At 44.3% G+C, this 57,500-nt stretch overlaps 4 protein-coding genes and 1 long non-coding RNA gene across 9 annotated transcripts in view; all 5 read right to left on the bottom strand.

Moving 5' to 3' along the window:
* The window catches only part of LOC120643004 (putative B3 domain-containing protein Os04g0347400), a 3,409-nt gene extending 797 nt beyond the window's left edge, over positions 1-2,612 (bottom strand). Inside the window, exons 1-6 of the mRNA XM_039919549.1 lie at positions 2,519-2,612; positions 1,926-2,032; positions 1,538-1,823; positions 973-1,058; positions 596-881; positions 2-222 (exon numbers count right to left, since the gene is read on the bottom strand). Of these exons, the coding sequence (XP_039775483.1) occupies positions 2-222; positions 596-881; positions 973-1,058; positions 1,538-1,823; positions 1,926-2,032; positions 2,519-2,612 (1,080 nt within the window). The remainder of the gene's footprint in view (position 1; positions 223-595; positions 882-972; positions 1,059-1,537; positions 1,824-1,925; positions 2,033-2,518) is intronic.
* Positions 2,613-3,992: 1,380 nt separating this feature from the next.
* LOC120639504 (putative B3 domain-containing protein Os04g0347400) lies at positions 3,993-9,037 on the bottom strand. 5 transcript variants are annotated; one of them, XM_039915362.1, is made up of 7 exons: positions 8,890-9,037; positions 8,509-8,788; positions 8,056-8,138; positions 7,663-7,966; positions 7,378-7,583; positions 6,776-7,007; positions 6,442-6,690 (listed from the first exon to the last, which is right to left on the bottom strand). In XM_039915362.1, the coding sequence occupies exons 1-4, from the start codon at positions 8,977-8,979 to the stop codon at positions 7,916-7,918; spliced, it is 504 nt and encodes a 167-aa protein (XP_039771296.1). In that variant the 5' UTR covers positions 8,980-9,037; the 3' UTR covers positions 6,442-6,690; positions 6,776-7,007; positions 7,378-7,583; positions 7,663-7,915. The 5 variants fall into 5 exon arrangements, with proteins under 5 accessions (XP_039771292.1, XP_039771293.1, XP_039771294.1 ...); XM_039915358.1 differs by lacking the exons at positions 8,056-8,138; positions 8,509-8,788; positions 8,890-9,037 and adding an exon at positions 3,993-4,508 and having other exon boundaries at positions 6,500-6,693; positions 7,663-7,914; XM_039915359.1 differs by lacking the exons at positions 8,056-8,138; positions 8,509-8,788; positions 8,890-9,037 and adding an exon at positions 3,993-4,508 and having other exon boundaries at positions 6,500-6,690; positions 7,663-7,914.
* Positions 9,038-16,486: 7,449 nt separating this feature from the next.
* Positions 16,487-21,414, bottom strand: LOC120643000. Its single transcript, XM_039919545.1, has 8 exons — positions 20,995-21,414; positions 20,791-20,892; positions 20,417-20,719; positions 20,234-20,327; positions 18,678-18,725; positions 18,463-18,566; positions 17,599-17,630; positions 16,487-16,614 (listed from the first exon to the last, which is right to left on the bottom strand). Exons 1-7 carry the CDS (start codon positions 21,412-21,414, stop codon positions 17,616-17,618), a joined length of 1,086 nt encoding a protein of 361 aa, XP_039775479.1. The 3' UTR covers positions 16,487-16,614; positions 17,599-17,615.
* A 5,523-nt stretch (positions 21,415-26,937) lies between these two features.
* On the bottom strand, positions 26,938-29,968 carry LOC120642998. Its single transcript, XM_039919544.1, has 6 exons — positions 29,927-29,968; positions 28,738-28,785; positions 28,588-28,623; positions 27,728-27,821; positions 27,439-27,507; positions 26,938-26,993 (listed from the first exon to the last, which is right to left on the bottom strand). The coding sequence occupies exons 2-6, from the start codon at positions 28,783-28,785 to the stop codon at positions 26,938-26,940; spliced, it is 303 nt and encodes a 100-aa protein (XP_039775478.1). The 5' UTR covers positions 29,927-29,968.
* Positions 29,969-29,971: 3 nt separating this feature from the next.
* LOC120639503 lies at positions 29,972-31,046 on the bottom strand. Its single transcript, XR_005661457.1, has 3 exons — positions 30,854-31,046; positions 30,120-30,167; positions 29,972-30,003 (listed from the first exon to the last, which is right to left on the bottom strand). It is a non-coding gene; the product is annotated as an uncharacterized LOC120639503 (long non-coding RNA).
* Positions 31,047-57,500: the final 26,454 nt, after the last annotated feature.

The raw sequence follows: 57,500 nt of genomic DNA, 5'->3' as shown, positions 1-57,500 counted from the left end.
CAAGTTCCCTTTTAAGTGAGTTGGCATTTATCTCCTTCTTTATCCATGATGGCGGCCCAATCTTGAAGACAGATTTCCTCCATAATGGTGCCTTCTTTAGACGAGTAATGGGACCTTTTTGCATCTTTTGTCCACCGCTGTTAAGCCAATTACTGTTGCAACGCTTCTGAATGGAAACAGATGATTCTTCCTGCCGCTCTCGAATATCTGGTAATGTTGATACTTGATAAGACAAAAGAGACATGCACTTCAGTATTCCGCACATGATATAATTCATTGCTAACGGATTCAAAGAGAAAAGCTAAATCTCACATGAGTGCTTTAGAGGGCTTGCCAGCAGGGATAGTTTATATCAAAATTACAGTTACAAAGCAGTTACAGCCACTTTTTATTATGATGGTGCAACTAAGTTATAGTGAAAGATCCTCCATAACACTTGATTTATTTTCTAGCACGAAGTTAGAACTAGTCTAAGAAATAGATCTTAAAAAGTTGGATGGTTCCAATGTCAAGTGTTGAAATCCTCCAAAACACTCAAGTGTTGTATAGACACTCCCAATTCAAAATATGAAAAACTTATTCATCTTTTGCTCACCTTGTTGCGTTCCAATGTCCTTATGTTTAGACTCTCTCTGGTGTCCGTCTGCCTCAAAGACCTTGACTGTAAACACCATGTTGCCCTCATACCTCAACAGCAAAGAATTATCTTCAGTGATGCCAGGAAGCACTAGAAACTGTGACCAGCCACCTCTGAAGAACACTCCTGACTGATTCATCTCGAGCTCGATGGGAGAAACTTTGCCAAGGGGGCCAGAAACAATGGCCTTACGGTAGTCCAAATGCTCTTTGGGGATGTATTGCACAATTTTAGCAGGTATTAGCTGCAAGAACACACAAAAAGAGGAAAGTCAGGCCATTCCGGTAATAGAAAACAACGTGAGAAAAACAAATTAGTAGCAACAGTCTGCAAACCATCTTTTCCATGAAATCTTTTGGAAGCAGTACTCTGAGGAACTGCAGCTTACGGGCAGTGTCCTGGCTGCCCGTGGTTGCTTCAACTGAACAAAATGAGTTACAAACAATCACTTTGGACTGAATACGAGTAATCATGAATTGGTAGCAGCCTAGCAGGGAACTACTTTAGAAGTTAGCCAACATCCAGTATACTCCACGTCTGGTAAAAAGCTTCTTGACCCTCATTTGCTTAGAAGATCTTTTTCTGCCTTTCAATAATCATGAACCACATTACAACGAGTTCGATGCTGGAAACCAGCTTTTCAGTGTCCAAGAAGACTACTAACACTACTGACCTCTCATTTTTTTTCCCAGTAGAAAACAATCCTACAGCAGGAAGGACGAAGAGGGTTTGCATTTACAAGTTACAAGGGAAGAAAACGTGGGGAACACAGACGGGTACTCAAAACATTTTATCAGAACTCGTTATAATATTCATGACATTATGGGGAATTTGACTGATACTACTACTTCGACATTAACAACTTGAGAGTATGGCATGGGGAATCCATCTTCTCTTTACCTGCTGCTGATGGTGGTGGCGGCCGCGCGCCGTGCTCCCTGAGGAGGCAGCTGTCGGCGTCGAATCCCTTGACCGAGAGCACGCCGTGGCCGCGGTGGCGGAGGACGAGGAGCCACCTCGGGGCGACGCCGCACGCGGCCGCGAACCCTGGCCACCCACGGCCCAGGAACGCGCCATCGCCGTCCCACCCGACCTCGACGCGCCAAGGCTTGGCCTTTCCGCCGGTGGGGCCGACGACGAGGGCCTCATCGCTGCCGACCTCCGCGGCGAGCTCGTCGGGGATGCGCTGCGAATAAAGCATGCAGGTGCAAGAAAACAAGATGAGCCAGTACCACGGCCGGGCCGGAGCCGCGCGCGCCGGCGGATCGGACGAGCGCTGGGCACGCACCAGGGTGTCGGAGGTGAAGGGCAGCAGCACCCTTTGGGTGCCTGGCCGCGGCGGCCGACGGCGGCATTGGGGACTCCGGCGGCCACAGTGAGTGGGGAAAGCGACAGCTTGGTTTGGTCATGTCTACTGCATTTCCCCTCCATCTTGACTCTGGTAAACGCTGACAAAAGGTGTGACGTGTCACGTGTGAACGCTCTTTCACGTGTGACAAAAGTCTCTCGAAGTAGAAAAAAAGTCTCTCATAAGAAAATTTGCACTTTTTTCTCATATATCTTTTCAGTTTTGATCATTCTTACGCTTCATTTGACTTAAGTGGCATATATACTTAAGATTTCTTCCCGATCATATCATGCGGCCAACATGTATTGGAAAAGCATATGATGGTATGAAGGTGATGTAGGTTTGGTTTATGTAATTTTTTTTTCTATTCTCTTATTTGGTTTCATTAGGTTTGGGATATAATGTTTTAGATAATGTCCTTTATAGAAAGAAGAGAATCACATCACATGTATGTGGTGGCGTCTGAAAGTTTTGGTATTTTTCTCGAGCCCATAAACTGTAGGATTTGCGAAAGAATTATACCGATAGAGAACCTTTGGTAAGCAACTTGGTGAAGCTATGTATCAAGCTGATCGGCCGGTAATCACCAATGGTGGACGCATCCTGCTTCTTGCGAAGGAGAACCATGTAAGCTTGAATCACTAGGTAGAAGCTCCGTCCAGAGCTTGATTTGACAATGATGGCCGGTAATCAAGGACCAAGAAGCTTTTAATAAGTTTTTTTTATACCAAACTAAGAGTATATGCGTCACTTCACACTTATATTGTAAATCTAAGAGAGTAGCCCAAAGTTTTAGTTATGAATGAATATGAACTTTATTGTTTCTACCGCATCTACATGAAGGGACCCGTGAAAGGAATTGCTTTTCTAGTTTCATAATCTTTACTTTACATTTAGACATACATTATGTCTAGATAAATAATTTCTACTATGTATTTAAAAAAATCAAAATGACTTATTTTTTGAAACAAAAGGAATAGCATTTAACAAATTTGCCTCGATTCAATGAAATATCTACCAGAACCACCCACGTCGTACTGCTTACTCAAGAGTGGCCAAAAGAACCTATGGAGCTAATTGAAATTCGATGACTTCCAAGCATATTGAGATCTTGCAAGGCTCTGCTCTAAAAAGAAAGAACTTGCAAGGCTAGATATGTAAACCAGGATGAGATCCATTTTGTATTTTTGTCTTTCTCTCTGTTACTTTTAAAGTCCATAACTCATATATGATCTTGAGTCAGGCCAGTCTTGAAAACTTATATAGTTGCATATCACCAACTTCTCTACATGTACAAAATTTTAAGGATTTGAATATATATATACACTTTTAGAGTTCTATTCCTGTTTCGGGTGACTGATTTTGGTTATCTATCAGTTGTCTCTAAACTTGCACTAGCTACAAATTGAATGGAATGAAGATTTGGAGTTGGGGAATACCCATATGGCATGCGGACCTAGAGGGAGCATCGGGGTAGATCGCCGGCCAGCGGTGGAGGTGAGAGAGACGTCATGGCAACGAAGGTGTTCCTGGAGGCAGGCAGTGGGTACCCTCAGCCTCAGTGTGGGCGGTGTCAGGCAGCGGGGATGTTTGCAGCCCCCCCCCAACCCACCCACAACTTCACCATAATTTTTTTATATAAGCGGAGGCTACCATATTGACGCTGGAAGAAGATGACGACACTGCTGGTGAACGGGGATGATAGAGGTGACATGGAAAACGCTCCAGGCCTCGCCAAAGCCCAATGAGGCATTTGGATCTTTGCCATCGGATGGCCAAAATAGGTGATGATGCAAAAAAAAAAACCAAGCAACTAGCAAGAACAAGATACACACCCATAATATAAAGGTACTTTCACAACTCTCGATTATTCGATGAAGAAGTGGGTTTCCACCAAATTTTCCCATTCATCTGGCCATCACCATCTCATCTAATTCAAATATTAATGCACGCTAACATCATGCAATTAAGAAGATAATATTGAAACAAGTAAAAGCACCTAGGGAATGACATCACCAGACAGAATTTCCATTTGGGCTTGTTTGGATAGAAGAGGACGATTGGAGGGGAATGAAGGGGATTGAGTCTAAAATGAACTAATTTTCTCAACAATCCCTCCCATTCCACATCATTCCACTAGTTTCCAAGCAAGACCTTAAGTGTTCGGTTCACTCGACAATATAGCCGACTTGCTGAGGAACTTGTACATTTTCATAATGAGAAGGCAATAGCTATTGTATTTAACAGAAGCCAAGATGAACTAATGTACAGCCAGGTCAAAGATTATCTATGCACAATGACAACATGCCACAACGTGGTTTCAACGATGTTGAATGTGCAGGTGTCTCCTTCCTTGATATCATTATCCCAGCAGAATCTCTTCCAGCCCGACCCGAGGTTGCTCGCATGCTTGTATGGGAGAACATGATCCTGCCAAGATCTGGTGCTGCTCAGTGAGGTCTTGAGGGTGATTGTGCATGCTTCCGACAAACCAATCGCATTGCAGAAAGTCGGTGGTAAAGTCTGCAAAAATAAAAATGGTCAGAACCAGATAGCTATATGTGATCTCAAAGATCTATCCATGCATCGAGTGAATACTGAATACTGACTGCAAGAGCTGAATTCCTGTTCATGTGGATTTGTTGAGATATTATTGAAGTGCATATACATCAACAATTTTAAGCAAGAGCACATACTATGCTGAAATATTTACTTCAACAAATTGATCTGTTCTTCTTGTGATAGAATGCATACGTACATCAGCAGTTAAAGCATCACTTGAAACCAATGGTTTATGTTTCTGCAATTAGAAAAATATGCTCGCCCAAAGAAGTTGGTGCCATATATTAGCTAATTTTCAGTTCATATTCTTGCAACTATTCAGGTTTCAGGGTCTATTCTTCGCAATCCTTCTATAAGATAGGCAATTTTATAGGAGCTATGCATGTGTATTTTCCTGCTGTTTGGAAGCCTGACAGCTTGGACTGATATATTTTCAGCTTCCAAACAAAGTTGGAGGAGAAATGGCAAGGAAAACTTATCAGACACCGAGATGCTTCTGCCCAGAAGCAGGTGCTGCTGTTGGAAGAGGAGCAGGTGCTCCTATAGCACAAGTTGGTTCAGTGGTTGTGTTGTTCTCTTTCTGCTGAGTTCTGGTTGCTATTAGCATGTATCAGTACCTGTAGTTTTTGTCGGTCTGGGAATAGTTCTGTTCCTTGTTGGCAGGGAGGTGTGAAGCAAGTCTAAACTGCTAGTGGTGTTAAACCTTGTCAGGGCTATAAATTCTTTTATGTGCATTTTCAATGCGTATGATACTGGGGCTTAGTCCCTAAAACTCTATATAAAAAAAGAGTAAAATGCACTGGGGGTCCTTAAACTAGTTGACCTGTTCTGTTTAGGTCCATGAACTTCGAAAATGTATTTTTAGGTCCATGATCTATTCAAGTGTGTCACTTGAGGTCCAAAACGCCTCTGACCAGTGTTGACTACCTACGTGGACCGCCACGTCCGATCCAACGTTGCCGTTGGCCGCCCCGCGTGCTCTGCTGGCCGGCCGGATCCGCGCGCGACGGGGTGGGCGGGCGGCGCGGCGGCGGCGGGTGGGCGGCGCGATGAGCAGGGCCCCACCCCCGACAGCGCCGGCCCCTCCCTCCCCCCGCCTTCTCCCTCCCCGACGGCGACGTATCGGAGGAGCAGGGGCCCCGGCCGAGCTCTCCTTGGCTCCGCGCCCCTCAAGCTCCGCGGCGGCGACAGCGAGCTGCGCCGGCCTCCGTCCTCCTCCCTTCTCCGGCACGCCCTCCTCCGACCACGCGTGCCGCGAGGCCACGCCGCCATCCCCTACTCCCTCCGCCGCGCGCGCCGCGGGCCCGCGCCGCCCGCATCGTTTGGGTGGTGGGCGAGCTCCAGCCCCGGCGTGGGCAGCACGCGGCTCGGCGCAGACCCGAGCGGCTCTCAGAGCTCTGGCAGCACCGCGCGGACCCCAGGTGGTGGCCGTGACTATAGGCTCGGGTGGCGCGGAGTCCTCGTCGGGCGGCAGCTTCCTCCCCCTTTTCCCTCTCCCTCGTGCGCGGCCGTGGCGTCGCGCCGAGCAGCGGCTGCGAGCTGCTGTGCGCAGGGCCATGGCAGCAAACTGCTGTGCGCGGTGGCCATGGCGGCGATGGCCGGATCCGTGCAGGGCCATTGCGGCGACGGCCGGATCCGTGCAGGGCCATGGCGGTGGTGGCCGGCTCTTGCGTCGCCGGCGAGGCACACACAGCGGCCAGCGGCCACGTTGGATCGGACGTGGCGGTCCACGTAGGCGGTTAACGCTGGTCAGAGGCGTTTTGGACCTCAAGTGACACACTTGAATAGATCGTGGACCTAAAAATGCATTTTCGAAGTTCATGGACCTAAACAGAACAGGTCAACTAGTTTAAGGACCCCTAGTGTATTTTACTTAAAAAAAACACTTGCGGAAAACTCAAATGATCTTTACCTATTCCCAAGTTGATCAAGGTAAAAATAACTGTACTCACAAAATAACGGTTATTCATGTTTAATATCTTCTTCTTTATCCAAGCTGGAGGCCCAATCTCATAAGGGATTCTTTTCTGTGATGATGCCTTGGAGCCTTTTGACATCTCTTGTCCTTGACTAATTGGCCTGTCATCGATGCTCTTACACTTCGTACTGGAAGCAAAAGGTGTTTCCGGTAGCTTCGTAATATCTGCTAATATATGACACAAGAGACATGTGGTTCAGTACTGAACTGAAATCGAATCAGTGGCAGATTTAATTTATCTTTTCCTTACAGCGCGTGATGACAACATGCCACATTGTAGTTTTCATTACATTGAAGGTGCAGATGTCACCTTCCTTGACATTGTTCTCCTCAGAGAACCTCCTCCAACCATGCACAAGAAGGTAGCTCTGTTTGTTGCATGGGATACCACGCACCCGCCAAGACCCAGTCATTGTGGTCTTGAACGTGATCATGGAAGGCTTATGAAGTCCGATCGCATCACAGAAAGCTATTGGCAAAGCCTGCAATTTGCAATCATATTGGTTTTAGTATGCGGTTGATGGTTAACTAAATACCATATTACCATAGTTGACAAATGCTCACTGCTAGATCTAAACTCCATTTTGTTGGGTTCGTTACACCACCAAATGCGTATACGTAACAGATATTATACAAGGCAGATATTAAACCATATACATATACAGTACTATAATATAATGTTTCGTTTGTTCCTGTTAGCATGCACATATATTATCAATTGTTAGAGCATCAAATAATTAAATGAACATGTTGGTCTCTATTTGTCCATTAGGAAACAAAAGCTGTCGAAAAAAAGACTCATATTCCAGATCGTAGAACCTTTTCGGTTCAATAGGAAATGGTTGTACTCACAAGATGATTCTCAAGTGTCTCAGTGTTGATCTGCTTCTTTATCCATGACGGCTGCCCAATCTCGTAGAAAGAATTCCTCTGTAATGATGCCTCATTCAGAGAAGGCAGGAAGCCTTTTAGTTTATGTACTTCGCTACAAGGCAAATCATTCTCCTTCTTACACTTCCAAATGGGTACGGATAGTGCTTCCTGTTGCATTTCAAGATCTGGTGATGTTGGTACTTGATAAGGCCAAAGAGCTAGTATTTAACAAACATTATAAAAAGATAAAATTCATAATCTTACTTATCTCTTGCTCACTTTGTTGCATTATGTTGTCCTTGTGCTTGGACTTCCTCTGGCATCCATCGGGCTCAAACACTTTGACTGTAAACACCATGTTGCCCTCATACCTTAACATCAGAGCATTTGATTCAGTGATGCCATGGAATGCCAGAAATTGTGGCCAGCCACCGGCAAAGAACACATCTGACTGATCCATCTCGATCTTAAAGCTATTAACTTTTCCAATAGGGCCTAACACAACAGCCATAGGGTTCTACAGTTCCCCTTTGGTGATGTAGTATTGTACAAACTTAGCGGGTATGAGCTGCAAGAACACAAAAAGGGACTAAAATTAGGCATTCCTCTAAGAGAACACAAAGGGAGGGAAAAATTTAGCAAGAGCGGTCTGCAAACCATCTTTTCCATGGAGTCTGGTGACAGCATACAGACGAACTGCGGTTTACAGTCAATATCTTCACACCTCGTGCTTGCTTGAACTGAACAAAATAGGACTTGCAAATAATCAGTTTGAATTGAAAAAAGGAATTCTCAATTAAATTTACTGTAGTGCCGTAGCTCGTAGGGAGCAAGAAGCCAACCAATATCTCAAGTTCCCTTAGCTTGATACTAACATATACTGCAAGCTTTTTTTATCCCAACTATTTACAAGATCGAGAATCTCTGCACATTTTAAGGGACTCTAATATTGCAATTATCTTTCTGAGAATCTCGAATATTACCAAGATAAATACTAGGAAAGGATGATCCTACATTTACATGGGAATAGAATGGGATAATTTCTTTGAGACCATGAGAAGAAAAGGTCCCTGATTACAAATGTGGGGGGAAAAGAAGATCGATCTTTACCTGCGGCTGCAGGTTGTTGAACGCCGAGGCCCCGGATACAGCAGCTGTCGTCGAACGCCTTGACGGTGAGCACGCCACGGCCACGGTGGCGGAGAGCGAGGTGCCAGTCGGCGCCGACGCCGTGCGCGGCGGCGAACTCGGGCCACCCGCGCCCCAGGAACGCGCCGCCTCCGTCCCGCCCGAGCCCGACGGGCCAGACGTCCCTGGCCTTGACGCCGCACGGGCCGACGACGAGGGCCTCCCCGGCGCCGATCTCCTTGGCGAGCTCGTCGGGGATGCGCTGCAAGGCGTGGAAAAGGTTAGCCATTTCACGGCCGGCCGGCGCCCGCCCTAGCCAAGCGCGCGGGGCGGCGGAACGGCGGCGGCGTCGCGCTTACTCACCAGCCTGTCGTCGCAGAAGAAAGGCAGCAGCACCCTGAGCTGCTTGGCGGCGGCCGCACCACCACAATGGTTGCTGGCGGCCGACGCCATGGCTGGGCGGGGAAGGGGACGTGGAGAGCGGAGGGGTGGAGAAAGTGGGGGGTTTCTGCCGATGAACTTTAATGCCGTCAATAAATTGGTCAAATTGCACGGAGTGTTTGGTCAGCGTTCATTCTTCCTGTACTACTCTCCCTGTCCAAAAAAAAAAGAAACAACTTTCACAGAAGCCAAACAATTTCAAACGTAATTAAATTTATACTAATATTTATATCTCCAAATTTGGTTATATTTGAAATTATTTGCTTTCTCAAAAAGTGAGAGTTACATTCTTTTTGAGATGGAGGGAGTTCTGATGAAATTGGTCAGCATTCATTGTCAATCTGTCGTCTTGTGAGCTAAATTGTACTGATAGAAAATAACAAAATTTGTGATAAAAAAGAAAATAACAAAAACTGTGATAAAAAGAAAATAATAAAAACTCACTGAAATGAGAAGTTCTTTTTTTTTAAAAAAAACACCTGCATATAAATTTCTAGCCGCAAATTTTTTGTGTTTTATGGTTCCTGCTATACTCGTTGCCCATCTGATGATGTATCTGTCGTACGAACTCTTGGTTCATCTCGTTTGTTCCATAGCATAGGACTAATTATGATAGAACTCATACACGTGGTAGAATTATTTTGTTGCGTCTAAATTTGAGGAAAAAAAATCTATCCTCCCCCGCTTGTATCTCGTGCATTGGTGTTTGACACTCTCCATTCCCTTCAACCGGCATGAGTGGAAAATTATTTGGGGACCCTCATTTTCCCGGTGACTTATCCTTTTGAGAAAAATTAGGTTATTCTTGACCTTGGATACATCAAGTTCCATGGGAACTCGAACTCTTTGCCACATTATTGGGTAGCCTCAATCACAATAGATATAATGCAAATAACAAAATTGGTTAATATATAGGCTCATTGGGCACGTGAAGACATGTGAAAGGAGTTAGATTCGAAGGAATCGTTTGAAAACCCCTCTTCGTGATGTGGGTGTTACTTTTCATTTAATAGGTTTGGGCAAACTTTTCGTTTTAATTACTAACATATTGCCATATTGGGAATTTGAAAATTAATGAGACGATATCTGTTGTGTCATATAGTAACATAGTTTTATTGGACCAATGATATTTATGTCAACTAATATATATTTTTTTGCGGGTAAACTAATATATATATTACCCCATACTTATCTTGTCACAGTTATAACGAGTATATTTGTATTAGAAAAATTCTTGTGCCATCATAAAGTATACTCTTCCTTTATTTATGTCATCATAAGTATGTGTTAAATTATAGTGGTTGCCTCCTTGGTATGCCATTTTTATTGGGCACGAAGCGGTGACCGGGAAAAAGACATTTCTACCCCTCTAAACGTGAGGAGGCAAATTTTAGTGCTTTCCTTTTCCTGCTAATGCATTGCCGCACACCCATGATATATATCATTTGCTGCACTGGAGACAGTAATTTTATGCCACATTGCAACATACACCTATCAATAAAAAAAATAGCAGCACAAAATTGAACTTCAAATTAGTAACGCAGATATGTGCACGAGAATGGACAAGTACATAGACACATATTTATTCTGATGCATGGACAAACAGTTACGCAGTCCACGCATCACTACAGTCACGCAGGCCGCAGCAGCTCTCAACGGTGTACCAGTAATAATTCCGAAGGGCTAAATTTTGTTCCTATCATATAAAAAAATCTTGTTATTTAGAAATATTAAATAAGTTCTGATTACAAAACTAATTGCAGAATCTCTGGACGCGAGACGAATCTAATAAGTGTAATTAATTCATAATTAGCGGATGTTTACTATAGTATCACTATAACAAATTAAATATTAATTAGATTCATTAGATTTGTCTCATAAATTAACACTCATATGTGTTTATAATTAGACTTTATTTAATACTTCGAAATAATAAATTTCTCTTTAATGTGATAGGGCTAAAGTTTAGTCCTATGGAAACAAACATATTGGGTCTAAATGGAAGCAATGAATGCCAGCCCTGGCAAAAAAAAAATCGAAACCCAGACCTGACAATAAGCAGGTCTAAGGCTCTCCGCACCGGGAGACGCTACCGGAAAAAGTGCTGCAGCAGGGGCCTGTATATCGTCCACAATGGTTGCGGACCAGCAGCCCATCCACTATTCCGAGCGGAATAGAGGAGGTCCGCTGCCCGCATGCGTGGCGCGGGCCCCGCGCACCAGCAGCATCCCCCCAACCGCCTCGCACCGTCTGCCGGAGGGTCCGTCGTCGAGGCCTACTGTGCGCGCGCCGCCATGGACGCCCCACCGCCGCCGCTTGGCGCCACCGCCGTGCCGCGCACGCACCCCTGCTAGTTGGCCGGGCGAAGTTGGTGGTGGCGCTGTCCGGCTGTGTGGCGTGGACCGGTGCTCGCGGGGAAGGCAGTAGCAGTGGAGCTCCGGCGTCTGGGCTCCACGGTTCAACGAGGGGCGGTGCTGTGAAGGAGTACAAGAGGTTAGGGTGGTCCGGGGACCGTCAGTGGCGAAGAATTTACGGCGGCGGAGCTTCTCACCGGTGAGGCGTCCCTGGCGAAATCCCGGCGCAGCACGGGGCTAGAGTCGAGGCAAAGGCTTCAGGAGGGTTGCTGGTGTCGTGGCGATGCTCCTGCGCGGCTTGGCCGGGACTCCGGCGCGGCGGAGCGGCGTAGCCGTGGTGGCACGGGGCTCTGCTCCGCTCGGAGCTAGAAGGGCGGCAGCTAGGGTTGCGGCTGGATGCGATGGCGAGGGTTGGGGTTCCAGGGGGTGCGGGCTGGGGCGTTTAAGAAGGCAAGAGCCCGTGGATCCTCGGCGCGCGGGCCGGATCGCGCGCGAGAATCACGGCGAGGCCATTGTGCGCGGGGGCGTCGCGGTGAGGCAGAAGGAAGGTGGGAGAAGAGGCGCTGACAGGCGGGGCCAGGTGTGTCAGTGAGAGGGGGCGGGGGCGCGGGGCGAGCACGTGAGCGAGTGGGCTGCGGTGTTGAGCGCGTTGGGGAGTTGGGCCGAGGTCGAGGTCGGGCCGAGGTGGAGCGGGGTGCGCATGGGCTGGCCGCGAAGGCTGGGCCGCGGGGTTGCGGAGCGGGCTGAGAAAAAGGGAAACAGTGTGGGCCAGGGGAGAGAGAGAGCGGGCTGGGCTGGGAAGTTAGGTTTGGGCTGGGTTCTAGTTTTTCGTTTCTATTTTTGAATCTATTTCCTATTTCTATTTCTAATTCAAACTCAAGCCAAATGAATTCAAATTTGAATTTGAATCACTCAAGCACTCAAACAAATAAAACAATGCTCCAGCATGATGCAACAACAAAATTAAACCTATGATAAAATTTTAATTACTTGAGGAACAAAAATTGGATTAGAGAAAAGTCGGCGTAGGAGTCGACTTGGATTCCTCCTGGGCCGAATCCTCTCCGCCACGCGACTTGGAGGCCTCTTCGGTCAGCCTAGATCGGAAGCCGTTGAAGACCGGTGTTTTTTATTTTTATATTTTTCAAAATTGTTTTTTAAAGAAATATATTTTCGGTTTCACAATTTACAGGTTTATACCCCTACCGCCCGGCAGGGGGCGGCAGGGGGCCTACCGCCCGTCTGCGGGGCGGCCGGCCCTCTGCCGAGCGGTAAGAGCCTATATGTAATTAAAATTTGAGTTTTATCGTCGCTGATCTAACTCTCGGGGTTACGCCTTACCAACTAGATTCTTTGTAACGGCCTCGTAGTGAGTTTGCTAGCCATCTCACCTTAGGAAGTGTGATGAACAACTAGTGTAGCTCACGACTTGTGGGTAAAGATGTGCAACCTCTGCAGAGTGTAAAATTGGTATACTAGCCGTGCTCACGGTCATGAGCAGCCCAGATCCTCCTTTTGATTAGTGGGGTTATCTTCCTTTGACGAGGCAGGTTCCCCGGGTGGCTTGGTTCAGTTTGGGTTTCAGTAGTCTCATAATTAATCTTGATTAATTACTATGTAACTGGGTTAATGGTAATTCACCAACTTGTAGTAATTAGTTTTAATAAAATTTGCCAAGACTTAAAAGCTAATGCAGTTGAGTCAGCCAACCTTAGAGCCTCATAGTTTGTGTTATACTTGTTGAGTACGAGTTGTGTACTCACTCTTGCCTCTTCTATACTTTTTCCTCTTGGGATACTCTACTGCTGCTCAGTTCCTGCCGAGGCGAGGGAGTTCACTCAGAGCTACCAGGAGTACGAGGACTTCTAAGCGTTCGTCTCCCAGTCGACGTCCCTATGGCGCCCTGCTTCGTCGAGAGTTATCGTATTTGCTTTACGCTTCTGCTGTATCAGACATTTTGTCATTATTGTAATAAATAACATTCGTACTCGCTTTATTATGTCTTTTACGTGATATGTGCTGTGATATACTACTCATTCTGTTGTATATACATGTGACTTGATCCTGGCATGTATATGATTGCTCGGTTTATGCTCTTTTATAAACCGGGTGTTACATAGCACGTCCTCCTCGACAAGCAAACATCAACATTCACACTAATGTGTCTACCAAGTTGGCTATTGTTTTTTTTGAAGGTTTCGACTTTGAGTGGAACGAGGCGCCGAAGCAGCCTCGTCCTGTAGCGTCAGCATCATCCGAGACCAAGAGCACAAGCGAGGTGGCCTTGGTGATGTAGGCTGTTGTGACCAACACCACGAGGCAACGCCATATGTGCTACTAGGCCGTCATGGAGCACCCAGAGGGTGAACACAATGAAGGCAACATGTTGCGAACACAGCTTCCCAATGTACGGGTAGCAGTGTGCAAGCACTCGTTATAGGCACAGGCACAAGACCTGCACGAATGATGGGACACAGGCGCTGAGAGTCAGCCGCACAAGTGCAGGGGGCCTCCCAGCAGTCACGGGTCCAACACAACTCATAGTGCTTGAGGTTAGCTTTGTATAGAATGTTTATTGATCTATATATCTTATTTGTAATTTTTGGTCAACACTACAATATTTTATGAATTTAATTGCATTTTTGATGATTTACTGTAGAAATAAATTAACAATACACAAATAGCCTCAGAAATTCAATATATTTTTCTAAGGGTCATCATATTTCCATGTAGAATCCTCAAAAATGTTTAGACAAGAAACTCCACATGTTATTGGTGTTGCCGGTGTCTCTTTCAACTCGTAGTGTGGGTTACAAGTGAAGTCATCCTTACCGCCCATGTTTCAACATGACCAATAGTTTACTTTATAATTTTCATACGAGTACTCGATATATTTTGTGGAGGGGCAAAAAATGTCCATGTGGCACCCTTAAAAAGTTTGGGCAAAAAATTCCACATGCTGCCGGTGTTTCTTTCAACTCGTTGTGTGTGTTACACGTGAAGTCACTTTCACCATCCAAGTTTCAACATGATCGATAGTTCACTTTATCATTTCCATGTGTAAAATTAGACATATACTAATGAACATGCTATGAAAAAAGTAACCTCAAAATCTCATGATTTTTTAAGGGTATTTGTGAATTATTAATTTTTCGCTAGCAAATTACCCAACCAACAATTAAATAATACATGAATGCCTAAAAATTCCAATTATGGATATGGTTATATTTTTTTGAAAGTTCAAATTGTGTTTGTTGAATTAAAAATTAAAAACTTGTTAAAACTTATTTCACTTTGGAAACACAATTGAAAAATGTTTAAAACTTATAGCAAGCAGCCCAACTTATCCCACCTGCACTCTTTTCCACCTGGCCCATAGCCAAACCCACCAGCACATGTGGCGCTGGGCTGTGACTGCTGGGCCACACAGCCAGGCCTTGGCCCATGCGCGGATGAGAGGGGACATTCAGCCCAAGAGGGAGGAGGCCAGTTGGGCTGGCTGCATTGGCCTCATTCAGCCCAAGAGAGAAAAGAGACGAGATGGAGGGTGGGTTGGGCTCTAAAACTATAGGGATTGCAGCACAAAATAATTTTTAATATTTTTAGAATTTTAAAAAACATAAGTTTAATACAAATTTGTTTGTTACGGGTATTACTGGGTATTTCTACTTGATCAAGTGTTTGCATTTAACTCTAAATTCTCAAGAGATGCGCCGACGCGCCGCCAGGCGCCCAGCCCGCCCTGTCACGGTGCGCCGGTGCCGCCCACGCAGCCAGCATCCGGCACGCCGCCCGACGCCCTGCTGGCTGCTGCAGTGCCACCCGCGCTCGCCGCCCGCCGACCTGCCGTCTGGCTCGGGGCTTCGATGATTCCTGGATCCGCCACTGGATGTATGATAAATTAGAATGGAGGGATGAGGATGAAAGGGAAGCAAGAGGAAGCCTGTACAGGAAGATCAGCAGGGATATGAGATAATTTAGGATTGCTACGAGGACAACTCGTTTGAGTTAGGCATTTGATCAAGTGCTCCGTCAAGTGCTCTTGACCCGTGAATTGTTGTTAGATGTAACAAATCTGAAGATGGAATCAGGGTCTTGTCACAGTCAAAAGCAGCTTTTATAGTCGGTGAGTTTGGCCTGGAGACAAGAACATCCTATGATCATAAGCTATGCTACTTATATTTTAGAATTGCGATTACTTATACTAACCTTTTTTCCATGTAGTTTGACTAACAGCATATAGATACATGCCTAAACATTGGAAGTATATGAAATATGTTATTGATATCAGTGGTTCAATTACGACCGTTGGTCCTGCATTGCGAGAATGAATAACTTCAATTTGTACATAAGTTTGAAACAAAGTTTTAGTGATTTATGGAAGCGCAAATTTTAGCTACTTTCAATTAAAGTTATGGTGAGGCTAAAAATTATCTTCAAACCACAGAAAACATGCACCTTTCCTTTTCAAGGAAACACACGAATATCATTACAAATCATACACTGCATATAAATAAATATTTTGACATGGTATAAATGGTAGCTGGAAGTTTAGATTTTTCACTCGATGAGACTAACAGAAGGGAGCAACTGCATCCCCCATCAGCAGCTTACAATAGAGCGACATTCAAGCTGGAGCAAATCATAAATTAACCATCAACTATTGTATACTATATGAATAATTGACTTGGGCATAGGAATTTCTTTTGGGGGCAATTTGCATGTGAGGAGATCTGAGGGATCTAGGATAGGCTGAAGAACAAAGTGATTAAATGAATTTTTAGCAACGTTGTAATAGCATGGCAACCAGCCACACTGCCATCAAGCTCTCGTATCAAAGATAACCAAACGTGAAATTATGTTAGAATGATAAACCAACGCTAAGAACATCTCTCAAGTTAAGCAAGCTTACAATGCAATATAGTTGTTTTTCCATGTTACAAGCTAAGCGCAGCAGCCTCATTGGATTTACGATTGTTCACAAGAGCGCCGTTTTATTCCCCGTTGGATATTAGGACCTTCACGTTTGGTCCGTTGCTGGCCTGCTTTGTAGGTTGAGCTATCAGTCACAAGGGCGCCCATTTTACCACCTTAAAATTTTTAAAGCAAATTTAAAACAAGTTCATGCTGCGGTCATAAGAGCTAATTACATGAAAAAGAAACTTACCCCTATTCCTGTTGTGGGCTGCTTGGAAGAGACGGGTGACTGGGCGATGAGGTAGAGGTGGCTTCAAGGGAGCCGTGATGGGTAGGCATCGACATGTCGACGTGCTAGCCTGGGCTGCAGTAGGTGCTGCTTGAGAGAAGAGAGATAAGAGTACAGTTTGATGGCAATACTGCTGTTTAAATATACATACTACCTTACAATCTTAGCAAAAGAAATAATTCTCAAAGTGCTAAATTATGGAAACTGAAAGTTTGGAAACTAATCAAAGGAAGCTAAGTCCTAGTCACCAGCGCTGATCCTTTGCAGCTTCCTATCCTTCTTTGTTTTTGCTAGTGTTGCATACCTATGTGAGTAGTAGACATTACGGAAGGCCTGCAACAACCCCCAACTCCAAAAACAAATTGAATAGAATCCTTAGCTGTGCTAACACCTCGCCGCATTACACCCAGTAAGCAAGCCCATGCTGATTGCCAATAAATGCAACACATTCAGCCAATGCGTGCGCAGACGAACGGCGACTTAGCCTGTTCACGCGCAGCCATCACCACACAGCGCTTTAGGCCCTGTTCTCTTCAGCTTTCCTTTTTTGCTTTTCTTTTCTTTTCACTTCCTATATGCACCATTGCACTTCCTATAGCTCAGCCCCAAACAACATCGTACACCACGACCATCCCCAAATGCAGTTTTGGGATGCTAGAAAAAAGTTTAGGAAGGGTGGGAGGAAGGTGAAGTGACTCCATTATTGAGCTCTAATGCACCGCACCCTTTACCGGATCTATGCAGCATCAAGTCCAAAACCATGACGTAAAAAAAAACAGCTTTGTCGTAAATTTTCTGGTTGTGGAGTTCAAGATAATCTATACCTTTATGGGTAATCTATATCACATTCCATGCTAACAACACAGCTATAATGTAATCATGCATGCTTTTTGTTGAGTAATACTACATGCTTATTATTTATTGATTTCAGTGCTTAATCTAAGTGCACATAAATGGACACATCCATACTCTCTAATGAGCTAACTCTATACGATGGCACATATATAATTAACCCATAACAAAAGCATATTAGATAAAAACTCGGTAGGCACTCGGCACAGCAGCAAGTACCTGTTTTCTGCGCGTTTTCAGCCACTCTCAGCCTACAATGAACAAACACATGAGTCAGATGTGAAGCTGTATTTTGGCATGTATTTTGGCAATAGCCTCAACTATTGGATACATTGTCAATATTCTCTTTCTTATAGGGTACACCACATGCATGTGCATGCCAAACCCAAGAAACTCTTGACAAACAAACAAAGATGCTACAGAGGCTAGGATACACAAGATGCACGTGAATCAGCTGGTGTTGAAGATGCATATAGAGAAAAGTACAACAACCAAACATTTTTTTTTAGAAATTTCCAAAGAGAAGGCCTAAAAAAAAGAACATCTAGTAGTATACTACAGTTTTGAAATGATAGAACATTGTAGTATACTGCAGTTATACCACATCATAGAACATGGTAACATTAATATAAAAATAATAATACTGTACTGATTTAAACCCAATAGAATGATGTTAGAATTCGTTGATCAACAAAATAGTGAGATGCACATAAGTAAGTAGGTAACAATAGTGATTTCATATAGTGTTGAAATGGGCCGGCATGTGGATCCGGTAAGTAGTAAGCATCAGCGATAGCAATTTGATTGGCCCATGGCTAATGCCAGATTAGTGCTGAGCTTATTGAATAATATTATATATGGATTACTCATGCTGAGCATACGCCCCATTGTGCCCCATTGGTGGCCCGCCACCGGTGGCACATCATCAAACTGTAGTCCACATACCACTTTAGATCTAATCACATAAAAAACACACCAGTCAGGACCTAGTCATAACAGGATGCCAACTTCATGTACATGTACCCAAGATGAATTATCATGAGGATGAGAGCATAAGAATAGTTTAATCACAAATAAACTTACATGGTTGTCATCCAATGAGTCATCATCATTCCCAACCTCGTCACCACGAACAATGTGCTTGTCCATTTTACCAACCTCATAAGGAGCCTTTTGCTTGTTTTTTCCTTAAAACAAAAACATGTACATATAGTTCAGCTGGCAGCAAGATTCAAGGGCCAGTAGCACAGATGCTCTAAAGAGTAAACATGCAACAAATAATTGGGGAAATTACATACCCTGGATACAACTGCTGCACGTTGAAAGTCTCTCAGTTTCCTCTTCATCTGAAATGAGGATAAAGTCTGATATTCTCAGATCTGTGAGTTGGCCTCCACTTTGCAAGCTGGGGAATAAGGATACAATGCAAAAGAGCACAGACACCCCCAAATTGCCCGGCACATTTAATACTAAAAAAATGAAACAAGCTGCATGATGGAGCTAGCATGGGTTGTAACACCATTACACTCTTTCTGCTTCTTTCACCTATGTGGCTGATTGGTTTATCTTTAATTATCAAAGTGATTTAATTATCAAAGTTATGAAAACTGACATCTTATGGCAGTAGTCAAGGATTGTTAAACCGGTTATCTGTTCATCTAGGGATCAAAAGGAATATACAAGTGATTATTTATTTATTTATTTATTAAATGGCAATTGTTGTTCCACACGACCTCACATCTCTTTCTTATTCTTGCTAATTGTTTTGATCTCAAATAAACTCATAGCTCGCTGCTACTGCTACTTTATGGCTATTGGCGCCCTATGAAAGCATCCATAACACTGACAATCTGCTATTCTTTTTGAAAGAGGATGGAACGTTGGACATAAGAGTGCCCTTCGAGGGCTGGAGGAACCTGTGAATACTTTTAGAAGCATTCTTGGTGTTCATATAATCCTTTGGATAATTTCATATGTTTCCTGAAGGACAAGGACAAAGTAATCCCAGTGTTCATACAATCACACTAAAAGCTGTTGATGCAGAGAAAATTAGATTCAGTTTATGTTGCTGGTGTTCTTGCCGTACATATAATTTTGATCCCTGCAGTTTGCTTCTTAGTACGGCTACCCCTTGGCCTTGGTAGCCATACTAAGAAGCTGTCTTGAAGATGTACATGTTTCTTTGCCAATGATTATATATATGTCAAATATTTACTCATTTTCCTTATCAATATATCAGCAGTCCATGTCTCACTTATTATTTATTTCGTTTGAACTAAACTAAATATACTTGATTTGGGTTCATTTGAAACTTTTATGCTTTGCTAAAAAAAATTAGATTTCAAAACATATTATAAACTTTTTGTTAAATGTAAGATCAACAAAGTGATTTATGGGGCTTTGATGGCATAGTAACATTCCCAAGCGATGTTTATCATTGCTGCATTGTTTCAGCAACATTCTGGTGATTTTACTCTGTGTTCTATAAGTTAGTGGCAGAGAATGAGCTGTATTTCTAGTAGAAAACAATCAACGAGAAAACAAGAACCAACTGAAAATGCCCACCGAACAGCCACGCAATGACCTAGCGCTAGCGCTAGAAAGGTGGTGTGATGCCAACACAACCATCCAAACATCTGCCCCAAGAGGGCGCGTTCAAACAACCATGTGGATGCAGGAAGAGGGGAGCAGAGATGAGAGGCATGCATGTATTACCACACAAGTTTTTCCGAGCACTTGAGCCTGGCGCAATCTTTTGCAATTTATGCTTGGAATGGGCACTCCCGCAGCTGGTGCGAAGCCAAGGTGGAGAATGGAATGTATTCTTCGCAAGCCACGCATTTCACCATGATACCTTGGACGAGGTAGTCGAGCTCACTGCAGCGAACATAGTTGACGATATCCCCACGGTAGCAGGGGCTACAAATGAGAACGTCACCAGAGATATGCTGCAACAAGGGTAGGATAGCATGAAGCCAAAATCAAATCAAACCAAACTGCATCCAAATTAATTCGGTCAGGTCAGAGCTGAGCTCACCCTGAAAATAGGAGGTCGGAGAGGAAGCTCGCATTCAGAGCAGACAAGTAGACTTGTCTTGATGCAGCCGCCCCCGTAAAACGCGAACTCCATCTGCCGTTCCGGAAGCTTGGGATCGACGACGTCGGTGTTGCACCTGTGTTCAAAAAACTTGCAGTAGGGGATGTATTCGCCCCCAGAGTCGCAGAAGATGCATTTGAACTTCATCTGAGCGATGGTGCGGTCCAGCAAACGGCAGTTGGAGATACATGCCTTTTCGTGTCGGCGGGTGCAGGCACCACAATAGATGTGGCCGCCAGCGCACTGCAAGGCCCAGAAGTGAAGTTGAGCTAGGAAAAAAACTGAAAACTTTGCGGGCTTTTCATCTCACCCACCGTGTACGCTTGGCCCCTGATCTGGTCAGGCCGGAGGGGTTGTTGGCAATATGCGCAATCCAGTACTAAATGGTTGATCTTGAGTTCAAACACACCCATCTCCTGCGATTGAATCTATCAAATTAAGCATCGTGGAGAAGCAATAGAGAGAAGAAGTAGGAAGAAGGAGAAGCATCTAATGTAGCATCCTCCATGGTGGCTTACCCGGTTCCTTGGGGGCAGGACCGAGGCTTCCTTGGATCGGTCCTCCTCGGCCTTGTCCTCCTGGGGGCGGAGTCGCTCCTGCGCAGCAACGAACTCCTCCTCCATGAGGAGGTAGTCCTTGACCCGCTCGAGCTTGAGGAGGCGTAGGCGGCACTTGGAGAGCGACGCGACGTTGGGGATCTGGCCGCCACGAGACTGGTGGTTGTGACGGCCGGCCGGAGGCCCGCGACGGATGGCTGGATCAACGGGTGGGGCGGTGGCCCAGCTGGGAAGGACGAGACCGGCGGTCGGGGGATCCGCGGCACTGCTGGGCCGCTCGACGGCGAGAGGTTCGGCAGGCGGTGGGAGAGCGGCACGCGCCGCGGGAGGGAGGCGCGTTGAGGGGAGAGGAGAAGAGAGAGTTAGGGTTGGGGAGGACATCGTATATACAACTGATCTGGCTGGCCTCCACCGTTCAATCAAATCGACGGCTACGATTGTCCTACGCGTTGGGCTTTGGCCAAGTGCGCGGCCCAGACCAGATTGCTATGATTTTCTTTTTTTTTCTTTTATTATTTGATATAACTGGTGAGCGTTCGCCTAAACGGGCTAAATGGCTGTTTAAACGGCGTTTAAACGGTAAACGGTGACTAATTGTGTAGTTTAGCCCATAAACGGTTCGACCGTTTAAATGATAAAAACGGAGTTAAACAGCCTAAACGGTCTAAATAAAACGGAAATAAACACTATTACACAGACTAAACAGTCGTTTAGCTCACTGTTTAGGTGAACACTAAAAATTCAGTTGAGTTTTTTTACATAAATATCTATATCTTGAATTGCACATTCATAAATATGTATAATAATTTGTTGTATGTATAAATATGTATATATATTCTTTTACATACACAAATATGTATATTTGGCATAATATTTTATTTTTTACAAGCTTAAATATGTATGTTTTGATCTAAAATACAGAACTGTTTAGACCGTTTAAATCTGTGTAAACTCCATTTAAACGGTCTAAACGCTAAACAAAGGTTGACCGACTGTTTACCGTTTAGGATAACACTGGTTATATATTTACTTTTATATAACATGTGCCATATTTACTTTACTCTTGTAGCATGTTTATTGGTTCAGATAACTTATTTGCAATTTTCGGTCAACACTGGAATATTTTATAGATTTAATTGCATTTTTCATGATTTAGTGAAGAAATAAATTAATAATAGACAAATAGCCTAAAAAATCAAGATATTTGGCGGAGGGGAAACATATGTCCACGTAGCATCCTCAAAAAAAGTTTGGACAATAAACTCCACATGTTGCCGGATGTTGCCGGTGTTTCTTTTAACTCCGTGTGTGGGTTTAACCTGAAGTCACTTTCGCCTTCGAGGTTTCAACATGGTCGATAGTTCACTTTCTCATTTCCACGTGGGGGCTTGAGGTTACCTTGCTATATCATGATTATGGGCCTAGGTAACTTATTCACAATTTTCGACCAACACTGAAATATTTTATAAATTTAATTGCATTTTTTATGATTTAGTGAAGAAATAAATTAATAATAGACAAATAGCCTCAGAAAATCAAGAGATTTGCCCGAGAGGAAACATATGTTCACATAGCATCCTCAAAAAAGTTTGGACAAGAAACTGCACATGTTGCCGTATGTTGCTGGTGTTTATTTTAACTCCTTGTGTGGGTTACACGTGAAGTCACATTCGCTTTCGAAGTTTCGACATGATCGATAGTTTACTTTGTCATTTCCACGTGGGGGCTTTAGGTCACCTTGCTATATCATGTTTATGGGCCCAGGTAACTTATTCGCAATTTTTTACCAGCACTGCAATATTTTATGAATTTATTTGCAATTTTGATGATTTAGTGCAGAAAATAAATTAATAATACACAGATAGCCTTAGAAATTCAATATATTTGGTGGAGGGGTAACATATGTCCACGTATCTTCCTCAAAAAAGTTTGGACTAGAAACTTCACATGTTGTCGAGTGTTGCCGGTGTTTCTTTTAGCTCGTTGTGTTGGTTACACGTGAATTCAGTTTCACCATCCACATTTTAACATGATCGATAGTTCACTTGATCATTTCCATGCAGAGACTTGAGGTCACCTTGCTATATCACGTTTATGAGCCCAGGTAAGTTATTCGTAATTTTGGACCAACACAATATCTTATGAATTTAATTGCATTTTTGATGATTTAGTGCAGAAATAAATTAATGATGCATAGATAGCCTCAGAAATTCAAGATAATTGGCGGAGGGGTAACATATGTCCACGTAGAATCCTCAAAAAAGTTTGGACAAGAAACTCCACGTGTTGCCGGTGTTGCTGGTGTTTCTTTCAACTCGTTGTGTGCGTTACACGTGAAGTCATCCTAACCGTCCAAGTTTCAAAATGACCAATAGTTTACTTTATAATTTTCATATGGGAGCTTGAGGTTAGCTTTGTATAGAATGTTTATTGATCTATATATCTTATTTGTAATTTTTGGTCAACACTACAATATTTTATGAATTTAATTGCATTTTTGATGATTTACTGTAGAAATAAATTAACAATACACAAATAGCCTCAGAAATTCAATATATTTTTCTAAGGGTCATCATATTTCCATGTAGAATCCTCAAAAATGTTTAGACAAGAAACTCCACATGTTGTTGGTGTTGCCGGTGTCTCTTTCAACTCGTAGTGTGGGTTACAAGTGAAGTCATCCTTGCCGTCCATGTTTCAACATGACCAATAGTTTACTTTATAATTTTCATACGAGTGCTTGAGTTTACGTTTGCATAGCATGTTTATGGGTTCGGGTAACTTATTCACAATTTTTAGTCAACACTAGAATAGTTTATGAATTTAATTGTATTTTGATGATTTACTGCAAAAAGAAATTAATAATACACAAATAGCCTCAAGAATTCGATATATTTTGTGGAGGGGCAAAAAATGTCCGTGTGGCACCCTTAAAAAGTTTGGGCAAAAAATTCCACATGCTGTCGGTGTTTCTTTCAACTCGTTGTGTGTGTTACACGTGAAGTCACTTTCACCATCCCAGTTTCAACATGATCGATAGTTCACTTTATCATTTCCATGTGTAAAATTAGACATATACTAATGAACATGCTATGAAAAAAGTAACCTCAAAATCTCATGATTTTTTAAGGGTATTTGTGAATTATTAATTTTTCGCTAGCAAATTACCCAACCAACAATTAAATAATACATGAATGCCTAAAAATTCCAATTATGGATATGGTTATATTTTTTTGAAAGTTCAAATTGTGTTTGTTGAATTAAAAAATAAAAACTTGTTAAAACTTATTTCACTTTGGAAACACAATTGAAAAATGTTTAAAACCTATAGCAAGCAGCCCAACTTATCCCACCTGCACTCTTTTCCACCTGGCCCATAGCCAAACCCACCAGCACATGTGGCGCTGGGCTGTGACTGCTGGGCCACACAGCCAGGCCTTGGCCCATGCGCGGATGAGAGGGGACATTCAGCCCAAGAGGGAGGAGGCCAGTTGGGCTGGCTGCATTGGCCACATTCAGCCCAAGAGAGAAAAGAGACGAGATGGAGGGTGGGTTGGGCTCTAAAACTATAGGGATTGCAGCCCAAAATAATTTTTAATATTTTTAGAATTTTAAAAAACATAAGTTTAATACAAATTTGTTTGTTACGGGTATTACTGGGTATTTCTACTTGATCAAGTGTTTGCATTTAACTCTAAATTCTCAAGAGATGCGCCGACGCGCCGCCAAGCGCCCAGCCCGCCCTGTCACGGTGCGCCGGTGCCGCCCGCGCGGCCGCATCCGGCGCACCGCCCGACGCCCTGCCGGCTGCTGCAGTGCCACCCGTGCTCGCCGCCCGCCGACCCGCCGTCTGGCTCGGGGCTTCGATGATTCCTGGATCCGCCACTGGATGTATGATAAATTAGAATGGAGGGATGAGGATGAAAGGGAAGCAAGAGGAAGCCTGTACAGGAAGATCAGCAGGGATATGAGATAATTTAGGATTGCTACGAGGACAACTCGTTTGAGTTAGGCATTTGATCAAGTGCTCCGTCAAGTGCTCTTGACCCGTGAATTGTTGTTAGATGTAACAAATCTGAAGATGGAATCAGGGTCTTGTAACAGTCAAAAGCAGCTTTTATAGTCGGTGAGTTTGGCCTGGAGACAATCTCCTATGATCATAAGCTATGCTACTTATATTTTAGAATTGCGATTACTTATACTAACCTTTTTTCCATGTAGTTTGACTAACAGCATATAGATACATGCCTAAACATTGGAAGTATATGAAATATGTTATTGATATCAGTGGTTCAATTACGACCGTTGGTCCTGCATTGCGAGAATGAATAACTTCAATTTGTACATAAGTTTGAAACAAAGTTTTAGTGATTTATGGAAGCGCAAATTTTAGCTACTTTCAATAAAAGTTATGGTGAGGCTAAAAATTATCTTCAAACCACAGAAAACATGCACCTTTCCTTTTCAAGGAAACACACGAATATCATTACAAATCATACACTGCATATAAATAAATATTTTGACATGGTATAAATGGTAGCTGGAAGTTTAGATTTTTCACTCGATGAGACTAACAGAAGGGAGCAACTGCATCCCCCATCAGCAGCTTACAATAGAGCGACATTCAAGCTGGAGCAAATCATAAATTAACCATCAACTATTGTATACTATATGAATAATTGACTTGGGCATAGGAATTTCTTTTGGGGGCAATTTGCATGTGAGGAGATCTGAGGGATCTAGGATAGGCTGAAGAACAAAGTGATTAAATGAATTTTTAGCAAAGTTGTAATAGCATGGCAACCAGCCAACCAGACACATGTTACAATTCGGTACATAATTAGTCAGACCAAAGTTGTAATAGCACGGCCCGTGGGGAGAGAGCGAGACGAGGCGCGGTCACCACTCGTGATGAGCCCCTCTTTCTCCTGGTCCTGGTCCTGGACCTCGCCGGCGTCGACCCCTGCTTCCGGGGAAGCAGGAGGCCGCCGAGGAGCCGGCCACCGCGAGGAGGTAGGAGGCGGAGAGCGGCAAGGGGATGCGCGTCAGATCCAGGTCGGCAAAGTGCGGGAGAGCGGCGGAACCTGCCATGGATAGGGTGACCCAAGTTGGATTCTTCTAGGGGAAGATATTGATCTCACCTTGGATTCGATGGCGAGCCTCTGCTCCAGAGACTCGTGGTATTGACAGGTGGGTCATGGGCCCACTTAGCAGTGTATTCTTTGCAAATTTGTGGGTCATGTATGCTGCAAATTTGTGCAATTCTTTGCAGGCGAGGAAAGGAGAATATGTTTCTCCCCCCAGTGAGAGCCGCCCAGCTCAGCTGTGACCTGTCCTCTCTCTTGGGGAAAAAAAAAGAAGACGATTTATTTTTGGAAAAAGAAAGAAAAGGGAGGCTGCAAAGTGGAAAGTGGGCCAATTGTTCCATGACACGTCGGCTGGAGTTGGAGTTGTAGCGTTTGTATCAACTCCCTAAAAGATTCATAAATGCATTGTTATTACAACTGTGGGGAACCATATTAATTTCCGAAAGAGTTGTTGCCTCGATTTAGCACCAGACAATGCAGATTTTAAAAGGGAAAAATCTCTCCACATCCAGCACCCTACATTGAAGCGCATATAGTCATGTTTTAAGGGGTGGCAACGAGCACCCCAAACAATAACATCACAAGTTCTACCCTAAACCACCGCAATAACATCACAAGTTCTACCGTTTTTCATTTCACAAGTCCTACCCTAAACCACAGCAATAACATCACAAGTTCTACTGTTTTTCATTTCATGATGTTGACACAGTCCTACTGTTACTACAACTCAAACCGAATGGAAAATCCACTCCTCAGCTGGGCATACTCGGAGATCTTGATGGCTTCCACCTTTCACCAAAGTACAATTTTTGTAGAGTCAGGCCATCTCCAGCAGACCTCGCATCCCACCTCCTATTGCAAACTCCACTCTATCTACAGTCCACAGTGCAAAATAGTGTTTTGCACGACAGCCTCAGAATTACACGTGTTAATTACAGGAAATCTGTGGCAAATAAAACATCATTCTCCACAATCTGTTCCATACTGAAGAAATGTTTGGTTGCTAGTCGCTGAGGAATTCACTCTCGATGAAGTCTGTCAGCTGAGGATCATTGCACCTAGTCGCCACCTGTTAATTATGCGCAAAAGTTCACTACAAACTGTACGTGGCATAAGTGCTACACTTGTATTGACTCTAACAAGTTAAGTGCACATAAATGCACATATTGGTATCTCCCATCATTTGTCGCTGGTTGAGCATCAGTTAAGAGCGCTGATTTTGTCACCATAAAATTTTATAAACCAAATTTAGAAACAAGTTCATGCTGCGGCGTTGATGGATAATATGATTTAATTACAAGTAAAAAATAAAAGTTACCCCTCTTCTTGCTACGGGCGACTGGGCGACGAGGTAAAAGTTGTAGAGGTGGCTTCGAGGGAGCCTGGGCTGCTTGAAAAAAGAGAGGTAAGAATAGAGTTTGATGGCAATTGCTTGCTGTGTAAATATAGAAATAATTCTCAAACTGCTTAAATTATGGAAATTGAAAGTTTGGAAACTAATTCAAGTGCACATAAATGCACATATCAATATTCTCTAATAAGCCAACTCTACGATGGCACATATATAATTAACCCATAAAGAAAGCATATTAGATGAAAGCAAGTACCTGTTTTCTGCCCATATGGCGTTGCAATCTTTACTTTCTTGTTACTTGCATGTGTGTTAAAGGCGTTTTCAGCCACTCTCATGCCACTCTCAGGCTACAATGAACAAACAAACACAAGTCACATGTGAAGCTGTAGTTTGGCAATAGGCCCAACTATGGGACACATTGTCAATATTCTCTTTCTTATGCACATGCATGTGCACACAGAACCCAAGAAACTCTTGACAAACAAACAAAGGTGCTACATGAGGCTAGGGTACACAAGATGTGTTGGGGTGGATTGGGCTTACCCTAAATACGGGTTAGGGTGGGTTGGAATGTATTCATGTTTTTAGGTTCGTATGGATTTAACCCACGGGTTTAGTTCTACAGGTCTAGCTTTTGATGTGAGGCCCACATGTAGGTCTAGCCATAATACTTTGCACAAAGTGGCGGACAAAAAATGGGTTATGACCCTGAGTTTTTAGTTTTTAGTTCCAGGGTGCAGCTCTTTGACGCGGCCCCACATATAAGTCTAGTCACAATACTTTGCACAATGTAGCGGCCACTTACACACCAGCAATGTTCCTGCCTACCTGCCCTCCTCCCAAAATTTCACATGACAAGAAAAAGAGAATATGTGATTGTGTGCTACATGTGATGTGATTGTGTGATGGTGGCTGGGGGTGCGACATCATCAAACCACGCTCTACATACCACTTTGGACCTGATCATAATTCATAACAAAACATACCATTTCAGACCTAATCATAACAAGACAACAATGCAACTTAATGTATCTATGCGATTCCACATTCCCAATTTCATATATCTATAAGAGGATGAGCGAATATAAATAGTTTGGTCATCAATAAACTTACATGGATGTCATCAGATGAGCCATCATCACTCTCAACCTACAAGAACATGTACGTTTGAGCCATAGCTGAGCCAGCAGCTAGATTGAAGGGCCACAAGCGAAAATGGTCTAAAGAATAAATATGCAATTAATAATAGGGGAAAGTACATACTAATGATAGTACTGTTGCCCGCTGGAGGCCTGGTGCTTTCATATTCATCTGAAATGAGGATAAAACTTTGATACTTCAGCAATCAGTGAGTTAAGCAAAACAGCGTAACAGGCCTAAACCAAGCACCAAGGAACAAAGGCAGGCTGTGAGTCATTGTTTTGCAAATCAATGCAGCAAGAGTGGAGCATCTGGTGAGGTGACATGCCAAAGCAACAGCTAGGACCTCCGGAGGCCCACAATATATTCATGAACCACAATACACTACTAGGAGAAGTCAGGACCAAAACCCAGGCTAGAAGTCAGGACCAAAACCCAGGCTAGCTCACCCTGCCCCACAGGAGGTAGATGGAGAAAAGGCCGCAACCTAAATCAACCAACTGGATGGAGCCTTAGCCTTAATTCAGAAAGCACCCGAGCAGCATGCATTAACACATGGAAAGCGGGCATGGTACCAGCACAAGAAGCGAAGAATGGGCCCCAAGAGGGTGAGATACCGAGATCAAACAACATGAATAGTAATTTCAGTGCCTAATGGTCACACGGGTCACAGTAGTATGACCCAAATGGGTCGACCCATTTGACACTTTTTTTATAAAAAAATGGATCATGTGGGTCGGTTCCAATGGATTGTGGACCGACCCATACCCACCCCTAGAACACAGTGAATTGTTTATACAAGATCTTTTAGAGGATGTGGATTATGCATGGTGAAACAAGATCTTTTATTGGATGTGGATTATGTATGGTGAAAACTACCATGACATTCCAAAAAAACCCAAAACAGTGTTGTTGGAAAAAAATCTGGCTGAGTTTAAGATAATCAATACCTTATTCTATGCTAACAAGGAACACAGCTATAATGTAATCTTACATGCTTATTACAGAGTTCAGCGCTTAAACGTATGTGAACATAGCATGCCCATAACAATATTCTCTAGTAAGCCAACACTAACATGGCACATATATAATTAACCCATAGAGAAAGCGTGTTAGATAAACTCAGCATGTGAGCAAGTACTTGTTTTCTGCCCATATGGCATTGCAATCTTTCCTTTCTTATCACAAGGTGTCTTAAAGGCCTGCTCAGCCACACTTTTGACACTCAGGCTACAGTGAACAAGCAAGCAAACAAAACACAACAGTGAGCCATGAAGCTACATATCAGTGGTTTAATCACAAATAAACTTACATGGTTGTCATCATATGAAGCATCATATGAGTCATCATCACTCGCAACCTCAAAATGAACCTTTCGCTTACTTTTCCCTTAAAAACAGAATGTACATGAGGCCAATAGTTTGGGGGTCATCAAGATTCAAGGGCCAGTAGCACAAATGGCCTAAAGAGTAAACATGCAACCAATAATTGGGGGACTTACATACCATGGATACTATTGTTGCCGGCCATAGGTCTCTCGGTTTCCTCTTCATCTGAAATGAGGATAAATTTCATTACTCACAGATGACCCCCACTTCCTCAAGTTGGGGAACAATGATGCAGTGCGCAAACAACACAGATACCTCCAAACTGCCCGGCATATTTAACACTTAAAAACAACACGCTAAAAAATGAAACATGCTGCTTCTCCAAATTTTGCAACCTACCTAGGAGAAATAAGTGCCACATATCACTGCAGCATAATGCAAGTATCTGATGACTATTGAACTGGCCAAGCAGCAAGCAGAGAAGGCATCTGGATTCATGGTCAATGCAGAAAGAGTGGAGCACCGGACATACACCCATACAATACTAGTGGAAAATAACAACCAACCACAAACCAAGAACCAACTGAAAATGGCCGGCCAAGCAGCCATGCAATTGCCTAGCACTAGAAAGCAGGCGCTATACCAGCACAACCATCTAGCACCATTCAAACAACCATGTGGATGCAAGACGAGGGGAGCAGATGTGGGAGGCATGTATTACCCAAGGTTTTAAAAAACGCTAGACGCTAGGTGAACGCTAGCCTATGGTTTAGAATTTTTTGTGATTAAACGTAGATTAAACGTCTTTTGTGATTAAACGACACTGTGATAGAACGCAACGCTAGGCCAAAGTTTAGAGTTTAATCAAGATTAAACGTAGTTTTAAAATGTTTTTAAAACAGGGGTATTACCACATAACTTTTTTGGGGCACTCGAGCCTGGGGCGATGTTTTGCAATTCACACTTGAATGGGCAATCGCCCACCTGGCGCAACCCCAACCAGGAGAATGGAAAGTATTGTTTGCAGGCAATGCATTTGACCTTTATAGCTCGGAGGAGGTACTCAAGCTCAGTACAGTGCCTGTAGCCGTAGGTGCTGATATCACCACGGTAGCAGGCACTACAAATGAGATTGTTACTCCAAAGCTGCAACAAGGGTAGGTTAGCATGAACAGATAAACCAAAATCAAAACAAGCTGCACCCAAATTAATTCAGTCAGAGCTCAGCTCACCAAGAAAATGGGAGGCCGGATAGGAGCCTCGCATTCAGAACACTGAAGGAGACTTGTCTTCAGCATGCACTTCCACCGGGCAGGAGGAGTGGAATATTTGGCAGACGGGCAGTCACGCCGGTGTTCCAGAAACTCGAAGTAAGGAATGTATTTTTTGCAGTCGCATTTGAAGTTCATCTGAGCAAAGATGCGGCTCAGCACATTGGTATCAGCAGGCAGACAATGGTGGAGGCGGATACATTGACGACAATACATTTGACCGCGGATGCACTGGCACTGCCAGGAAGCACGAGAAAGGGGAAAATAGTAAGAGAAAAAGTTGAGCTAGGGAAAAAAACAAAACAAAACATCTCACCCACCGTGAACGCTCTACAATTGTAAGTGTCACGCCGGAGGGGTCGGCGGCAATATGCACAGTTCAGTAGCCCCTTTTTTATCTTGAGCCTAAACACACTCATCTCCTGCGATTGAATCTATCAAATTAAGCGGGGATCGGATGAAGACAACGGCCGCGGGGACTGAGCACGTGGAGTGGAGTGGTTAGGAGAACTAGAGCAAACGACGGCGGAGGTGGGGGCGCACTCACCATAGATGAAGACTTCCCCTTGGGTTGGATCCGTGGCTCCGGCGGCGCCGATTCGGATTCTTCCTCCTCGCTTTCTTGGCGCACCGGCGCCTGGATTTGGGGTTTATTGATCGAGGGTTCGCCGCCGGAGGAGCTGTCCTCCTCATAGGGGCAGGAGGAGGAGGCCATGGGGCCGGCGGCGGCTTGGGGAAGGCGAAGACGAGGGCGCGGCGGCGGTGGGTTTCGGGGGCTTTTGCGGGCTTTCGAGGAAAAGAGAGAGACCTGTGGCCTGTGGCTAACAAAAGCTGTTCCCTACACAACTCCCTCTTCCTAAATAAACTCTATAAATTTAACTATTCTCCATTTGCTCCCCAACTTTTTTCCTACAATTTTTTCCTATCCCCTCAGTCTCACGTATCCTATTTTACCACAATTTCTACCTTTATTCATTCATTCTCTATACACTATAACTCATTCATTAACCATTTATTTATCATTTTTTATTTTTGTAAAAAATATATTAACCATTTTATTTATTGTTTTTTATTTTTAAAAAATCATACTATATTTATAAATTTTTATTATGGAAAAAACGGCGTGATTGGCGTGATTAGACATTCCATTCCATATACATCGCCTAGGAGTAAATATACATCGGTAACGGGTCATGGGTACGGTAAATAACCATTAGCTCAGGTCGTAGTACCACAGGTTTAGTACCATTGCCATCTCGTAGCGAGTGGATAACCTTAGGCCCTGTTTGTTTCCGCTTATAAGCGGATTCTGGGTGGGAATAAGCGAGAATCCCACCCAAACGCTTCAATTATTTCTTGTTTCTCTGGGCCGCCGCTTCCCCAGTAATCTCTGATACAACGTGAATCGCGATTCTCCCCACCACGACCCAGAACTCGCGCACGGGAGAAGCGAGTCGATTTTCCGCTGACTGCCCCTGCCCCCCGTCTGCCGACTCTCCTCTCCCGTTCCACCCCTCCGCCCCAATATCGCCGCCGCCCCTCTACCAGTGCCGCACCTCTGCCACCGCCGGCACCCCTCCTGCGCCGCCTCTCCACCGTTGTCGGGGGAGACGGTGCGGCTCCTGCGCGGCCCGGATCCGCACGGTGCTCCTGATCCGCGCCCGACGCCTCCCTGATCCGCGGCGCCCTCCCCTGTTGCTGCGCGGGACCTTGAGCTGGCGGAGGCAGCCGGCCGGTGCCAGAGCTCCACGGCGAGGTGGAGGCGTGACTCCAATCATTCTCGCCGCCCCTCTCCTAACTCGTGCTCCGGTGCCCGTGCCGCCGCGCCACCGTTCTCCCTCCCCTGTTGCACGGGACCCTGACCACGGCAGGACGGGCGCGGGACCTCAAGCCGGGCGGGACCTCAGCGTCGGACAGAGGTGGCCGGCCAACGCCGGAGCTCCATGGCAGGGCGAAGGTGGTGGGAGCGAGCGGGACCTGGCTCCAAGCCGGGCAGAGGCGGCCGGCCGGCACCTAAGCTCCACCCCGGACGGATGCAGATGCGACGGCAGGGGCAGGTGTGCTATGATGCGAGCGGAGGAGCGATGCGTGAACAACAGATAAGGATGAGAGAGGAGGAAAGAGTAGGAATAAAGTAAAGATTTGACTTTAATTTAATATATATTCAAGTGTAGGGACATTACGTTGATCTACAAAACATTAAGTGTTTGCCTATCTTTTGATAAAGATTTAACTTTAATATATATTTGATATTATTGTAATATAATTATCTAGCTAAGATACATAACAAATATAAGAATTATTGACTTCTACTCTTATAAAGTGAAAAATGATATGTCATTAGTCTCGGGGGCATTTCAGATATTTTACAGCTTATTCCAGAGAATCGACTCAAAATAATCAGGATTGCCAAACACCCCGCTTATCCAGACAGCCGATTCTCCAGACAGCTAGTTTATCTCAGAATACTGATTCTCAGAAAAGCGAGATCCAGAAAAGCGGAAACAAACAGGGCCTTAATCGGTAACGGGTCGTGGGTAACACGGGGTTTAGGGTGGTGGGTACCTATGGCTCCATAGGGGTAATACCCATAGGCTAACAGGTGGTGGGTACCACGGGTTTAGGTACCATTGCCATCTCTATGAGTGGATAGCCTTAAATGCTCCCTCCCATTCACTATCGAACAGACCGGTAAAGTGGTGAAGCTTTGAAACAATGAAAGTATGAAACCTACAAATTTGAAGGCATAGCGTTTGTTGCAAGTTGGATGTCACGGCCCAGTGGGCCGACTGGGCTGCGCAAGTTACTGTAGCACATGCTACTGTAGCACCACGGACCTCAGCTCCTTAGTCCCAAACTGAAAGTGGAGAGGGAGCCGAACCAATTTAAATAGCCGGTCCCTGTAAAGCTAGTAACTCCGGTTCGAACCTTTTGCGCGAAGCGAGGATGAAAGCGCAAGAGAGTTATTTAGCAGGTGTGGTCTACTCAATGTGTAGAGTAGATCTTAGCCGTTATCCTGGGCCGGGTCATTACAGGGGTATCAGAGCCATACTCTCGCGGTTTCACGCCACGTACGGGCAGAAGTGCGCATACATGAGCACGTTGGCGCGTGGAAACACAGATGCCAACAGCATGTGGACGGACACACATGGGCTGCTGGCAGTGAACCCACGGGCGTGGCACATGGGATCGTTAGCACTAGACGTATGGGACGTGGCCCAAGAGAGGGGATTCTGCTCTTTTGTCCCGTATGGGTAAGCTGGCTTGATGTCTCGACGAGGACGTTGAGTCCTCAACGGGGGGTAACTGTGATAGCCCATGGGCCAGTTGGGCCGGGCTGAATTAAAGTTACTGTAGCACAGCTACCGTAGCGCGAAAAATACTGTAGCTCCGGCACAGTATTCCTAGTTTAGTCCCATACGAAAAACCGAACGCGAGACAGACCGACTTAAATAGTCGGTCGCGAGAAGCTAAATAACCCGGATCGATCCTTTTGCGCGAAGCGAGGAAGAAAACAAAAGAGAGTTATTTAGCAGGTGTGGTCTACTCAATGTGTAGAGTAGATCTTAGCCGTTATCTCGGGCCTGGTCGTTACAGTGTAATGACCCGGCCCAGGATAACGGCTAAGATCTAATCTACACATTGAGTAGACCACACCTGCTAAATAACTCTCTTGCGCTTTCGTCCTCGCTTCGCGCAAAAGGTTCGAACCGGAGTTACTAGCTTCCTAGGGATCGGCTATTTAAATTGGTTCGGCTCCCTCTCCACTTTCAGTTTGGGACTAAGGAGCCTAGTCGGCCCACTGGGCCATGACAATCTCCCCCTGTTAGGGTTCGACGTCCTCGTCGAACCAACTCACACATACAGGACAAGGGAGCAGGATCCCCTCTCTTGGGCCACGTCCCATACGTCTAGTGCTAACGATCCCATGTGCCACGCCCGTGGGTTCACTGCTAGCAGCCCATGTTTGTCCGTCCACATGCTGTTGGCATATGTGTTTCCACGCGCCGACGTGCTCATGTACGCGCACTTCTGCCCGTACGTGGCGTGAAACCGCGAGAGTATGGCTCTGATACCCCTGTAATGACCCGGCCCAGGATAACGGCTAAGATCTACTCTATACGTTGAGTAGACCACACCTGCTAAATAACTCTCTTGCGCTTTCGTCCTCGCTTCGCGCAAAATGTTCGAACCGGAGTTATTAGCTTCCCAGGGACCAGCTATTTAAATTGGTTCGGCTCCCTCTCCACTTTCAGTTTGGGACTAAGGATCTGAGCTCCGCGCGCTACAGTAGCATGTGCTACAGTAACTTGCGCAGCCCAGTCGGCCCACTGGCCCGTGACATTGGATCTCACCCATACGTCCTAGCCCCACGAAATTGAAGTCTGCAACTGCAGGCAGGGGGAAGCAGCGATGCGCTGCTCCAGCCATCAAAAGATGAATGCCGCTCCAGCACACTCAACAGCTAGTGTATGCAGTTGTCCAACACAATTAACGCATGTGTTGTTGGTTGCAAGCATAAGACCGCGTTTAGTTTCTAAAAATTTTCACCTCGAAAAACGTGTCTTTCTCTTTGGACATATGTATGGAGCACTAAATGTAATTAAACAACAAAACTAATTACACAGTTTGGATGTACACGTCGAGACGAATCTTCTGAGTCTAATTAGTGCATGGTTAGCCATAAGTACTACAGTAACCCACATATGCTAATGATGCGGTCAAAGGCCTCAAAAGATTCGTCTCGCAATTTCCAAGTGAGTTCTGAAATTAGTTTTTTAGTTAGTATCCGAATAACCGTCCCAACATCTGGTCAAAGTGATGACGTGACATCCAAATTTTTTTGTTTTTGGAACTAAACGGGCTCTAAACAATTGCACCTTTCTCTCACCAAGGACCTCATGGCTCTGGAGTAGACGAGCATATGGACTAAGTCATTTCATGCTTTTAACACTCTCATGCTCCTTCCTATCCCACCACATCTACTGTCGGTACATTCGAACAGGGGTACCTCCTACTAGTGCACTTGGCCCATGGGGTGTGTGGTTATCCGTAACCACGTGCTAAGCCTCTAGGGCGGTGGAGCGTGGGCCCTAGGCCTGACGCCTTGGGGAACGGTCCCCGGACCTCCCCCGCGACCGAGCAGGTCCGGTGCTGCCACATGTCCTCACGGGCAAGGCGCCGCCGGACGGCCGGACCTCCTTCCTATCCCACCAAAAAATCGCATTGCGACTGCTGCATGTAAATCGCGAGACGAATCTAATGAACCTAATTAGGTTGTAATCAGGCGCTAAATTGCTACAATAATGCTACAGTAAACAACCTCTAATGACGGATTGATTAAGCTCATTACATTCGTCTCGCGATTTAAAGACGAGTTCTGTAATTTATTTTGTGATTAATTTATATTTAGTACTTCAAACATAGAAAGATGTCTTTTCAAAAATTTTACGAAACGCAACTAAACACCCCCATACTCGCACCTTAGGCTATCCTTGAGCCTTAGGCATCGACCCTGTCACGTCAGCTCTTTACTCCACTCTTGACCCTGATGTAACTCTCTACTCCACTCTTGACCCTGATGTCAGCTCTTTACTCCACTCTTGACCCTGATGTAACTCTCTACTCCACTCTTGACCCTGATGTAACTCTCTGGCCCTGTTTGGTTCATGTATCCAACTACGACACACAATTCCCGAGAAAATAATCTTCAATGCATGAAGTACTAAATTAAGTTTATTTGCAAAACCATTTCACGGATGTGTGTAACTTTTCGAGATGAATCTAATGACAGTAATTAATCGATGATTGGCTACAGTGATGCTACAGTAACCATCCTCCAATCGCTCGGTCAAAAGCCTCATTAGGTTCGTCTCGCGAAATAGCGCAAGGTTGTGGAGTTAGTTTTGTAAATTACCTTCATTTAATATCCCTAATTATTAGTCAAATTTTTTGTGCTACTCACAACCAAACAGGGCCTCTACTACACTCTTGACCTGCTGCTCCAGTGCACTGCTGTACTATTGACCTGCTGCTCCAGTGCACAACCTACAACAAGCTATAGCCTCAGCCTCAGCCCACAGCCACATCAGCTCCACGTCAGCTTTTTATTTCAGAACTAACTACTTCACATATATTTGTTTTTGACACTTAAAAATTATGGATTACATAGCAATTAAAAATTACGACTAGTATATATAGGGAGAGTACGTAATTGTGCCACTAGCCGTTTTCATATACCATAATTGGTAATTGCTTGGGTGAGAAACAATAGAACGTGCATGCATCTTGCATTTTCGAGTTGGTTGATCACCTTGTTTACGGTTGTGCTTCCAAAAAAAATTACTTTGATCACTTTGTAGTTAATAGTTGTGCAACCCCGAGTTATCAATCTGCGGTTCAAGTTGAGTAGATGAGGTTTCAACCGAAGCAAGTAGGTTTATTTTCCTTGGTGAACCATATCGCGAGGGAAATGATTCATGCCGTGTGTTCATATTAGATATGCACGTTCTTTATTTGCATGAATTAGTCCTGATAGCGGAATGGCTAACCAAGGAGTGGTTATTTTGCAGATGGGTGATAACAACGTTGCCAATCATGAAAATGAGAATCACGGAGCATTGCCCCAACCACCTCCCTCTTTGGCTCAGACTATTGCGGCTCTTATCGCCGACCGCAATGAGCAGACTGAGTTGATGAGGCAATTGGTGCGAAAACAATGCCGGCAGAGGTCGACAAGCACCACCAGCAGAAACTGACTATGTCGGTTTTCTAGCCACCCAACCACCTCTGTTCCACAAGGCAGATGATCCACTCGAAGCCGATGCATGGATTCGCACCATTGAGGACAAGTTCAGTATCCTCAATTGCACAGAAGTAGACAAGGCCGCATTCGCAACACAACAGCTGAGAGGCCCAGCGAAGATATGGTGGGTTAATCACAAGTCTCTACTCCCCGCTGGTGCGCGTCTCACTCGGGATGAGTTCGTGGCAGCTTTTAAAGCCCACCACATCCCTACTAGCTTAATGAGGAGAAAGATGGCGGAATTTCTAGCATTGAAGCAAGGAAACAATACTGTTCTGCAATATGCTCAGACTTTTAATCAGTTATCCTAGTATGGTGGTTTCCATGTCGATACGGATGAGAAGAGGCAGGATTGCTTCCGGAGGGGATTGAACACCAAGCTGCAGGACAAACTAGCACTAACTACTTGTGCCAACTTCACAGAATTGGTTAATAAGGCTATTACTCAAGAAGATGCTACCTTAGCTCATAAGACCGACAAAAAGAGGAAGGCACCTGTTGGATCTTCTAGCAGTGCGCCCCAGAGGTACAAGCTAGTACCGACAGGAAGTCAGCAGGCCCCAAGTCGTCCTCCGCAGCAGGGCCGTTGGGTCGTTAGGCCGCCACAGCAGCAGCCGTGGGTGCCACGTCTCCCAGCGCCACAGCAAGGTCAGGGACCTCCAATGCAGCAAGTGACCCGCACAAATAACTATCCCTATTTCAACTATGGACTTCCTGGGCATTTGGCTCGTGATTGTCGTCTACCACGCAAGCAGTTTAACTACAGGCCTCTCGCACCAGTTCCAACTGCCAGTACCCAGGATCACAAGAAGAAAGCTGCACCTATCAAAACTGGTCGTGTGAACTACACTATCCCTGGAAGATGTTACTGGTGGTACTCAAGTGATGACGGGTATGTTTTCCGTTAACCAGCGCCCTGCTGTTGTGTTATTTGATTCCGGAGCATCTCATACATTTATCAGCGAAGCATGTGTAGCACGGCTCAACTTACAAGTAACACACATGAGAAGACCCTATATTATTCATGCACCGGGTGCACAGTTGCACGCCCGTCAATGTGTTCAGGGTATATCCCTTGACCTAGGTGGGAAAGATTTTCAAACCGACCTCATTATTCTTCCAAATCAAGGAATCGACATTATTCTTGGAATGAATTGGATGGAAGAACATCGTGTTATCCTTGATACTTCATCTCGCATCATTCGAATCAATTCTTCCACATATGGTCCTTTGGATATTCATCTTTCTAAGCATAATATTCCCATCAATGCAATCTATCATCTTAAAGGGAAAGGCTTAGCCGAAATTCCTGTGGTTAGTGAGTATCCTGATGTGTTTCCAAAAGAATTACCAGGTATGCCTCCCGATCGAGATGTGGAGCTCGTGATTGAACTACAGCCTGGTACAACACCTATATCTCGGTGACCATATAGAATGACTCCTAGTGAGTTGGCTGAATTGAAAATCCAGTTGCAAGAATTATTGGATAAGGGTTTCATTCGACCAAGCACTTCACCATGGGGTTGTCCAGCCTTGTTCATGAAAAAGAAAGATCATGGGTTAAGATTGTGTGTGGATTATCGACCTTTGAATGCGGTCATCATCAAAAACAAATATCCTCTCCCTCGCATTGATATTCTATTTGATCAATTAGCCGGTGCCAAGTTCTTCTCGAAAATAGATCTTCGATTGGGTTATCATCAAATCAAAATCTGACCATCAGATATACCAAAAACAGCATTCTCCACTCGTTATGGTCTTTATGAGTATTTGGTCATGTCCTTTGGATTAACCAATGCTCCAGCCTACTTCATGTATCTCATGAATTCGGTATTCATGCCAGAGCTGGATAAATTCGTTGTGGTATTCATTGATGATATTCTAATCTATTCCAAAACGGAGGAAGAACATGCTCAGCATCTTCATATAGTACTCCAGCGTCTCAGGGAACATCAACTATATGCTAAACTTAGCAAGTGCGAATTTTGGCTAAAGGAAGTTCCATTTTTAGGTCATGTCATCATGACTGAGGGTATCTCTGTTGATCCCAGTAAAGTACAGGATGTACTGAACTAGAAGGCTCCAACCTTAGTGGTTGAAATCCGAAGTTTCTTAGGGTTAGCGGGTTATTATCGTCGGTTCATACCGGAATTTTCTAGAATTGCTAAACTTATGACTGAACTTCTCAAGAAAGGTACCAAATTCTATTGGAGTGACCAATGTGAGGCAGCTTTCCGGAAGTTGAGAACTCTACTTACTTCAGCGCCAATCTTAGCTCAACCAGATACTACAAAGCCATTCGATGTCTATTGTGATGCTTCGGGCATCGGATTTGGCTGTGTTCTGATGCAGGAGAATCGGGTGATTGCTTATGCTTCTCGATCACTCAAGCGTCACGAAGAGAATTATCCCACACATGATCTTGAATTAGCAGCTGTAGTCCATGCTTTGAAGATCTGGCGACATTACCTTCTGGGCACGAAGTGTAACATTTATACAGATCACAAGAGCCTCAAATATCTTTTCACCCAAGCTGATCTGAACATGCGTCAAAGACGATGGCTCGAGTTGATTAAGGATTATGAACTCGAAGTACACTACCATCCAAGAAAAGCAAATGTGGTTGCTGATGCGTTGAGTCGCAAGGCTCACTGTCATTGCCTCTCTACTATACCCCTAAGTGAGTCTCTCTGTTTTGAGATGGAAAAGCTGAACTTGAGCATTGTACCCCATGGCACATTGGCTCATCTAGAACTTACTCCTACCCTTCGTGATCTGATCATCGAAGCACAAAAGAAAGATAAAGGAGTAAAGGAAATTCAGAGAAGATTAGCAGAAGGAGATCCGAAAGTAAACTGTTTCCACCAAGATAGTGAGAATGTGTTATGGTTTAAGAACCAAATAGTGGTCCCTAAGGATTTTGAACTCCGAAAGCAAATTCTTGATGAAGCTCATACTTCCCGATTATCCATCCATCCGGGTAGCAACAAGATGTACGAAGACCTGAAACAACGATTTTGGTGGACTCGGATGAAAAGAGAGGTCGCTAAATATGTGTCCGAATGTGACATCTGTCGCAGAGTTAAAGCGAGTCATCTCAGGCTAGCAGGAACTCTCCAGCCTTTGAGTATTCCTGAATGGAAATGGGAAGATATTAGTATGGATTTCATAGTTGGATTGCCTCGGACTCAGAAGGGCTATGACTCTATATGGGTTGTGGTTGATAGACTAACCAAGTCAGCACATTTTATTCCAGTCAGTACTCGTTATTCCACAAAAATATATGTTGAGTTATACGTTGAGCGTATCTTATGCATGCATGGTATACCCAAGACTATCATCTCTGATCGTGGAAGCCAATTCACTGCTCGCTTTTGGGAACAATTGCATACTTGCTTAGGAACCCGTGTGATTCGCAGCTCTGCTTACCACCCTCAAACAGATGGTCAAACGGAGAGAATCAATCAGATTTTAGAAGATATGCTCCGTGCTTGTGTTTTAGCCTATCCACAGAAATGGGATCAATGTTTACCATTAGCGGAATTTTCATTATAACAATAGTTATCAAGAGAGCATCAAAATGGCACCATTTGAAGCATTATACGGTCGTCGATGTCGAACCCCTTTGAATTGGTCTGAAGCGGGTGAAAGAACTATCTTTGGACCCGACATGGTTCAAGAAGCCGAAGAACAAGTCCGTCTTATTCAAGAAAATTTGAAAATCGCGCAGTCTCGGCAGAAGAGCTACGCTGACAAAAGGACTAATCCACTTGTCTTTAAAGTTGGTGACCATGTATACTTAAAAGTATCACATTGGAAAGGCGTGCAAAGATTTGGAGTAAAAGGAAAACTAGCTCCCCGCTACATTGGTCCATACCCAATTATGGAGAGATGTGGTCCTGTAGCTTACCGGTTGGATCTTCCAGCAAAATTTTCGGCAATTCACAACATCTTCCATGTATCACAACTGAAGAAATGTCTGAGAATTCCAAAAGAAGATATTGATAGTGAAACAATTCGATTAGAATCTGATCTCACCTATCCTGAGCATCCTATCAAGATTATTGATCGCAAGGATCGAGTTACTCGTCGCACCACCAACCGTTTCTACAAAGTTCAATGGAGTAATCACTCCGAAGATGAAGCTACTTGGGAGCAAGAAGAATTTCTGAAATCCAAGTATCCAGATTTTCTACACACGCATCAAGGTACTTTGCCCTTGAACTTTGTTATCGTAATCCTATCGTTCTGAATCTCGGGACGAGATTCTTTTTAGGGGGGAAGGCTGTAACACCCTAGTGTTAATCGCGACGCTAATCATGTGTTTAAACCGCTAATTATGGACTTAAGCTCATCGTTAACGTTAATCGAGTTCTCACGGTAATTATCGTTTAGCCAAGTTCGAGCACGTTTTTCTCAGTGATCCGAGCTTCAAATCAAGTTATGCCCAAAAACAAAGTTGTAGATCATCTTGTCCTCTACAACTTCTATTTTGGTCAAATTTCAGGTTTCAATGTGAAAATTGGAGTTTTGGGCGGTCAAACTTTGATCAAATTCATTTCAAACGAATTAAACCCGGTTACTGTGCTCTCCAGTGAACCGTACGCGCGCCCATGCCGTGACCCCGCGTCGTCGCCGGCGACGCCACGCGTCGGCCGTCGGCGATCCTCGCCCGTCGCGCTCGCGCGCCGTCCTTATCCCCGCGGAGCCGTATCCTTTTTTCCCCCTTAGCACTAGATGGGGTTAGTATGTCTTGAATGAATGGATCCATGTCCTCGAGCCACTTGCATTGTAAGCACTGGACAGATTGCCCATTTGTAAATAGGAATCGTGTTTGTACAGTTGTCAGGTCTTGAGCCGGTGTAATGTGTGTCAAGATGCGTTTTCCTTGGGTGTAGTTTTATTGATTCCTGAAGTGAAAGGAAGGAAAGGAAGCATGAGCGGCTGAGTGTGCTGTTGACGGCCTGAGGCCAGGCCGTTGTGGTGGTATACATGGAGCTGGTGCTTATCTGTGATGATCACTTGAGTGGAACCTGGAGCGGACTGATAGAAAGGAGGATGATATTTGTTTTTATCTCTCGACTCTTGATGGGCGATCACCTTGAGAACTCAGAGCTTGGGGGAGGGCCATCAGGAACAGAAAGAAAAGGCTTGTAGTCAGGGCATTGGGCTTTATAGCAATTGAGAATCATGTGTTGGTTGATGATTGCAGTTAAAGACGAGCTCAGTCCCATCCGCTGCTATTGTTCTGCTGCTGGACATCCGCCGTAGTGGTTGCAGCAATTAGCAATGATTCATAGCAATTAGCAGGCATGTTATTGTGCATTTAGCTTTACAGTGTCAGACACTAATCAGCAATTAGCAAACCACTATGGTCCTCCGCTTATACGCCAACGCAGCTCGCTCCGTTTGTTTGACAGACAATCTCAACTGACTGAACGGTGGGACCAGATTGCCATCGCACGAATCCCTCCCTATCCATGAAAATGCTAGACACCCCTCGAAACGCACAGAACCCTGTCCTTCCTCTACCTCCAGCTCCAGGCGGCGGCGGCGGGGAGGGCTATGGACGGCTGACGCGGGGCGCCGCCTGATGCCACCACAAACTTCCCCCCTTGGCCCATCAGTAAGCTTCCCCCTCTAACCAATCCCATCTGATTCTTGCCTATTTCGCTCTATTTCTTGCTCGATTTCTTGGATGATCTCTGCTACTACCTCGTCACTTTATTATACAGTTATTGCCTGTCCATCCGGAACACAGCCTAGCTATTTTTTTAAAGTAATTTTTCGACATTAGCGTCTTTCTATTTGTTACCACAAGCTTGTTTGTCCATCCTATCGGAGGATAGTTCATTCCGAATTTCTATTCTCTTTTCAACAGCATTGCAACACTGCCGTTTTCTTAGTTGTTGTATGCTTGATTTTGCACAGGGGTTGAGAATTGCTACGTATTCAAGAGCCACCTGCAAGAGTACGCGCAGAAAGCTGGTCTCCCAACCCCTGAGTATCATACCCTCAAAGAGGGCCCGTCCCACGAACCAATATTCAAGTCCACAGTGGTCGTTAACAACACCAAGTACGATTCGCTGCCTGGATTCTTCAGCCGAAAGGACTGCAGAACAGTCCGCCGCTGAAGTTGCGCTTCTGGAGATAGTCAAGTCTGTTCCAGCAACTGAAACCAGAAGCATCCCAGCAGTAGTAAGTTACTCGTTTACGCAGATATTTGTGCTAAACAAGTAAAGATTCTAAGTTCTATACAAAATCAGCCTCCAACAAGAAAATCTTTTCATTCCATTAACTTCAAGTTATATGTGAATGAGTGGTGATCTGCATTCTTTTGTCCTCTTGCGCTTGGGCAAAAACGAACTGACTCATTCTTTGTTATATGCTGCCAAGAACATTTACATGCTTCTTTAAATTACATATATTTACCCCTACTTAACTTGCCATGGTGAAAGCCTTCAGGGAAGTATTGGAAGACTGCTAATAAAATGTATGTTCCTTGCTGTTGTTAGCTTCTCAAGTAATGTTGATTAGTTCAGCTGTGGTCTTCTAACAGGACCTGAGTACAATCATGAAGGTCTGTTTTAGGTTTCATGGCATTTCCCCAAATTCAATACATTCTTCTGTCTGATTGTAACTATTGAAGCTCTCGATTATTCTAAGATATCCTTTAAATATAGTAGGGGATTAGTCATGAAGATGCTTGCAAATTTATTCTGCCCAGTTTGTGAGCCATGCATAGTAACTAATCTGAATGGAGATGTACTCTATTGTTTGCAGCAGCTGCGTGACTGTGTCCAAGAGAGCCCCAGCGCCCTGGTGCTGTCGTGAAAGGGACAGGCTTAACGATCGAATGAACCAAAATAATCTGCAACAACCTTCCCGTTGTGCCTCTCGCTTCTCTGCCCCGCACATTAACGGAAACATGCGCTGGATTTGGATGGTCTTTACGTTGGGCGGGTCACTGATCGCAAAAATGCTGGCCATAAGTAACTAGCTAGCTATAGTGCCAATAAATAATTAAACAGGAGGGTGTACGTAGAGGTTTATTTGAAGCAGGCATGCATGCAGGCCAAGCCAGGTGTGACCTTGTCGAGCTAGTACTGTCAGATATCAGACACAAGATAACAGAAACCAATAGTTAAGAGATCATAGTGCCAAACAGAGTATAGCACTGCATCAACGAGCTTGGCGTGCCCTTGTCGAGTGTCGATCACATGTCGGTCCTTGCTCTGATCATCCTATAAGAAAGCGTCGCCGTCCAGAGATCGATGCCCGGCCGGTGCAGCTTGCAGACATGCATCGATCGCACAGCTTCATTCAGGAACTAGCTAACGCCGCACACAGCACGTCGCCTTCGCGCTAGCTAGCTGGTGCGTGCAGACAGCAAGTCCACCTCGCTCACAACTTCAGGAGGAACGAAACTCTGTACTACTTCAGACTCATCCCATAGTATGATGTCTAGTGAGGTACGTACTTCCCCTAATTTTTATACTATTACATTGTTGTTCGTTACTATTGCTTGATTAGAGATGAGCTCGGCTCGATCTGTCAAAACAGGTTTAATTCATTGGGATTTCAAAGCGGTTAGTTTTTAGTTAGTTGTTTTGATAGTGTAGGTTTATATAGTACTACGTACTTGGTTTGGGTTGCAAAATTAAGATCTAAGACAAGTTTTCAAAAAGAGATTATTTATATTATTGCTGGTTTATTTGGTCCCATCCACATCATCAGTATTAAGGGTAGTCTGAATTATAACATCTTAGTTACAGCTGGTTATTAGTTAGTTGTGTAATCAATATCTAAAGTTAGATGTGCACACGAGTACTCACGCTGATTCACTGTTTGGTGGACACCTTGTGCAGTAAACTACTAACATTTAGCAGAAGTATGCCACACAAATTAAATCCGTAGTTATATAGTTGGGCTTCCTTGTACATATAACCAGGTAAAGCAAACTATACAATATTGCAGAATAACCAATTCACATGGCATCATTGTCATTCATTCTTCTTCAGATGTGGTAGGAAGTAATTTTTTATAAAAAAAATAACTTTTCCATTTTAATTTGCACTACTTCAGTCGGTAGAATGTAACTTTACACCATTTTAATTTGTATGACTTCATACCAATTCATATATGGTAGGAAGTAACATTTGATAATAGAATTAATTTCTGTTTGACAAGAAGTAACTTCATCATTTTGATTTTATACAACTACATATGTGATAGAAAGTAACATTTGAAACAAAAAAGATGTATTTCTTTTGTTTTGTAAGAAGTACGCATTTTCACCCAGCCCGCTGTTATGATTTGTGCTAGTTCAGATGTGGTAGGAAGTAAAATTTTGTATGCAATGAAATAAATTTTGTGTTATAATTGGTAGTTCACCATTCGATTTGAAGTACTTTAGTGTGGTAGGAAGTAACATTTTATATGCAAAGAAGTAATTTTGTGTTATAAGATGTGGTAGGAATTAACATTTGATATAAAAAGGAGTTTTTTTGGTTTTGTAAGAAGTAAATTCAACATTTTTATGTGTACTGCACTTCTGATAGAAAAGTAACTTTGTAATCCATGAATATAACTTATGAATAAAAACATCAAAGTGACATTTTTTATTTCAAAAAAAAATAATTCTACTATTTTAAAAAGTAACTTTGTTGTCCGTGAATATGGCAGGAAGTAACACTCAATCAATGTATGAGAAGTAATTTTTATTCTTATAAAAAGTAACTTCACCGTTTATCATCAAAATGTACATTAGTGAGATCTTGTTTTGAAGGGTCTAATTGAAAAGGAATGGAAGTGTAATCAGATTTTTATCTGGATGTTCAATTGTTGTGAAACTACACCTTTTATATTTGAATTTACTTTTCATATGTTATTATACATTTCTTGTCCTCTTTCCCCTATCAAATCTATCTATCAATGGCATGTGGTGGTTCGCGGTATTTGTGATAAAACGACTAGAAGAAAAATAGTAATAAGGAGGTTCTCCACTTAGTGTTAAAAGGAAAGGTTGCTCCATGAATTCGCATCCAACTTGTTTTTATATTATAATGTACCAGGGCTGGAATAGACTCTTTCCTTCGATTACAACTCCATCATCTATAGAAAATGGTAAAATGTAATAGCTAGTGAAATTCATGCATGGTTAAATTACATAATGTTTTTCGTTGATTTCATTTATTACATTTTAGTGCAAAGTAATCTAAAATATTTGAAGTTGATTGTGCACTAGCAAAATCATTTTGTTCTTCATCTCCTCTCATGTGCTATATGCTGTTAGATTGTAGACACCGGCATGATGCGGGCTGAGAGGGATGGTGGTCGTGAAAATATGTGCAGAGAGGATTCACGCTGCCATCGATTCTATCAGGGTCCTAACCCAATGGTGGCCCGCTACTTCTATGCTATCCTATTCCTGCTCGCCGCCAAAGGGCCTCTAGCTGAATTGGTTAGGAGAACCCAGCGGCACTCCTCAGGTCCTGGGTTCGACTCCCCGTGTGAGCGAATTTCAGGTTGAGGTTAAAAAAATCCCCTCGCTGTGTCTCCCTTCGAGGATGTCCCGGCCTGTGGTAACGGTGCGGCCCAGCCTGGGGGCTGTGGCAGTGGTCGCCGGCCCAGGTTACGGTGCAGGCCTTGGGTGAGGCTGGGGTTCGGGGGTTTTCTCGGCCTGGCGTCGAGAGTTCTTCTCTGTATGACAATACCGTTGGGGCGGTCTTTCCCCAGCCGGCCGAGTTTTTTATTCCTGCTCGCCAACCTCTCGGCATGGGCAGTACGAGAAAACCACATAACATTCTTTGAGGGACAGCGCCTCAACGGATGTCTAGGCAACAGAGACTGCCTAGCAGCGGAGGTTGTCTTAATAATAAGTCTGACCTCCTTTGTATCCTTAAAAGCTTTAATCCAAGAAACATTTTAATTATCTCCATTATATTTCTTTGTGTTGGACCTTAACAAAATGTCCACCAGATCTTTTTCTCAGTTATGTTCTTCTCCACAATGTACACAAGAAAGGTAAATGACCGTAGAAACTCGTGGCACTCCCAGTGGTGGACAGTAAAGGGTGTCCTCTTGATAGGCTCCTTGATAATATCTACATTGTTACCATCTTACTGGATGGAACTCTATGGTTAGTTCCCCTACCAAACTATCTTATAACATGTAATAAGTAAGAAATTCCACCACTTTCTGCCCCTGCTGATGATGGTGTTTTTGTCTAAATTATTTTCAGGAAAAGTTTCACATTTTGGAGCAGGGTACCTCATCTAGATTTTCAAATATTTATTACTACCTCTCCCTTTCAGGAACTAATAGGTGGTTATCTTGTATTTGGAATTGAACAGGGTATTTCTTTTTATTCAGCTCCTAAGTGTAATTAGATTCATCACACGTTTGAACTACAAATGATGCCATAGAAATTTTGAAAACCGGTGGGTTTTCTTTATCACGTTGATTTCATTTTAGTTGTATAGACCCATTTGTAAGTGTAATTGTTGTTTCCATCAGATGATCTTGAATTAACTTTCAGCTACCTTGAGGTGATTGCGGTCTCTATCATAGCGTATAGTGGCTCTATGGTAGGGATCATACTGATGTCTTTGTGGTACACCGCCTGCTGGATGAACATCGCGTTCATTGGTACCACACTACTGCTGGTGTCCCTCATGCCTCTAATATCACGAAAGTCCGAGGTAATTATTGTTCAATACTAAGAATTGGAAAAATAATTAAGCAAATTATTATTATTATTATTATTATTATTATTATTATTAATACTCTTGTGAAAAACTCGACCGGTGGGGGAAAGACCGCCCCCACGGTATTCAACTAAGAAGAAGCTCTCCGTTCCCCGATCGAGAAAACCCCTGAACCCCAACCCTGCCCTGACATTGGGAACAGTCACTTGTGGGGTCCGTTACCTGGGCCGGCCACGGGTCGGGCCTCACGCCCGAAGGCTGGGTCACCGCACCTGGGTTCCGTTACCACAGGCCAGGAACGGGCCGTTCACCAGTGTTTTGGCACACGGAGCTAGCGAGTGGGTTTTTTTAACCCCAGACCTGAAATTCGCTCCCAATGGGAGTCGAACCCAGGACCTGGAGGGTTCCACCGGAGTGACAGACCAACCGGACTAGCATCCTTACGCGAATACTCTTGTGAATTTGTGACACGTTCTCTAAATTAGGCCAAGGGATTCTACATGAAGCCAGGACTAGTGGGGGCGTAGTATATTCCTATGCTACTCAGCAATTAGAAGGTAAAATATTTAAACTAAATTACTATTAATGCGGCTGGCTATTAGATTGGAGAATAATTTATGGCACAACCCTATCATTTTCTTTGTCATCAAATTACGTATGAATAGTGAGCCAGAAACATATTGCTACAAGAAAGAAAAAGCCGGTGCAGGTGCAGATTGGAAAACCATAATAGTAAGTACATACCCTCTTTATTCGGTCATGGTTGCTATGTACATACATTAAATATTTCGTTTATATTTTAACAGTGTGAAAGAGCCAATTGGGTTCTATGTATCCATTAGTTAGTTAGAGATTTAGCATTCACTCAAGTTAGGGTTTGCTAGCTTCTAGAACAAGTCTCCGGACTATAAATATGTACTCAAACCCTATGAATAAGATTGACGACAAATGTTCCCTCAGTAGCGGTTGTCTTCAACACACACTCGGCGCATGGCCACCCCTAATCTCTTAGGGTTTTCTCTCAAGGTAAGTGTCATGCTGCTTTAACGATTCTATCGTTAAAGCATCATGACTCCGGCGTTTTACCCTGGTAGATCTTGTACTGAAGCATTTTTTATGGCAAGATCTGCTATTTATCCTAGTTACTATGCATACTTTTGCAATCTACTTTTTGTTGTTTGTTCATTCATGCTTAATAGATCATTTATCTATACCTGTTCGGAACACGTTACCCAGCCGTTGTTACAATCCACGACGTGCGCTGCAATACGTGCATGCGACCTGCCAATGGTTTAATGCGTGCCGAACACCCTGCCTGATATGTCTTAGATTAGATATATTCGTGCAGATGGATTTCTTTGGAGAGCCTAGGTAATATTCATGCATGTTTAGATTGGTTTTCTATCATGTGTAGCAAGAACCGATCTAGATGGATAGATCTACCTTTGTCATGTTCCGGAGCAAGTTTTATCTTTAGATGCACCCTGTTCATGTTTATTTATTGTTATATCCAATAACAGAAGTAGACTACATTTCTGAAATGGAACGATGACTACTAGGACCGATGGCACAGGAATGCAGTGCCTTAGGTAATTCAAAAAGCCGGGAACCTAATAACATCAGCCAATTTGTCTATGCGAATTGGTTGGAATAGTACTGCAATGGGCCTCCAGGATCATAGTAGCCGGCACCTCCAGAGGGCGGGGAGTTGGGGGGGCAACATGGCTTCGGGTGGTATGGGCACATGCAAAATGGGTCAGGGCATAGGGGATAATCTTCGAGGCTAACCACCATTGCGTTGGCCTCTGCCTCATCTTCCAGAGACTTGACGTGGCACTCGAGGTCGTGGATCTTGTTCTTGAGGTGGTTGATGTATTCTCGGACGTGGTCGTAGTGCGGAGGATCTACCCACTTCGTGAAGCGGCAGTTTCCCATGCCATGGGAGTTCTGCAAGGAGAAATAGTGTTAGATAAAGTTGGATTTATTTTTGTAAGAAATTGAGTAGTGAGCCATAGGAGCACGCACATAGCCAAAAGGGCATCTGAAGAAATGACGGCCACCATCGATGAAGTCATCAAACATCTGCATGACAGAAGACTGACCACATTTGCACTGAGGCCACGACTCATTCCTTTCGTTGTAAGGCCTAAGCTTGCGTCCTCCAACGAAGTCTTCTATTCCCTCTATCGGGAAGTTATCTAGTGGATGGTCATACATATCTGGGCCTGCACCAGCACCCCAGAGAAACTTGCGACTCCGACGACCTCCACCCTTCCCTCCTCGGCAGTGGGCTCGGCCACGCCCACGGCCCCTCTCTCCTGGCTCCGCCATTGTTGTTTGGCTGAGGTTTTGTGTTGTGTGTATGAGTTGAATGGGTGCCGTGAAGGTGTATTTGTAAGTGACCGTGAGGTTGAGGCATTGAGTGGTCATGTCGAACTGAAAAAGCCTGTAAAGCAATTATTACGTCGGACTGAAAAGCGTACAGAGGTGTAGTCATATCGATCTAAAAAGGCTACGAAGGCACGTCAAACTGAAAAGGCTACAATAGGCAGTACAGGTGGCCAATAGGCACCTAGGTGGCCGTGAGGGTGAGGCATTGAGTGCACATGAGAACATTAGTTAGACATAAAAGGACAACATTAGTTCGAACACATAGTAATAGTTCAGAACAGTAACAAGAGAGAACTCATATGGACAACACATTAGGCACATAATCCGAACTTTCTCAGCAGTCATCTCATCAAGCATCTTCCATATAGCATTGAACTTTCTCTGATGGTTCTGAACGCAAAGACTCTTAAACAGGTTCATCAGGTCCTGGTTCTTGAATCGCTCATAGAAGTTTGCACCCATATGTCGTATGCACCACCTATTCTTGACATCAGGCCATATGGCAGGGCTTCAGCGATATCCCTTTTGCAGCCTCTCTATTGCTTGCAGCAAACTTGAATGCCTATCACTGATTAGGCAAACACCAGGACGTTCAGCGACCACGTGCGGCTTCACTCTTTCAAGGAACCAATACCAACTCTCTATGTTCTCGCTCTCAACGAAAGCAAATGCGACTGGAACGATCTGATTGTTACAATCTACCCCAATTGCAGTAAGTATGGTTCCTTTGTATTTTCCAGTCAAGAAAGTGCCGTCGATGCGTAGCACAGGGGGCAATATTGAAATGCCTTGACACAAGCACCAAGACAAAAAAAGGCTCGCTGTAGAATTATAGGCCCAGCACACGTCGTCGGGAGGTGGTGGATTGCAAATACGCTGCCATGATTCCTAGCAACAATTTTCTCTAACATAAGAGGCAGGTTATCATACGATGCTTTGAATGTGCCAAACCTCATCTCGAACACCTTTTGCTTCGGTCTCCATGCCTTCACATAGCTGATTGTGTAATGGAATGATTTTTTCAATATTTCTGATGATTAGCTTTGGCTCGTAGTCCATCTTATCAAGGATAAAACCATACATATGGTTGGCAATGAATGATGATGTTATGTTGCGGTGTGTTTGCTCAACACCTTCCAAATGACAAGTATGCTCTGTAACAATTGAGCATTCCCAATGACTCTTCCATCTTCCCTTGTAGGCATGCACTCGCCATGTGCAATCATCTTTGACACACTTCACATCATATTCTTTGCTGCTAGACTTCACAACTCTGAATTCACTCCTTAGAGACACATACCACCGCTTCACAGCCTCCTTAACTGCATCAATGGATTTGTATTTTGCCCCCTGCACTACTTCATTCGCTCGATACTCCCAGTCCTGATGCTTGGCACCTTGAATCACAGGATTGCCAAAACCATGTTCTGCCCACTCTGTTGGTGTTATCGCCATAAATTAACAGGGATAATTAATGGGCTATGAGCAAGTTGGGCTTAATGTAAAATTAAGGAAAAGCTTGTAAATTAGCTCCTACGCGAGCATTTGGGCCATATGGGCCATGTATATCTAGAGTTGGTTAGTTCGGTTAGGGTTGAGAGTATGATATGGACAAGTTAGTTTAGATCGCATTTGAGTCTACGAACTATAAATATGTACCCTTTGTTATTCGTAAAAAGAGGAACCATTCACGTTCTGCAACAATAATCTCGACGCACCGCCACCCCTATTCTAGGGTTTCACCCAAGTAAGCGCCATGCTGCCCTGATCACGTCCTGTGATCAGGCTAGCATTGTTCTTGCTCTTATTGTGGTATTGTTCGTGCTGAAGCATTTTTTATGGCGAGCAATGCTAGTTATCCTGATGTTTGCTGCATGCCTTTAGTAGATCTGTTATACGTTTTCACATTTATCATCTACAAATATCAGGTTATTGGTGCACGTTTATATCTTCGATCTTATGCTAGTTCTCATTATTCAGAATTAGTCGTGCAGGAGTAAAACCTTGTTGTGTTATGTTTAGTAGATTCGATCTGTTATGGTTTGCTCTTGTTTCCATAAGAGTTGGTGTAATATCTGCTAGATTAGGCCTTGCAAACGGATTAGATGTTCCGGTAGCGCAATAGATGCTTTACTTTGATCTTAGTGGCGATTGATCTGGGAATCGGCTTTTGCTACTTCTTAGGCCTCCATTCTGGTTGAAGTCTGGCTATCTATTATGTTTATTAGGCCTAATTACGTGTAAGATGTTTCGATCTAGCAGTGAAGCTTTTACCATCGTAAATTGGATTAATTGAACATAATTATGGCAAGTTATTACAATCATATGCTTTATTTGCAAATATCTGGATATCTAGATCTGATCTGACACCGGGACTCGATTGGCTCTTTAAAGCCGATGCAAGAGTCATCCCAGGGAGCCGATCGTGGCTCAGACTAATGTTTACACGTGTCTATGCATGCAAGCTAACCACTAAAACACGGTAGTCATATGCTTGTCTCAAAGATTAAGCCATGCATGTGCAAGTATGAACTAATTTGAATTGTGAAACTGCGAATGGCTCATTAAATCAGTTATAGTTTGTTTGATGGTATGTACTACTCGGATAACCGTAGTAATTCTAGAGCTAATACGTGCAACAAACCCCGACTTCCGGGAGGGGCACATTTATTAGACAAAAGGCTGGCGCGGGCTCTGCTTGCTGATCAGATGATTCATGATAACTCAACGGATCGCACGACCCTTGTGCCGGCGACGCATCATTCAAATTTCTACCCTATCAACTTTCGATGGTAGGATAGGGGCCTACCATGGTGGTGACGGGTGACGGAGAATTAGGGTTCGATTCCGGAGAGGGAGCCTGAGAAACGGCTACCACATCCAAGGAAGGCAGCAGAAGCAAATTTCAGAGGCTCAGGGAATGAGTTCAAAGACATGTTGACCGAAGTGTCGGAATCCCCAAGCACGAATGCAGGATACGAGAGCAAGCCATCGCCGAGGCCAGTCTACGAGTCCCCCTTGCACAAACTTAAGAAATGAGTTCAAAGCCAACATGACCAAACGGTCGGAATCCCTGAGCAACTGAAATCCATCCTGGCTTACCTTGGCAAGCCCTAAACGACCTTGTCTGTTGGTGCAATGCTCCGAGTCTTGGGAAATGAGTTAAAAAACATATGACCGAAGCATCGGAATCCCCAAGGCCGAACGTAGGAAACGAGAGCAGGCCATCGCTGAGACCAGTCTACGAGCCCGCCTTGCCCAAACTTGAGAAATGAGTTCAAAACCACATGACCGTACATCGGAATCCCCAAGAACACGAAGCCCACACCGGCCAACCGAAGTTTAGCCTGGCCGAAAACCGCAGTGTGGCCGGCCATCGCCAACCACAGCGAGGTTAGGAGGGTACAGCTTAGAGCACCCAAAACAACCCGAAACACATGGCCGGACATTGTTTCCCAAGTTCCCGTTCACCGCATCGGCTCCCCCATACTATACCCGGGGGGCATTCTCCGACCTAGAAGTTCTGTGAATTTTTCAGACTTCGGGTGTTCAGTTTTGGGGGGTTGCCTGAAACACCTATGATAGGGTGAGATAACATGTCTAGGCTCAAAAACTGGCCAGTTTTTGAGTCTGGTCACATGACGTATCGGAAACCAGCCCTCCCATCACCTTCGGAGGCCGAATTCGCCCGTCCTTGACTCGTTTTCTCCACAATGAGCCTGATTTAATGTTTTTGGGACGTTTCCACTTCTTTGCCATGTTGACATGCTGAATGGCCATTTGGCCTATGTTTTGCCTCCTGTGACCTATAGCACACGTTTCTCAACTATTTTCATCCTACCATGGTATGTTTGCACCCGAATGGACATAGTTCCATGTGTGCGTGCCATGTACAACATTTCCGACCGAAATGAACCATTTCCATTCTATTGTGGGCTGTTTCCATTTTTTGTCCAGGGTTACATACCGAATAGTCGTTCGGCCTATGTTTTCGCCTCCCATGTAACACCCGGTTTACAAAAGGACATAAACCGAGCAATCATATACGTGCCAGGATCAAGTCACACATATATACAACAGAATAAATAGTATATCACAGCACATCTCACGCAAAAAGATTTAATAAAGTGAGTACGAAAGTTATTTATTACATGAATGACAAAAATGTCTGATACAGCAGAAGCGTAAAAACATATACGAAAACTCTCGGAAGCTGGGCGCCACAGGGACGTCGACTGGGAGACGACCGCCTAGAAGTCCTCGTACTCCTGGTAGCTCTGGGTGAATTCCCTCGCGTCGCCAGGAACTGAGCAGCAGTAGAACATCCCCAAAAGGAACAAGAGGAAAGGAGTAGAGAAGGCAAGTGTGAGTACACAACTTGTACTCAATAAGTATAACACAAACTATGAGGCTCTAAAGTTGGCTGACTCAACTGCATTAGCTTTTAAGTCTTGGCAAAATTTTATTACAGCTATTTACTATAAGTTGGTGAGTTACCATAAACCCAGTTACATAGTAATTAATCAAACTTAATTATGAACTACTGAGAACCAAACCAAACCAAACCACCCAGGGAACCCCCCTAATCAAAGGAAGATGACCCCACTAATCAAAAGGAGGATCTGGGCAACTCATAACCGTGAGCACGGCTAGTATACCAATTTTACACTCTACAAAAGTTGCACATCTTTACCCACAAGTCGTGAGCTATGCTAGTTGTTCATCACACTTCCGTAGGTGAGATGGCTAGCAAGCACACTACGAGGCCGTTACAAAGAATCTCGTTGGTAAGGCATAACTGCGAAGAGTTGGACCAGCGACGATGGGGCCCACCTCACGGGGGTACTAGCACGTAGCACAGACCAAGCCGGAGGAGCAGGAACCATTGAATCTTACCACCCTTGCCCCGCAGGTAAGTTACTCCAAACCAAAAAGACCTAATTAGTAAGCCAAGACCGTCCCATTCCAGTCTTGTGGTAGCGTTGTTGTCCCAGGTTGTCGCTCTATGAACCAGTCCTTAGGGAGAGTGGCCAACCCAGCACTAAGCACCGTGCTGGCCCCCCTAAACCATGTTTCTAGGAAAAACAATTTTTAATGAGACGTGAGCCACTCAAGCACAGAACACAGAGGGCCACTCTCAGAATTAAGTTGCATATATCATTAATCAATTTAATTAAAAAGGACCAAGTGTGTTATATCGCGGCACCTAGCACAACTAACCAAAATACAATCCAAGGTAAATATATATAAAGGATAAATGTGGCTAGGAAATCCTTATAGGCATATAGTATTAAAATGCAGTATGAAAATATATTTAAAAGTGATAGATGGTGTTCATGTTATACTTGCCTTCCTCAATGTTCTACTGCTGGTGCTCAAACTGCTATGAAGATGTTGGCTGCTCCGGGTACTGGTACTCCTCCGAAGGATCAACGTCTACTCATGATTGCAATGCCAAAACAAGTCCAGCACATACACATACATGCAAACAAGAGAAAACACTAAGAAATAGTACAACAATACATAAAAATAGCACACAAAAACTAAGCTAAGACTATTCTACGCATTACAACGATCGCGTGGACATAAAGAACACATAAAACGGAGCTAGAACGCGAAATCTAGGGCTAAAACAAGGTCCAGGGGCTAAAATGCAAGAAAACAGGGATTCTAGGTGCTTCTGTGCAAAAACTAGGGACCTATACATAATTAAAGGGTAGACACAGGGGGTAGCGTGCAAAAAGACCAAGGGCGACGCCCTGGTGGACTGCTGGTTCTATTTTAAAGAAGTTCAGGGTCTAAAATGTAAAAACAGGGGCGGTTTTGGAATTATTTTTCAACTAGCATGGACTTCGGGTTTATTTTGAAAAAGACTGAGGGCTCTTTAGCAAAAAGGCCAGGCCAAACCGGTATCTTTGAATTAGAGCCGTTGGATCGCGATCGGAGGGCTCGGGTTTGATGCGATCTCAATCTAATCTGGACCGCTGGTCCGAGATCGGGCGGCCAGGGAGAAAGGGTGCACGGGGCGGCGGCGGGACTCGCCGGCGACCTATTTCCGCGGCGGCGGGATTCGGGAACTCACCGGAGTTTGCCAATCCGGTGATCTAGGGCTTGGTTTGGCCTGGGATTTGTCCCAGGAGCTCAAGCATGGCATGGGTGGTCCACTGGTGGGCTCAGAAGGATAGCTCGGGGCTCGCACGCGGCTTGCCACGGCGAGGGGCGGTGTGAGCGGCGGCGAGCGCCGTTCCGGCCTCGGAAAGGGCCTACGGGCCACTACAACTAGCGCATAAGGACCGGGAAGTATGGGGGTTCTTACCGAGGGCTCGTGGTGGCCGGAGTTGCAGTGGAGGGACGTCGGCGGCGAGGTCGAGCGGCGGGCCGC

The sequence above is a fragment of the Panicum virgatum genome, chromosome 7K (genome assembly GCF_016808335.1).
Source record: "Panicum virgatum strain AP13 chromosome 7K, P.virgatum_v5, whole genome shotgun sequence".
Lineage (NCBI taxonomy): Eukaryota > Viridiplantae > Streptophyta > Magnoliopsida > Poales > Poaceae > Panicum > Panicum virgatum.
The sequence above is the reverse complement of the archived record's forward strand: the minus strand, read 5'-3'. Positions and strand labels throughout refer to the sequence as shown.

Excerpts from the sequence above, each read along its gene's own strand:
- LOC120642998 (XM_039919544.1), bottom strand. The coding sequence starts at position 28,785 with ATGAATATGAAAGCACCAGGCCTCCAGCGGGCAACAGTACTATCATTA. Across the intron at positions 27,822-28,587 it reads GCTCATCTGATGACATCCAT|CCTGAGAGTGGCATGAGAGT; the intron begins GTAAGTTTATTG and ends TGTTCATTGTAG. Across the intron at positions 26,994-27,438 it reads CGCCCGTAGCAAGAAGAGGG|ATAGAGTGGAGTTTGCAATA; the intron begins GTAACTTTTATT and ends TGTGGACTGTAG.
- LOC120639504 (XM_039915358.1), bottom strand. The coding sequence starts at position 7,909 with ATGGCTGTTGTGTTAGGCCCTATTGGAAAAGTTAATAGCTTTAAGATC. Across the intron at positions 7,584-7,662 it reads ACAAAGTGAGCAAGAGATAA|ATCTTGAAATGCAACAGGAA; the intron begins GTAAGATTATGA and ends CAACATCACCAG. Across the intron at positions 7,008-7,377 it reads AGACACTTGAGAATCATCTT|GCTTTGCCAATAGCTTTCTG; the intron begins GTGAGTACAACC and ends TGCAAATTGCAG.
- LOC120643000 (XM_039919545.1), bottom strand. The coding sequence starts at position 21,414 with ATGTCCTCCCCAACCCTAACTCTCTCTTCTCCTCTCCCCTCAACGCGC. Across the intron at positions 20,893-20,994 it reads TCCTGCCCCCAAGGAACCGG|GAGATGGGTGTGTTTGAACT; the intron begins GTAAGCCACCAT and ends ATTCAATCGCAG. Across the intron at positions 20,720-20,790 it reads TCAGGGGCCAAGCGTACACG|TGCGCTGGCGGCCACATCTA; the intron begins GTGGGTGAGATG and ends TGGGCCTTGCAG.